Genomic DNA, 60948 nt, shown 5'->3' with positions numbered 1-60948 from the left:
TCCCTTTTTGTCTGTAATCTATTTTCAACAATTTGTTGTTTGTTTTTCTAGAGGAAGCATTCTGGTTGGTCCAGTCTGGATCAGGAAGTTCTTGGGAGCAGCTGTGGCATGGATGGGCCGTGCCCTTGGAGCAGGCTGAGGACATCGTTTGGGACCAGCTTTTTTTCCAGCCATGGATGGCATGAGGTGGGTCCCCATCTGCTTGGCAGGGTGGGATCAGAGCTTTTGGGAGATGGCAGCGAGCACAGGAGCATCCTGCTCTGGGCAGCTGCTGAGCAGGTGGATGTGCCATGGCTGGCTGCAGGCTGGGCACATGTCCTGCCCTCCTGCCCTGCTCCCAAAGGCAGCACTGATGGGAAGCTCTGGGCACAGCTCTGGGCACGGCCAGCAAGGCCTGGGCACCACGGGCAGCTGGGACAAGGGGACAGGAGCCCTCAGCTGACGGGCATTTTCTGCTTTCTCTCCTTGCAGCCGGACTCTGTGGATGCTGAGGCTGCTCTGGGCTCTGCCAGGGCTCTGCTGGAGCTCAGCACCGGGCCGGAATCAGCCAAAGAAGAAATGGTGTCACCTGCAGCACAGACTTGCTTGAGCATTTTGGCAACACAGCTCAAGTTTGCAGAGTGACACCTCCCAAAAATTAAACTTGTTCAATATCTTCTGAAATCAAATCAATCTGGGATGACTCCAAATGACATTTTTCAGCTTGCTGAAGATGTAGCTCAGCCCTTCTCTGAACAGTTCTCTCCCCCACCTGCCTTTTACTTCTCAACTGCTCCCTTTTTTCCCCCAGTGAATTCCCAGCCCATTGCTGTCTCCATCACTTGCTGGCCTTCCTTGTTGCCCCTGACCACAAGGAGGGCTGAGCCCCAGGTTTAGGGACTCATGCTGTCACTGGCTGAGGAGCAGCAATGTTTCAGAGGTCCAGTGGCATTTTAGTGTCTTTCAGAACCACTCTCCAGCCCTCAGCTCTCCTCACTGCTGAGTTCCCACTCCCTTCATCCTTGCAGCAGGATGAGCTCTGTGAATCCCCTTGAGCCTCCCCACTCTTCCCAGCCCACGCACACACCTCAGTGAGGCTGAAGCTGAAGCTTCTCTGTCTCCTCTGGCACTCCAGTCCACTGTGTGGGGAGCCCCAGCCCCAGAGCACAGCACACAGCAGTGCAGTCCGGGCTGGAGCAGCTGCCCTGCAGCCCTGGCTTGGCTGTTTGTGGCAGCTGAATGCTCCCTGTTTCCAGCTGTCCCTGCAGGATGGCCCCAGGGCAGAGCCCAGCCGGGCTCCCACTGCAGCCCCTGGTGCTTGGGGCAGACAGTGCTCCCAGAGCTGAGGTTCATGGGGAGCACCCGGAGCTGTGCCTTGCACTCTGTTGCCGTGTGTCACAGCGCAGGCTGGCTTGTACTGTGTGACGGTACCAGCCCCTGGTGTGACTGACAGGGCCTCGCCCAGTCACATCTCTCCCAAGGCTGCAGCATTTCACTGCCCAGAATCTGAAGGGGCGTAGAGATCAGACCAATGACATTTTCCAGACTGGGTTTTTCAAAGGCTCTTTATAATGAAGGGCTTGAGAATAAGCGCTCTCTGTTTGCAGAGATGAAAATCAGGGTGAGTGGTCTCTTTGTCTCCAACCCACTGCCACCCCCGGGCCAATGTTAGAGCCACCCAGTCCCTCACCCACCCGCCTTGTGCCTTCCCACTGCCTTGTCCTGTCAGGGCTTCTGCTGCCCCTCATCCCTTCATGGCCTCGTCCCCTCAGGGTCTCCCCCAGCCCAGCCAAGCTGCCCGGCAGCAGCGCCGCAGCCCTCCAGGAGCTCCAGAGGAGCCCCATCAAGAGGCACCTGGGAGCCCTCAGCAATGCAGCCAGCAGCACACAGGCAGGAGGACACAGATGGCGGTTCCTGCCTGGGACAGGGCTTGTGGCCATCTCCAGGTACCGGTCTCACAGGGATCCCTGCAGCTCCGGCCTCTGCCCACCTGCTCTGTTGGCAGCACTAAGGCTTCAGCAGACCCACCAAAGGCCAAGGGGCTTCTGGCCATTTTATCTGCAACACTGCACGCCTGGGCAGCTTGTTGAGCCCAGACACCCTTTTCCCCCTCTTCCCCTATGCCCTGCAGACCCTGGGCAGCAAAAGAAAGCTCCTGGGAGTCTGTTTATTACAACACATCCTACATTCATATACTAAAGGAAAAAAACAAGAAGAAGAAAAGAATAATCTCAAAGAAATGGAAAATTCCTGCTGGCTCAGGTGAGCCCAGCAGACAGAGCCTCTGGGATCAGCTCTCTGCAGAGCTCCAGCAGCACAGCCAGCCGAGCCCTGACAGACGAGGCCGTGTCCTCCATGCCCTGCGGAATTGATTTTGCAGCCTCTGGAAGATGGAATATCGCCCACTCTGTAGTGCCCGGAGGACATACAATGTTTGAAGTGCTGCGTCTGACACGGCACTGCTGATGTCTTCTGTCAGGTGTTCAAGGGCTGAAAGAGAGAGGAACAGAGCAATGGTCAGATGCTGGATCTGCAGGGACCTGAGGAGAGCCCCCTGCTAGGGCCATCCCAGCCCACTCTAGCCATGGCCAGGAGGGAGCAGGGAGCAACGGGATCAGCCCGAAACTGCTGGCCACGAATGCCCCAATGGCCCTGAAATGTCTGTGTGCTCTGCCCACGCTGCCCCTTGTCCGCACAGGGAGCAGAGCCCTTGGCAGCCGGGGCAGGGCTCGCAGCTGGCCCCGCCAGCCCCCACTGCCAGCCTGCTGCCCTCACTCACCACTGCAGATGAGCTGGAGCTCTTCCCTCTTCCCCCTCAGGTGCCGCCCGGCCATGCCTGGGAACACAGAGCCTGTCACGGCCCCAGCGGCACAGCTCCCTGCCAGCGGCGCTGCCGGCGCTGTGGCCACACGCCCTGCTGGCCCGGCAGGGCTCAGCCCGGGCCATGCCGCACGCTGGCGCCCGAGGGCACGGCTGCCAGAGGGCAGCAGCAGGGCTGAGCCCAGGCAGGGCTCCATGGCACCAGGCCCGGACGGCGCTGCCGGGGCAGCGGGCGGGGCTGGGGCCGAGCTGCGGCGGGCCGGGGAGGGAGCCCGGGCTCGTGGCTCACCCATGAACCTGATGGCCGCCTCTCGCAGAGACTCCTGTGGGTTCCGCAGGTACGGCAGTGCCCGGCGCAGGTGCTCGGCATCTCGGCTCGTGTCCTCTGCCAGCTGCAGAGATCGGCAGCAGGGAAGGCTTGGCGCGGGCTCAGCCCCTCGGCCAGGCGCTCCCTGCGCCCGGCCCCGGCCTCCCCTGCCCGCACAGCCCTGAGGCGCGGCCAGCAGCCGCTGGTGCCAGGCTCTGGAGGGGGCAGAGGGCTGGCTGCTGCCCAGGGAGCCGCACTGCCATCCCATCCCGCAGCCCCGCCAGGCCAAGGCTCCATCGGCCCCCGGCTCGGGCCCACAGGAGCCTGGAGAAGAGCCCGCGCAGTCTCTGGGTGCAGCAGCGGGCAGGGGCACAGCTGCCAGCGCCGCACACTGAGCACTGCGCTCAGGGGCCTTCTCCAGGCTGAGGCTGGGGCTTCCAGCCCGTCCTTACCAGGCACTCAGTGAACTTCCACAGCTTCTTGTCCTTCACCAGTTTTTCAAGATCGCTTCTCTTCAGGAACTCCACCACACAAAGCAGCGTTTCCAGAGAGGCCTGGAGAGCAGCAGAGACGCGGAGATGACCCCACAGCCCAGGGTGCAGGACCCGCGTCCCTGTGCCAAGGCGTGGAGGAGGCTGCAGCCTGGCAGGCACCAGGGGAGGAGGCAGCCGAGCCCCCTGCCAGGGGGACAGCAGCAGCCCACGAGTCCTCACCTCTGCCACACGCTGATTCTCATTGTGGCAGTGGAAGAAGAGTGGCAGCAGGCTCTGGCGCAGGTGTGTCTTCAGGGCCTTTTTTTCCTTTTCCTGTGGACAAGTCACCAATGTTCGGAAGAGCAGTATGGAGAGCAGCTGCACCTGGCTATTCTCCTGTATGAAAGGAAGAAAAAAAGACCTCAGCATCAGCTGCACAGGGCTCAGCTTGGCGCAGCCTGCAAATCCACAGGGCAAAAAGTGTCTGGGCAGCACCCAGTGGCCGTGGCTGGGGGCAGCAAGCCTTACATGGTCAAAGAGTGGCAGGAGCGCCTCAACCAGCTGCAGTGCCATGGGGCTGGGTATCAGCATGTCATTGTCCAAGATGATAAAGCTGAGTAGCATGACTGTCATGCTGACTATCTCTCCATCTGCGTCCCACAGGAGCTCCACAAGACTTTCAGTCAGGCTCCACATTTTTTTGCTCTATGCGGAACACAAGTTTGTGAAACACCATCCATCCTGCTGCCACAGGGCTCAGAGGCTAAAGGTCTGTCCCGAAGCACTCAGGCAGCTGAACCGGGAGGCAAGAGAGCTGGGAGCATCTGCCCCAGTTCCCACAGCCCAGCCAAGCCCAAGTGACTGTATTTTCTAGCTCAGCCTCAGGCGCTGCCCCTTTCTCACCATTGAGGGATCGTCAATGATCTCAAAAAGGACCCTGAGTGACAGGCGACGCCTCTCCCTGCACTTGCTCTGCAGCTGCCTTGACAAGATTTGCTGGAGTCTGTTAGCACCATGTTCACTCAAGTCCAGCAACTCGAGGACCTGAAAGGCACAGGGCAGTGTCAGGGGACCCGGCCGGCAGGAGCCCAGAACTGCACAGGGCTGGGCCCAGGCAGCAGCACAGGGCGCAGGCAGCTGTGGCTACGAGAGGGCAGAGAGCTGGGAGGCAACTCAGCGAGGCAGCGCTGGCCATCAGGCTCACCTCCGCAAGGAATGCCAGGGCAGGCAGCTCCCAGCGTGGCTCCTGTGTGCTGAGCAGCCAGAGCAGGTAGCGAATGATCTGGGAACACAAGGGGATGGAGACACAGGACATCTCCCTGGCAGGAGAAAAAGTAACCAAGACTGTGGGCTGGGGGATAGACCTCTGCCAGGACTGACTCACAGAGGTCTGGTCTTTCCCCAGCATCCTGCACGGGGCCCTGGGCTATTTGGGAGGCGGCTCCTTATGGGCACCCTCCTCTCCCAGCCTTTTCCACTCTGCTTGGCTGTCCCTCAGACAAGGCCCTGTGGTTCATGACCACAGGGACTGTGTGGGGCTCCCTGGGCACAGTGCACGAATGTCAGAGGCAGCGGGGAGAAGGGGGTCTCACCTGGCCAGCAGACCCACGGCATAGTGGTGGGTGTCAGCACACAGCAGCGTGTCCCAGCCACACTTGCGTTCCATTGCCACCACCACATCCTCGTGCTGCATTCGGCAGAGCAGGGACATCAGGGTCCGCACTGCAAACCTGCGTGCAGAGCAAAGCCCAGGTCACGCTGGAGCACTGGCTCCTGCCCAGGGATGTGGCAGGGACAGGAGGAGTGGGATGGAGAACCTGTTGGGGCTGATGGCAAGGCCGTATTGCTGCTGGCATCCCTTCCAGAAGGTATCGACCTTCTCTGGCATATCCAGAGTGCTGAAGAGCACTTGGAAGAGCAGATGCACAAAGAGGCGGGGGAAATACACCATCACAATACGTGGGATACAGGGCACCTGGAGGATCTTCCACATCACCACAGTTGCCTGCAAAGCCCCCCGAGAAGCGCTCAGTGCTGAGGTGTCCGTGTGGCAGGGCCTGAGCAGGGGAGGGAGAGGCCCGGAGAGAGGCAGGGGGAGCACTGGGCCTGGCACCCCTGAAGCTGCCCCGAGGCCAGGTTTCAGCCCAGCGCCTGAGGCAGGGAGATGCAGTGGGGGAAGGAGGATGGAGAGCTGCTGGAGAGGCAGCTTTGGGGCCAGCAAAGGCCAGTTGCAGAAACTCACAGCCAGGACAAAGACACCCGTTTTGTCCCCATCCGAGGTGCACGTGCTGTGCTCGGGCCATCTCCTCAGCACATCCAGGAGTATCAGCAGCGCAGGCTCCGCAGTCCTGGACGAGCACATGATGCTGTTCCACATGGTCAAAGCAGCTCTGTGGGGTTAGAGCTCTGTCTCAGGGGGGGCTCAGACACAGCACCATGGCTTGGGCAGCAGTGGGGACCTGAGCTGGCTGCCAGCTCTGCCTCTGCCCACTGTCCCTGGCCAGCAGCAGCCAGGCAGCCCAGCCCTGTGGGGACAGGCCCCTGAGGGGCAGCGAGGGGGCATGGCAGCAGGCTCGGGGACTGACATGCCAGGGCTGGCAAAGGGAGCAGCCAGAGAGCCCTGGAAGTCTCTGTTGGTCAGACACCTTGGAGAGGCTGTACAGGCTGATGGGCTGGGGAGCCCTGAGCCCTCTGGGCAGGTGGGCCCATACCTGTCACAGGATGGGGCCACACGCAGGAGCGTCATGACTACATCAGCTGGCTGTGCTTTGGTGAGATACAGCAGGGTCCTGTTCAGCCTGTGCTCTACGAACTGATTGGCCATGAGCCACTGGTGGATGTACCTCACCATGGCGGGCACCTGGAGAAGGCACAGGGAGACTTGGAAAGCTGCCAGAGGGAGGAATGTTGCCAGCTTCCCCAGGGAAGTGCTTCCCTTCCCAGCACACTGCCATGGCCTCAAAGGCGTCCAGCGCCCAGCGGGTGTGGCTTGGGAGGCCAAGCACTTCCTGGGAGGATCAAAACCTGGCCACAGGCTGCTTACTTGCTTTGGATTGCAAAACCCCTCCTGTACGAGCATGCTCAGCAGGGCAGCACTGGTCTTGGTTTTGAAGATGTGCGAATATGCTCGGAGCCCAGTACCCATGGTGCTGGTCTCTTCCTGCCGAATTCGCTTGATGAATTTGCAAACCAGCTGTAAGAGAAGGGCAGAAGCTAGGGATGTTCCACAGAATGCTCCAAGCGTGGTGACAGCAGGCCCAGCCCAGGTGGGGATGGCTGCAGGTACCTGTGCTGTTCTGCGGAAGCGGCCACGGGCAGGGTCCTGCTCTTGTGTCTGCCCCACGGCTGCATCTGGCAAAGAGTGAGTGCAGCCAGAGCTGAGGGGCTGCGGGAGAGGCCAGAGAACACAGCCCAGCCCTGTGCTCCCCAGGCAGGGACAGCCCCGGGATGCCCCAGGGGATGGAGCATGGCTGCTGTGGGGTGTCTGCCCGGCCCCTCTTCCGTCCTGTCCATGGGCATGTCCCCAGGGGATGGCATGGGATGGGATGGGATGGGATGGGATGGGATGGGATGGGATGGGATGGGATGGGATGGGATGGGATGCCAAGCTGGCTGCAGGCACCAGTCCTCTGGCCCAGCTCTGCCACTCACCCTCCTGTGGCAGCTCGAGTGGCACCACCTCTTCAGTCTCCTGTGCTGGGGCAGCTCCAGGGCCTTCTTCCTCCTCCTCCACCCACGCCAGCTTGGGCACTTTCGGGGGTCTCTGCTCCATGTCAGTGACTGGATTTGTGGCTGCTTGCAGGAGAGATGCCTCAGAAAACCTCAGAGTCAACAAGTCCTGCAGTCGTGCCTGGAAGGCACCTTCAAGAGAGAAGCCTCAGGAAGGCTGCAGGACAGCAAGTCCTGCACTCTGGTCTCTAGGGCTCCTGCCACAAGGACAGGAGAGTCCTGTCAAGGATTGTGGTCTGGCCTCGAGGGCACCAGCGGCAGGGATGGGAGATGCCTCCAGGACACCAAGTCCCACGGTCTGCCCTCGAGGGCACCTGCAGAAGAGAAGCCTCGGGAAGGCCAGGGCTCAGCAAGTCCTGTGGTTTGGCCTCGAGGTCAGCTGCAGAAATAACGTCTCGGAAAGGCTCCAGGTCAGACACGAACGAGTGTGCTGTGCAGGGGCTCCTCACAGCACCGCTCTGTCCCGTCCTGTCCCGTTGTGTGCTCCGAGCACTGTGGCGTGGTCTTGTCACCTCCAGCTCCTATGTCACCACGTGTCACAAAGAGCTCTTGGACACCCGTTCCATGCCATGGTGACCATGCTGCACCGTGTCACAAAGGGCCCCTGCGCACACCGCCCCCTGCCCTGGGGCCACCCCCAGCCCACCCAAAGTGGCCCAGGTTGGAAGGAATCCCTGGTCCCAAGTGTCTAATGCAGCCCAACAGAGTCTTTAGGAATGGCTCAAACCATCAGCAAACACTGCCCTGCTCTGCGGGCTCAGGGCAGCAGAAGGAGCCCCCAGGGCTGCCAACAGAGCTGTTCTGGGAAGGGCACGGGGCCTTCCACAGAAGCTGGCACGGCCTCCCTGGGACACGTCCCGGCTGGTGGCCATCCTAAACCCACGGGTGTGACCCAGACAAGGAATGTGTGGGCCAGGGCACAAATGCTGCTCTGAGCCCTGGAGCCAGGGGAGCACTGACATCAGCAGGTGTGGCAGAGTCCCTGCCCAAGCATACCTGCTACCCCCTGAGCCCTGGCAGTGCTGCTGCCCATCTCCTGCCCCAGCCACCTGTGCCCCCGGGGGGCTTCTGTGCCTGGGGCAGCCAAAGCCCATGTGCACTGGGGGCTGTGCTCCTTCCTGCAGGGACTGTTGGCAGGAGCACCTGGAACAACTGCTGGCAACACTTGGTCTCAATCAGAAGCCCTACATCCTGAAATTATTTTCTCATTGAAGTAATTTCCTTCAGCACAAAAACACCTTAGTGGGGTAGGCACAGAAGAATCTGGCATTTAACAAGCCTCACTTCAGGAAAGCTTTACTTCCTGTTGCTCAACTCAAGTAGTTCCAAAAAGTTGCAAACTTCCCAAATTGATTGGGATGACCTGAGAAGGTGAAGAATTGGAATTTTGCTTCCCATCTCAAAGCAGCAACTCATTTGCATTAACCTCATCCACTGAGAGTCACTTTATAGAACATAACACTACACAGAGGCAAAAAAAGGGGCCATTCATTGGTTTGCAAACATCCTTTTCTGTGAAAGGATGATATTATCCAAATTCTCTTAAGGAATAAAAGCTCTCAAGAAATGAAAGTCCACTGAGTGTTACAAAAGTAGCCCAAACAAATGAGTAGATGGCAAAAGGGCTAATCCTCCCCCTGGTACAGTTATCTCAGTGGCCAGTAAAGTACAGCTCTCCCCTGTTGTTCCCTGCAGGAGAATCAGGACCATGAAGAGGAAAAGTCACAGATAGTCTTTCTGCCCTCCGTAACCAAAGCTGTGCCAAGCCACAGATGCTGCCTTCAAACTGACTCAAATTCCAGCCAAGACCTCTCACCTTCCAGACAACGCCTTCTCCAACACCCCACCAACACCAACTCCCCAAACTCCCCCAAAGAAGCTGTTAACACCCCGCCAGGACCCCCAGCTGTCCCCGTCCCTCCGCAGAGCTTTCCCACCCTCCAGCAGACGCCCTGGTTCCCTGCACGTGCTGTGGGATGGCCCTCAGGAGGATCTGCTCCAAGGCCTTCCCCGGTGGCAGCTCAGCTGCCAGGCCTGTGGTTCCTGGATCACCCTTCCCACCGAGCCTTCCTGTGCACGGCTGTCCCATTGGCACCTTTGCTCAGCTTGGACTTCTCCACTTAACCAGGACTGCTGGTCAGGGATCCAGAGCAGCCTGGCAAGCTCTTTCTCCAGCTCCCTCTTTACTCTCAGGGCAGGTAGAACATTCCACAGGAAAGCTACAGGTGCCACAAGGAGCAGGCAGCCTCAGGCACCTTTGGCAATGAAACAAGGCCTTTGTTTGACATAAGTAAGCACAAGGCATTCACATTAGTAAACAAGTAATTAGCACAGACAGACATAAGTACTTAGCACCAATTAGCATAAGAAAAACCTGGCTGGCCTAACTTGACATGAAAGTGACTTAACAAAAAGCTTTAGACATAGTCTACCAGAAGAACTAAGGGGAAATACAGAATCAGCCCAGTGCAGAGAAGGCATGAGGAAGACTTTGTGCTTTTTAGGGCATCGAGACTGCTTCTGGCCAGTATCTGGACATCAGCTTCAAGTATAGGAATCTGACACAGTGTATTTTGAACCCCCTGCCAATCAAATCATCTCAGCAGCATAAAGATGGATGGTATGTTTGATGCAATTCCTACATCAACCCACTGAAATTTATACGTGGCAGAGAAATATTTTAGTGGGGGGCAGACTTCTGCCCTCCTGCCAGGTCAGTAAAAGGGCCAATTTCTTTGAATGAGGGAGACCACTCAGGACTGCTGTATCCTGAGGGAACACCGTTGGCCTTGACATGTAGGTACCTGCACAAGCTTAAAATCAGCTGCCTCAGCTTCCAAGACCTCTCTTGGCCAGCATCCTGATGTGGATGCAGGACTGCTGCGAGGCACTGCTGGGACCCAGCGGGACAGGACCGGCTGTCTCGTGTCCAAGTAGCCCCCTCTGACACAGCCAGGGTCATCCCAAAACCAGACAAATGCTCATGAGTCAGCAGAGGGGAGCAAGGAGCACTGGGCTCCTCTCAGGGTATCTCAGCTGGGCTCGCTCCACAACACGGCCCCAGTTTAAAGCCTGCTGATGCCCAGCTGCCAGAAATGCCTACCTTGTTCTCTCCAACATGCACAGGGAGAGCCAATGAGCAGGACACGTGGGGAGGCAAACCTTCCAAGCCTTTTCTGAGGCCGGGGACACACCAAGACTTGCCATGCTGCCTGACCCACCCAGCCCAGCTCTGTGCTGGCCCTGGGCCACAGCAGCTTCCACCAAGCTACAGGCAAATGCATCTTGCCAAGAGTTGAAACACAGCAGACAGGGAAGATGTGAAAAGTGTGGGCGTAAAGGCCTTTTAATTCACAGCTCTCAAAGAGAGCTTTGGGGCTCGTGGCTGGACAGAGATGCTCCTGCTCACACCTCTGTCCAAAGTGGGGGAACACACCCTGCTGCAGGTGCTTGGCTTGGTCTCCACAGGTCCAGGCAGATGCCAAACCTGCTCTTCACAGCCTTCTCCCTTGCCCCGCCCCTCTGCCAAGTGCAACAGGCCTCAAGGACTGAAAGGAGCACAGAGAGCCAAAGGGGACACTTTTACCTACCTCACTGAGAGCTCCCTGAGAAGCACTTTCCTTGAGAAGCAAGCCCCTTTCCTCCAAAGGCATTTCCCCAAATGTGTAGCTTTCCTGGGGAACAGCAACACACTCTTAAGAAAAGCTGGCCAGGCTGAATGACTTCAGGTCCTTTCAGGACAGGCACTCCAGCTCTAGCTCGTATTCCCCAAGTGAGTTTCCAGGTGAAGGTTCAGGTGTGCAGCCCCAGGCCCTCTACAAACACAGGCTGCTCGCTGCCTCTTCAGCTGCCTCAACTCCTGCCTGTGGTCACAGCAGCAAAACCAGGCTTTTCCAGTCAGACACCAGAGCCCTGTCCCCGCAGGATGCTCTTGCCAGCACCTTCCAGGACTCTCTGCTGTGCACACAGTGCTTTTCATGCCTGCACCCAACAGGCTTTGGAACACAGAGCACAACCTGGCTGGCTCTGCCAGCAGCACACCCCAAACACAGGCAGAGGAAGAAGCAGCAGGGGTTGTTTGGCGGCCATGCCCCAGAGAAACTGGAAGGGTGCCCTCCCTCTGGTCTCACTTGCTTGGATTTCTGACTGGGTCTGAGGCTGGGGCTGGCATTCCTCAGCTGTGGGGACCAGAACCACACCCAAGATCCCAGCACTGTCTGACAGGGCTCCGGGCACTGGCACGGTCGCACTTCTGAGTCTCGGGCACAGTGCTGCTGCTTCATTTGCTCTTAGGCACACCCAAAGCTCTCTGTTAAGCCCAGATGGTCTCTGGTTCTGCCCTCTTCCTGATCCTGTGCAGGGATGGAGCACTGCTGTGCTTTCAGGAAGCTGCTCTTGAAACTGTCCAGCATTTCCAAGCTCCTTTGCTCTCTGTGGATGCTTGCCATGGAATCCCTCACAGCTGGGTTCAGAGCATCCTCAGGTTGGCTCTTCCAAAGTCCAGGGGCTCCAGGGTGCTCAGCAAGATCTGTAACTGCAGTGTTGTGGAACTGGACCTTCACCACAGGGACCTTTCCAGCCTGATTTGCCCTCATTCCTCTGTGTCTGTGCACAAAACACGGCGTGGAAGAGAACGGCAGGAGGGGCCTGTGTGTCCCAGGGCTCTGGATTTGTATTGCATCAGTTCCACAGAGATGCAGGCAAAGCGAGGAAGCCAAACTGTTTATTAATGGAAGGTGAAGCAAAGGGGTGAGCTGGGAGGGAAGAAAGGGGATGGGCAGGGTCTGAGGGCTGGAGGGAGGCAGCTGTCAGCAGGGAGGGAGAAGGCAGGAGCTATGGGAGCTTCCCACAGGCTCAGCTGTGCCAGTCATCAGCTGTGCCTGGAGCTCCAGCTGGTCTCCTCTGGTCTCCAGGTGGTCTCACCTTCCAAGGGATCTGGAGGTCTTAAAGAGACACAGGCTCTTCTGAGCCAGCAGATGAAAGTAGTTCTGCAGCTCTTCCTTCGAACATCACCTGAACAAATATGCTTATGTGGAGGGGCTGTTGTTTTCACTCAGGGCTTGAGGGGCTGGAAGAGAAAGGAACAGAGCCACTGTCAGAACCTGGATCTGCAGGAATCCAAGGAGACTTTCCTGCCAGGGCCGTCCCACCCAGCTCTTGCCATGCCCACAAGACAAGAGCAGCCAAGGGGATCAGCTGCAAGGTGCTGGCCATGAATCCCCTCACCCATGTCCCTAAAATCTCTGTGTGCTCTGCCCACACCACCCCTTGTCCACAAAAGGAGCAAAGCCCACCGCAGCCGGGGCAGGGATTGCAGCTCCCTGCCCAGGCATTGCAGCTCACCCGGCCAGCCCCCACTGACAGCCCGCTGCCGTCGCTCACCCTCACAGAGGGCCTGGAGCTCTTCCTTCTGCCCCATCAGGAACACCCCGACATACCTGGGAACACAGGCTAACCATAGCTAAGGCTGCTGTGGCTGTTATCCAGTTTGCTTTATGGTTAATAAGGTGAGGATTTAATGGATCTTTAACTTCCACTGCAAGGCAGACACATGGATTCAGAGCTATCACATGCTAACTATGTTCTTTTGGGGTTACTTTACAAATGGTATGTACTGTGACAAAATGATACCAAGGCAAATTTTCTCCCAACCTGTCATAGGTTAAGAAGATAGTGAGTTTTTTGGGAGGTTGTGGTCAAACCAATCAGTGCTTGGATTGGAATATTGGCACCTGGTTTGGCCACTGAAGGTGCAGACCGCCTCTGAGAATACAGGGAGTTAAAAGCAAGAACTCCCAGGAGAGCTCTTTCTTGGTCCTGGTCAGTGGAGGAGCTCAGAGCTCCCCTGCCCAGCTGGGGCTGGCTGGGGGAGGGAAGCCATGCGGCCGGGTGAGGTAGGCTGGAGCCTCGGGCAGAGGAGGGGGGTGAAGGCCTTGCAAGATGGAAGGGTGGAGGAGCCTGAGAAGCATCGGGCCCCCCTCCTACCCCCCTGGAGAGAGATAGAGAGAGAGAGAGAGCCAGTGCCTGTGCTGCCTTGAAATTCGGTATCATGGACTGGCATCATGGCCAGCAGCTGTGGGAGTCCTGGGCAGACAGAGGCGAAGATTTTAACCCCTTGGAAGAATAATGGAAACCTTACAAATACTGATCGTCCTGAATCAGAATGAGGAGAGAGAGAGAGAGATGAAGCATGATGAAATGGGCAAGTGCAAGGAAAGTTGGAAGAGGTGAGAAGAGTCCTGGGTGGGAAGAGATGATGGAGTGGCCTTGAGCTGGACTCTTTCTTGTATGGCCATGGATGGACCCATGTTTTTCCTGTGACCCGGAGACTGTATTTAGGGAGAGGCAGCACCTTGGAGTCAAGAGTGAAGCAGTGGAGTGAACAGAGATGGGTGAGGAGGGTGTGAGATGCCCTCTGTCCTCGGGGAGGGTTTGAGATCTCTGTTCACGAGGCCCCTCAGCCCCAGGGGGTGAAATCTGGGGGGACTGATGTCCCAAAGGTGAGAGACTGCTGCTTTTGGAACTGGGTGGAGCATCCTTAAACAGGGAACCCTAAAAGCAGTCCTGGCCCGTGTCCAGTGGTGAGAGCACTGGACATGAGGGGAGAAGTCGCGAGGGCCGATGTTCTCTGGGTGGTGCCATGAGTGGCACGGAAACACAGGAGGTTTCAATTGTGTTTCCGGGGGAAGCCTGTGGTGCAAGGGGGGACTCCTCTCTTCCTGATGGATTTGAGGGTTGATTATTTGAGGGGTGATGATGGACTGAAAGTTGATTATGTGAGAGATTGGTGACAGGGTGAAAATCTATGATGTTATTTCATTCTGTGGAGAAAATGGAGGGGAGGAGGAGGAATGTATTTGGAGGGATTTCATTCTTAGCTTTGTGTGTGTGTTCCTTTTTAGATATTGTAATTAATAAAGTGTTGTGTTTTTCCCTCCATCCCCAAGTAAGAGCCTGCTCTGTCCTGTTTCCGGGTCACATCTCCCAGTAACCATTTTAGAAATACACCTTTCATAGAGGCCCTGGCCCTGTGCCAGAGTCAAACCATAACAGCCACTAAGAGCACTGACCCTCATTGACACAGTGTGTGGCCACAGGGAAGGTGGAGAGAAACAAAATGGAAAATGGCACAAACAATAGGTTTACATTGTGGACAATATTAAAAACCTAAAATGCAGGGGGAAAAAAGAACAAATGCTTAACCAAACACAAAAGAATTATCAAAGATTATTTATATTACAAATTATTTATATTATACAGCTCATCTCTGCTGCAGCCCCGGCACTGCCACCCCCAGGACTGTGCCCGGCCCCGAGAGCACTCAGGCCCTGTAGCAACACCAGGGCCACCAGGGCAGCGGGGCAGGGCCACGGCAGCAGCACTGCCAACACCAAGTGCTGCTGCTGCTGAGCACAGCTGCTGTGCCAGCACTGATCTGCCCCCAGCTCTGCACACAGACATTGTTGCTGCAGCTCCAGAGGAAGCAACACAATGGCATCTCTGCAGAAAACTTTGCCAGGAGATCCTTTAGTTCCGTTAAAGCCACTGAGACTGCAGCCCCTCATTGATACGGTGTGTGGCCACAGGGAAGGTGGAGAAAAATAAAATGAGAGATGGCACAAATAATGACATTACTTTGTGGGCAATATTAAAAAAGTAAAACGAAGTAAAATAACGTCTAAAATAAAACCAAAAAGAAGTATTAAAAATTACTTTTATTACAATTGATTTGATGAAATTGGCCAGCAGTTTAATGTCCCTGAAAGCATCCAGTCGTCAGTCTCCACACTGCAGCCTTGAGCTCCTGGTTCCTCAGGCTGTAGATGAGGGGATTCAGAGCTGGAGGCACCACCGAGTATAGAACTGAAAGGGCCAGATCCAGGGATGGGGAGGAGATGGAAGGGGGCTTCAGGTAGGAAAATAGAGCAGTGCTGATAAACAGAGAGACCACGGCCAGGTGAGGGAGGCAGGTGGAAAAGGCTTTGTGCCGTCCCTGCTTAGAGGGGATCCTCAGCACAGCTCTGAAGATCTGCACATAGGAGAAAACAATGAACACAAAACAACCAAGTGCTAAACATATGGAAAACACAAGAAGTCCAAGTCCCCTGAGGTAAGATATGGAGCAGGAGAGCTTGAGGATCTGTGGGATTTCACAGAAGAACTGGCCCAGGACATTGCCATGGCACAGGGGCAGGGAAAATGTATTGGCTGTGTGCATGAGAGCAGTGAGAAAGGCACTGGCCCAGGCAGCTGCTGCCATGTGGGCACAAGCTCTGCTTCCCAGGAGGGTCCCGTAGTGCAGGGGTTTGCAGATGGACACGTAGTGGTCGTAGCACATGATGGTCAGGAGGGAAAACTCTGCTGAAGTGAAATATCCAAAGAAAAAGAGCTGAGCAGGACATCCTGTGTAGGAGATGGTGGTGGTGTCCCAGAGGGAATTGTGCATGGCTTTGGGGACAGTGGTGCAGATGGAGCCCAGGTCGCTGAGGGCCAGGTTGAGCAGGAAGAAGAACATGGGCGTGTGCAGGTGGTGGCCGCAGGCTACGGCGCTGATGATGAGGCCGTTGGCCAGGAGGGCAGCCAGGGAGATGCCCAGCAAGAGGCAGAAGTGCAGGAGCTGCAGCTGCCGCGTGTCTGCCAATGCCAGCAGGAGGAAGTGGCTGATGGAGCTGCTGTTGGTCATTTATGCTGTCTTGGCATGAGGATCTGTAAAAAATAGTAATCATGGAATAGCTGAATTTAGAGAGGACTTCAAATATCCCAGCCCAGCCTGGGGGCACTTTCCCCCCACTGCCTGCCCAGGGCTCTGCTGCCTGGAGCTGTCCCTGCCAGCAGCTGCTTCCCTGTGCCCAGGGCTGGGCCCTGCCAGTGCTGCCAGAGCCCAGCCCAGCCCTGGGGGCTCAGCTCTGCCCTGCAGACCCCTCCCAGCTCTGGCACTGCCCAGGGGCAGCTCTGGCTCTGCAGGCTCTGATGGCAACATCAGAGCAACCCTGAGGAGGCTGGAAACGCAGCACTGATATTGCCTCTAAGGGGCCCAGTGCTGATTTTTTTCTCTGCCTGGTTAATTACGATGTGAGCAAAAATGTTTTTATTTTTCTCACTTGAACTGAGATATTAATATCTATGTGCAATTTCCCATCCAGGCAACCCAGAGAAGTAGATTAAAAACGAAGTGTTTTCACTTTTATGCAGCCCCTCCCTTGCTCTGCTTCCTATATAACCTCATTTGAAATGTTCTGGAGTTAAATGCCATGCTGAGAACAATCCTGAACAATGCAGCATACTCACCACACAAGGAGAACACTTCCAAGCCTTACCAGCTGTCTTCTTCACCCCAGATCTTGTCCCCCAGAGCTGGGAGCAGTTCCCCGGGCTGGCTGAGAGCTGTCCCTGGCAGGCAGCAGAGTCCCTGCCCCAGCACAGCACCCTGGGCTGCAGGAGCCTGCTCTGCAGGACAGCCCTGGGCACCCCTGGCTGCTCTGCACAGGAGAGAATCAGAGAATGTACTCACAGAGTCTGCAGGCATTGGGATGTTCCAGCTTTAGGAGATGGCTCCAGGAGCTGCAGCTGCATTGTCCTGCAGCCAGAGGTTCCTGTGCCAAGGGCTGGCAGTGATTCTGCCCCAGGCACTTCTCAGCACCTTCCCAGCCCTGACTGATTGAAGCTCTCTGTGCCTCTGGGCTGTGCCCAGGCTGGCTGCAGGCAGTGCCCCAGCCCTGCTGGGCTGGCAGAAGAGCTGCTCATCAAGAGAAATGTGCTTTTGAAGCTCTTCTTGCTTACCAGGAGCTGCCTCTGTGCCAGGAGCCCAGCCCAGCTCAGCAGCACAGACACTGCACCAGGACTTTAATGACCCTCTGGGGCTTTGTGCTCAGGCCCTGAACATCAGTCCCTCAGAGGCAGCTGAAGAAACCTCTCCAGAACTCCAAGTCAGAATCCAACTCCAAACTTTCTTGGACTTTTAATGGGTCCCACTGAGGGACATGACTGAGAAAGTGTCCCCAGGCCCCAGGCAGAGCAGAGAACTGGAGGCAGTGACGAGAGGTGGGGACGAAGAGAAGCCAAGTCTTGGTGGCCTGGGGCACAGCAGCAGGGTCTGTGCCACCAAGGGCTGGGAGGAGACACCTTGTCCTGAGGCCCTGGGGCCTCCTGGCACAGCCCCAGCCAGGCTGGGTACTGTCAGCCCCTTGTCCTGCCCTCAGCATCCCCCCCTAGCCCACATCCCAGTGGCCTCAAGGATCTGCTGGAAGGAGTCCCTGGGGAGCCTTGCTCAGGAATGGCCCTGGGGGCTCCTGAATGCTCCCAGGGAATGCAGGTTTTTCAAAGGACTTTGGGTTTTGGTTTATCTTGACTTTCTGAGAAGTTTGTGCAATCATGGCCTCCAATTATCTGCTGTAATTAGTCCCTGGAGCGGCTTTGTCAGTAACAACACTCAGTGGGTCTCATTAATACTTCAAGGTACTTCAGTTATTTTAAGGCACTCGATGTTTCCCTTTTGATGCAGATTCTGTGAGAGGTTTGTGCAATCATGGCCCCAATTATCTGCTTTAACGAGTCCCTTGAGATCTTTGTACTGACACTCAGTGGGGCTCATTAATACTTTGAAGTACTCAAGGTTTTTAAAGTACTTTGGATTTTCCTTTTCACACCGAGTCTTTGAGAAGTTTTGGTGCCATCCTGGCTCCCAATTCTCTCCTCCAAGGAGTCCATGAGGAGCCTGTGTTGGGATGGAACTCAGTGGGACCCATTCATGCCTTGACACACTTTGGGGTTTTCTTCTGACTTTGACTCCTGGACAGGTTTGTACAATCTCCTCTCAGGTCCTGAGGTTCCAGGGCTCAGCTCCAAATGCACCATGGGGCTTGTTAGCATCAAGCAAGTCCTGCCAAACCATGGCTCTGCCTTGATTTACCTCCACTCTAGTGCAGTTCATTAGGAGGGTTTCCTTTTTCAGTTATGGAGAAATATTTCAAAGAGCTTCTAGCAAGTATGTATTCCTATTTTAAAGGGTATCTTTTATGGCTGTTCTTACTACACAAGAGGTGATTGCAGCATTCAGTGACTGATACTGATCCAGCAGGGACTCTCCTAAGGAGCTCTGGCCTGCTCAGAGAAGCTGTGCCTTGAGGTCTGACGCAGCATGGACAACCTTGCTCCACATTCCCCAAGCCCATTTTGTCTCTCCTCACTCACCTGGGACCTGCTTTGCTCAAAGAACTGGCTGTACACAGCCAGAGAGGGGTCATCTTCTATTGTGTTTTGAACCAATCTAAAACTCCTGAGTTTCCCCAATGAAAACAGACATCCTCCTCAAGTGTGTGCCAAGCCCAAGCTGCCACCAAGGAGGTTCCCCTTCCCTAAGGCAGAACCCTGCAAGGAATATTTTAGACACACAGTAAGTTCTGCAATAAACACAAATCCAGAGTTTGCTCAGGGCAGAATTAGACCAATTCCTGAAGGACAGACCAGCTTTGAACTCCTTGCAGCTGAAAGCTCCGAGTTGGGAGGTGTGGGAGAGACGCAGAAGTGAGGGAAGGGAAATGCAGAGCACCCAGCAAGTGCTTCTGTGCAGACAGGCTGTGGGGAAGGGCACTGCAGAGCTGCCCTGGGCCAGCTGGGAGGGTGGATCATCATCCCAGTCTGCACTGGGCCATTGCAAGACACTGTTGGATGGACACTGCACCGACCCCAGCGTGCCAGCCCCTTGCTCAGGGCTGCTGTCACTGCCCAGAGCCAGAGGGGATCCCTGGCTGGGGGCTTGTGCCATGGCCACCTGCCCTGTGCCGCACTGGCCGCTCAGGCACCAGGAACCAGCAGCAAAGGGCACTGCCAGGGCCAAAGGCCAGCTCAGCCAGACAGAAAGGGGCAGTGCTGGCACTGTTTCCATGGCAGCCCTCACTGGGGGTGACACCTGGGTCACCTGTCCTGGCCCCTGCCATGGAAAGCCCTGGCAGGGACTGAGGGCACAGACACTGGCACTGAGACACTGCTGGGCCGGGTGCCGAGCACAGGGCTGAGCACGCAGAGATGGTTTTGTTCTTGCTGAGCTGCAACAGAGCCAAGGCCTGTCCTGCCCCTCCTCCAGCCATGCTGGGCAGGGGCTGGGGCTGTGGGGGAGCTTGGCAGGGGACACAGCCAGGACAGGTGACCCCAACTGACCCCGGGGATACCCCAGACCACAGGACATCATGCTCAGTGTATGAAGTGCAGGGAACAAGGAGAAAGGGGGGAATGTTGGAGTGAGGGTTTTTGCCTTCCCAGGTAACTCTTAGGCAACAGGGAGCCCTGTTTCACCAGTGGGCAGGGTCAGTACCAAAGACACAGACACCAACTTCAGGAATACTGTAATTTCTATAATTCACAGCTGCAAAGAATTACAAAAGGATAATCTCAGCAAAGCACATAATCATTAGCAAAGTACAAAAGAAGCTCAGCAATCCATCCAGTCATTACTAACAAAGATTGCCTGCAATGATTAAAGAAAGATCCATCACCAGTTACCCTCAGACTTTACCATCACCCAGATCCACACATCAGCTGGGGCAGACAAGGACTGCAGAGCCACTCCCAGACACTGGGAATTCCCGCAGGTGCCTCCACCTTTGCAGGCAAGGAGCCTCCAAGCCCACTGTGAGAGGACACAGCTTTTACACTGTCAAACAAACAAACTGACATCACTGCTAGTGTGGGAACATCTGGTTTCATTCTCCTCTTTGGTTTCTCCCAAAGCCTGGCCAAGGCTCAAGGAGGAATCAAGGGAGTTGACTTTGATCCTTCACTCCCAAACAAGGCCAGATGGGGCCTTGTCTGGTTTCTAAATACAGAAAGAGAAATCCATGTTTTATCAAGGAGCACATCCACTGATCATGTTGTTAATAATGCTTTGTTAGTGAGTGGATACAAATATAACATTTATTTGGAAGGTTCATCTAGAGATGAACTTTGCCTCCGGGCCTGTTCAGGCCTTGATCCCAGCCTGTTCAGGCCTTGCTACTTTGATGGGTCCAGAAAGCTACAATGAAGTAAAACCTTCATAACCATTCTTTCAATAGCACAGTTTAGATTTACATATTAGGCATAAAGGCATCTCCCCTTGTGCTTCAATTAAGTGCTGTTAAATTTCATTACTCAGAGCTATTCATGTTCCTTTTCAAACATGCCTAAAGAGTTGCTGTTATTCTGTTATTTATCAAATGCTCTCTTTTCTTGAGACTGTCTCTTTTAAGACAAGTCTCAATACTCCACCTCCCAGCACAAAGCGTCACAACAACTCTAACATGGAATGTTAGAGTGCACACCAAGTGCACACACTGCAATGATGACAGACACTGCCACAAATGCATTTCACTGCAGCCTCCAATTTGGCAGCCCTGAAGTCAATCCCACCAAGAAGAATTTTCTTCTTTCTGCCACTCTTCTCCTGCTCTTTCTGTCAAGGTGATTGCTGACTGTTGGCCTTCAAACCCATCACTGACAGCAGTGCAACATTCCTGTCCCATGACAGCCCAGGCTCCTCCTTGGCCAGCAAGCAGATAATCCAAGGCCATGTGGTTCTGTGGAGTCCCCATTTGTGTTTGTTGGAGCCCATAGGATGTGCTTATTGGACATTTTAACAGCATTATGTGCTACTTCTTCTAATAATCCATCCAGTCAACTCCACAGGACGGGGCAGCACACATGGAGCACAGGATGAACCAGAATCTTTTGCTTTTTGAAACACAAGGCACTCCATGGGGGAAAAATGTTCTCTGGGCCCCAACTCTTCCTTGTGCTTGTTGCTGAAGGACCCAAAATGGTGGCCCTGCAGCCAGGAGTGGGGTAACACTGACACTGACCAGCTCCAGCAGCCCAAGCTCTACTGACATTGGGAGTGATGGTAAAGCACAGAAATCCTCTCACACTGTGGCCTCTGTAACTAGAACAGGCTTCGGTTTCTCCTGAAGGGAAATCTTAGTGAATCCTGTTAAACGGATCATTGTATTCCTGTGTTTTCTTGAACTGTCCCTTCACTGACAGTTACGAGTCAGAGCCCATGGACAGAGTTCTGGCCACCCCACACAGTGGGCCCTCCAAGGGAACCCCATTCCTCCCAACTTCAGCAGAGAACATACCCAGCAATTAGTGACATGGAGTACTTTGGCTACCCTGATCTTGAAATTTTCAGAACTAATCATTAAATTTTGATGACTAATCCCATGGTGAAACACTAGAGGTGTTTGTGGCAAACAAAGTTTCTGGCTGACTATCAAGGTACAACTTACAGACATCAATAGTACTTTAGTGACACCTTTCTTCACTCTTTTTTCTCAATGTCATTCGAGTTAGGAACAATAATTCTGTTGTCCATGGAGCTGGAGCCTTTTTAATTCCAGAATAATGCCTCCAAGGTCCTTTGCTGTTCAGCTTTAGCACGGTGTCTGTGGGTAACAAGGCTTGGTGGGGCCCTTTCCCCTTTGGCTGGAAGGGGGCCGGGTCCCAGTCCCTGAGGGCACCCAGGCTCCTGCAAGTCCCTCAGTGTCACAGCAGCCTCCACATGGAGCCTTGTGGATCAGAGCATTTTCCAAAGGGGCCATTGGGGCAAACAGGGAGATTTGGTCTGGCAGGATGTGTAAAACAATCTCCTGTAATATCTATTTGTTCTCACACAGAACACTTGGCTGCAGGGACATATTCCCATTGTTCCTGCCCAGGTTTCAGGATTCAGTGTTGTCTTTCCTAGGAGCTGTTCCTTCAGCTGCCTCAGGAGGGCCTTTTGGCTTCCGGGCCCACACTCTGGCTCCATTGTTAGGACTGCTGGATCCAAACCCTTTATCTCCACAAATGGTAATGACTGGAGGTGGATCTCCATTTTTCACAATCGTGCTTAAAATTGCAATATCAATAATTGTGCTACCCTGTCATGGGCTTGACTAATCCAATCTTATTGACAATTGTTTAACAGAATTACTGTAATTTCTCCTTTATATTCTACATCAATTCCTCCTTTCCTCCTGCCATGACATGAACACTTTTCAAGGCCAAGCTCCAAGCGAGCAGTTACCAAACCAAAGTGTCCTGGAGGAATCTGAATTCCTGTCTCAGTATTGATAGCTCTCATTTGCTTGTGATGTATCCTAATTAATTCCAATGCATGAAGGTCCAGCCCTGCAGCCTTTGGGCTGGCCCTGCCAGGGGACATCAAACCCGACAATTTCCAGGCAGTCCAAGCCTCACTGCCCATGGTTGTAGTTGCAAATTGGGTGCAGCCATGCACAGCCAGGGGTTTCTATTCCTTCAGTGGGCCATTGTAAAGGGTATGGAGCACATCTGGGAGATGGGTTCTCCATGGGGACAGGTTCCCATCTCCTCATGTTTTCAAATGCTCTTTTAACAACCCCTTCACCCGTTCCACCAATCCTGCAGCTTGAGGATAGTCTGGTACATGAAAAACCCTGCAGTCTTACTCACAGTGTTTTTCACAGTAACAGACAAAGCACTCTGCATCACAGTATCAGCAAACCCTGTAAAAACAGACAATTTTATCCCCTCCTCCTTTGTTCATTGCATACAATCTCACAAAGTTTACCTCTGACATTAGGGTCCTGGCCAATTCTTTCCTGTAGAGTGATTAATGTTACATCCCTGGGCAGCCAAAGCTACCAAATTAGTATTGTCAGCACTATTTCACATTATTACTATTTTATACGTAGATATAGATATTGATATAGAAATATAGATATAGCTAGATAGGTATAGACATACATATAAAATATATATATATAAATATATATATTAAGGTCTTATTATACTATAAATATGTACATAGTTATTTATCATATTAATATTTCACTTGCACAAATGCATCGGAGCTCAAAATTAAAACCTTCTTCTGTTGCTCCATGTGGGAGCATTCCAACAATAATTGTTCCTTCTGAAGGTGCTGTTTCCAATGTACTGTTAACAAATTCATCTTTGTCTGCCCAAACCCACAAGTTCTTTCCCTTTTCTGTATGCAATTTTTGGATGCATTTTAAGACATCCAGGGGTTCAGCTTCTTTTAACCAACTGCCCCACTGCTCACACAGTGCTGCGACCTCAGCCCACTCCAGAGCCAGCCAACTCCAGGGAAGGGCTTCTCACCTGGGAATTTCTGATGGCACTGACTCCTCACATTTGCATTTAACAAGTGACATTTTGTTGTGATCTGGCCAGACTCTGCCAGTTTTGTTTTACCAGTGGGCAGGGTCAGCACCAAGACACAGACTCCAACTGAAGGAATCAGTGTCATTTACTGCAGCTCAAAGCAGCAAAGGATCACAAAAGGAGCAGCTCAGCAGTGCACCCAACCATCACCACCAAAGATTGCCTACAGTGATTAAGAAAGATCCAGCATCTGTTCCCCTCAGACTTCACCATCCCCCAGATCCACACAGCAGCTGGGGAAGCTGTCCCAGCCAAGGGCTGCAGAGCCACTCCTGGACACTGGGAATTCCTGCAGGTGCCTCCAGCCACAGGTGAGGCTCCAACCTCGCTGTGAGAGGGCCCAGCTCTGACAGTGCTGAATGAACAAACTGACAGCAGTTCTAGTGTGGGAACATCTGGTTTCATCCTCCTCTTGGGTCCCTCCCAAAGCCTGGCCAGGGCCCAAGGAGGAACCAAGGGAGGTGACTTTGATCCTTCAGCCCCAAACAAGGCCAGATGTCAGATTTCATGGCCCTGTCTGGCTTGCAAATACAAAAAGATCAATACCTGTGTCACTAATGAGTGGCTACATCTATCACAGTGCTAATGACCATTCATATTTCATCAGTGAGCAGATACAAAGATAACCTTTGGTTGGAAGGTTCATCCAGAGGCCACCTTTGGCTCAGGGCCTGCTGTTCAGGCCTCACTCAGGGCTGTTGTCCAGGCCTTGGCACTTCAGGGACATGGTTTAGTGCAGGGCTTGGCACTGCTGGGTGACCAGCTGGGCTGGATGAGCTCAGAGGTCTTTTCCAACAGAAAGGATTCTGTGATTCTGTGATTCTATCTGCTGAATTCAGCTAGGTCCATGTTAGCAGCACTCATTTGCTCAGAAAGTCTCCTCTTGCTCAGCTCTTGTGGCCTGAGGCTGCAGCTCCTTCAGCTGCTGGTGCTAAGCTGCTCATGCTGAACAAGACGACTTGGAGAGAAGAACACAGTCCATGCAATTCCTTCTGGGACATGGGGAGGGGAGGGTGTGGAAACAGGAGCAGTGTTTGCTGTGGCCTCCTCTCTGCCCTTCAAGCCTTTCAGCACTTTGAACCAGCCAGGAGCTTTCTCCAAGAGTGCAATGGAGCAGCTGTTCCTGCTCTCATGTCTTGACTCTCTCCAGTCTCTGACCTTGCCTGGCTTTGTCCCTCTTGCTGTGCCCTCTGTTCCCCCAGGGCTCAGTGGCTGCTGCCCAGGACTGTGGGACTGGCACAGATCCAGTGGTCGAGACCCTCCTTGCTGTGGCCTTGGAGCTGCCTGGGCACAGCAGCCTTTTCCATCTGGAAGCTCCCCATGGACTGGGTGTCCCCAGCTCCGTTCCTTGCACAACCTCCAGGAGCCCAGGGCTGCCATCTCAAGTCCCTGCTGGCACTGGGGGCTCCCAGGTGCCTCAGGCTGCTGTGACACCGCTGCACACAGGAGGGAAGAGTGGCAGGGGCTGTGCTGAAATGTCACTATAGGACACAAGACGACATGACGCAGAGACGCTGTTGCTCTCAAGGCAGGAAAAAGGGCAAGTTCATTTTTTCCCTCCAACATTTATAGATTTCCAAAGGTGACAGTGGATTGGAGGGTGAAAGTGCCACCTCTCCAAGGACAAACAAACAGTCCATCAAGTTTCTCCTCCTCCATAAAAGAATGCAAAACAGTAAGTTGTTTGCAGAAAGTGTGTGAGAAAGTTTGGTACAAGAATGCAAACATCAGAACACTTAGAAAATTTTAAAAAGTCAAGGCGACATTGAAAGTCAGCTCCATGCACTGCTGCTGCTGCTGTGGGGCGATTTGTCCAGCCCTGGCCCAGAGTCAGGGATCAGATCCAGGCCCTGCTGCTGCTCCCTCGGGATCAGCCCCAGTTTGGGTGTTGCTGTCAGGGCCAGCAGGAGCGGTGGCTGGAGCAGCGGGTGCTGACAGTGCCCCAAGCCCCGGGGCTGGAGGGGTCCCTGGGCTGGGCTGGGAGGGAGCTGCCCCTTGTTCTCCCTCTGCCCCAAGCAAAGCCAGGCCAGGCACAAATGGGGCAGCACAGCCACCAGGGAGCCTGCGAGTCTCTTCCAGCCCTGGCTGCTCAGAGTTTGGGCCTTGGAGCTTCAGGTGGCCAAAGGCAGCTGCTCCTGGTCCCTCTGGGTGTGCCCCCATGTTCAGCAGTGCTGCTCCATCAGTCTGTGCCCAGCAATGGGGAAAAGCCTCAGCCCTGCAGGGCCAGGAGCTGCCGGGCTCTGCCTGAGCAGCTCAGCCAGCAGGAATGGAGCTGCTCCACATGGGAACCAGGAGCAAAGGGCTGCAGCACCTCGTGCTGGGGCAGAGCCCAAATTCTGAGAGGGAATAACGGAGTTATTCATGTGCATTGCTGCATTGGCACTGCAGGTGCTGTGCCTACAAACACAGAGTTCAAAATGTGCAAAAGAATTCTGCAGCTCTTGACTGGATCAGGATGTCAGCAGTGCTGAACTCCAGCTTAGTCCAAAGGAAACACTTCACACCTCTGCTCATATCTGCTAGATTTTTTTCTTCAGGGTATCCAGAGAAAAGTAAACAGAGGAGGAGCCTACATTTTCATTGTTTATCAGAAATGTTTCTCTTTTTGCTGTACATTCCTTTTTAGGATGATTTTTCTGTTAAAAAAAGGAAAAAAGAAAAAAATACGAAATATAAAAACAAAAAACAAATGTGTAGTGAAAATCTTCTCTAACTTTGGATTAAGAGGGAACTGGTATTTTTAAAAAGAGAACTCAGTTACTTTGGCATGGATCTATCTTACTGACATCAACATCACTTTTTTAAAAGATTCTGGGTTTTGTTTGCAATATTAAGTTATTTTAAATTGTGGTTGAATCAATAAGAAATTGAAAGATGGATTGTGTATGACTGTGTCTTGAGTGTAAAAATATTGCAGTTTGGAATTTGGATTTAAAGTGTTGCAAATGAAAGTTATAAATCCCAATGGATTGTGTGACAGCAGCTTTTCCTAGAGGATGTGCAGCACTCCAAGGACTTCATCAGTGGGGTTGGGGGTACTTGGACCTTTGTCCTGTGCCACTCTGAGATGTCATGGAATGGAACTTCGCCTGCCACCAGCCCAGGTCACCCTCTGCCACCAAAGCTCCTTGGACCTTGTGCCCCCAGGCAGGCACAAAGTGTTTGTGCTGCTCCCCCTTTTGCACAAGCCCACAGAGAGCTGGGATTTTTCCAAGTCTTATGTCTGCGTTGGGCCATATTCTTAAAGAAGCAGCAGCCCAACCTGATGAATATGGTGAGTTATATGGATGGTTGTGAGCTCCACTTCCTGCCTAGAAATCCTGAAACTGCTTCTGAATGCTGCTCCTTCAGCTCTGGGACACCTTCTCACACAGAGCTGGGAAAAAAATCTCCTGGCCACCAGTTAAATGGCGAGTTATGCCAAAGTTAGAGCTCTGTGGGAAATCTCTATCCATCCCTATCCTATTAATATACCAATATGTGGGGCTGTGCATGGATTTGTCTTGTGTACAAAGGAAGGAGTGTGCAAGCAACGTGATTGACACTTTCACTGTCCGTGTTCATCCCATACCCATGGATACAGAGACACCCAAGAGCCCCTGGCACACACAGACCCTTCTGTCCCTGGATACAGAGACATCCAAGAGCCCTGGCACACACAGACCCTTCTGTCCATGGATACAGAGACATCCAAGAGCCCCTGGCACACACAGACCCTTCTGTCCCTGGAGGATGGAGCGTGGTGGGTGGGGGTGGTTGGTGGGCAGCGAGTCCCGGACAGCAGGCCAGACCCGGCTCCAGCCCTGCCAGGCCCTGCCAAGGCTCAGTGCAGGATCCTCTGGAATGGGAAAGCCATTCAGCCTTGTCCCTGCCCAGAGGGGCAGTGCTGGCCTGGCAGCACAGGTTGTTTTCCCCTCAGGCTGCAGGAGATGAGAACACAACACTTGCCAGCACTGAGTGCGAGGCACAGCTCCGGGTGCTCCCCATGAACCTCAGCTCTGGGAGCACTGCCTGCCCCAAGCTCCAGGGGCTGCAGTGGGAGCCCGGCTGGGCTCTGCCCTGGGACCATCCTGCAGGGACAGCTGGAAACAGGGAGCATTCAGCTGCCACAAACAGCCAAGCCAGTGCTGCAGGGCAGCTGCTCCAGCCTGGACTGCACTGCTGTGTGCTGTGCTCTGGGGCTGGGGCTCCCCACACAGGGGACTGGACTGGAGTGCCAGAGGAGACAGAGAAGCTTCAGCTTCAGCCTCACTGAGGTGGGTGCATTGGCTGGGAAGAGTGGGGAGGCTCAAGGGGATTCACAGAGCTCATCCAGCTGCAAGGAAAAGGAAAAGGGAGTGGGAACTCAGCAGTGAGGAGAGCTGAGGGCTGGAGAGTGGCTCTGAATGATACTAAAATGCCACTGGACCTCTGAGACATTGCTGCTCCTCAGCCAGTGACAGCATGAGTCCCTAAACCTGGGGCTTGGCCTTCCTTGTGGTCAGAGGCATCAAGATAGGCAACAGAGTGATGGAGACAGCAATGGGCTGGGAATTCACTGGGGGGAAAAAAAGGGAGCATTTGAGAAGTAAAAGGCAGGTGGGGGAGAGAACTGTTCAGAGAAGGGCTGAGCTACAGCTTGAGCAAGCTGAAACATGTCATTTGGAGTCCTCCCAGATTGATTTCATTTCAGAAGGTATTGAACAAGTTTAATTTTTGGGAGGTGTCATGTTTTCCCTTGGAGGTGTACACTCTGCAAACTTGAGCTGCGTTGCCAAAATGCTCAAGCAAGTCTGTGCTGCAGGTGACACCATTTCTTCTTTGGCTGATTCCGGCCCGGTGCTGAGCTCCAGCAGAGCCCTGGCAGAGCCCAGAGCAGCCTCAGCATCCGCAGAGCCCGGCTGCAAGGAGAGAAAGCAGAAACTGCCCATCAGCTGAAAGCTCCTGTCCCCTTGTCCCAGCTGCCCGTGGTGCCCAGGCCATGCTGGCTGTGCCCAGAGCTGTGCCCAGAGCTGCCCATCAGTGCTGCCTTGGGGAGCAGGGCAGGAGGGCAGGACATGTGCCCAGCCTGCAGCCAGCCATGGCACATCCACCTGCTCAGCAGCTGCCCAGAGCAGGATGCTCCTGTGCTCGCTGCCATCTCCCAAAAGCTCTGATCCCACCCTGCCAAGCAGACGGGGACCCACCTCATGCCATCCACGGCTGGAAAAAAAGCTGGTCCCAAACGATGTCCTCAGCCTGCTCCAAGGGCACGGCCCATCCACGCCGCAGCTGCTCCCAAGAACTTCCCGATCCAGACTGGACCAACCAGAATGCTTCCTCTAGAAAAACAAACAACAAATTGTTGAAAATAGATTACAGACAAAAAGGGAAAAAAAGAACAAAGGGAAAAATCATATCTCTGTGAGGGGATTGAGGAAGGCCCAAGGCATGCCAGGGAAAAACCCAGCCATGTGTGAGCAAAGCCCAGGCTTCCTCCCTTCCCCCTGCACTGTTCCCCACAATAACCATGATCCCCAAGCAAACAAGGGCAGTGGAGCAGCCCAAGCCCTTCCTTGCCTGCACAGCAAAGCAGCCCCTGCACAGGTTCTGGAGTCCCACCTCTGCTCCCACCAGAGGGGTTTGTTTGTGTTGGGCTGGCTGCCCCAGCCCCATCCCCAGCCTGGGGCACGGTGGGTGCTGGGGGCTTTTGGCAGGGCCAGGAGCCCACTCCCATTTCGTACCCACCCCAGCCCATGCCCCCAGCCCTGCCAAAAGCAGCTGGGCAGCTGACTGAAGGATCAGTTGCATCCATCCCAGCAATGAGTGGGGTGGGAACTTTTGGGTTGAGGCCAGGCTGTGCAATGCCCAAATCTGGGAGCATCCCCCTGCATGTGGACTCCTCTGTAAATTTGCTGTGCAGCCAGGCTTTGAAGAAGGTGCCAGAATTGAAGTCCATCATCTTAAGCTTACCAGTGGCCAGGTCCAGGAAGAGGCTGTCATCCTTGATGTGATCCTCGCTGTCTCCTGCAGCAGCAGCCCCACCTGGTACAGCTTCTCTGGGGGCTCCTTCTACTTCCCTGGGCTCCGACCAGGCTGTCAGGGTTCTGTCCAGGGCCCCAGCTGTCAGGGAACCAGGACAAGCAAAACCAGCTTGGATGGTGGCCACCAGTGCTGGGCAGAGCAGCTCAGCTCCAGCACAAGGGCTGTGTGCTCCCATCTGATGAGCCCTGGGCAGTGACACAGGCAGGACAAAAAAGTCTGGGGTTCCTTTGCTTCTGATGGCCAAGGCATGAGTGCAGCTGTAACTTACCGGGGCTCTGCAGCACAGTGTGCCTGTGGCTCTCTCCCTTCTTCTATGGCAGATGAATATCCTGCATCCAAGGATGACAGAACACCTCTTCTAATGAGGGTCTGTCCCAGTCCAGCATGGATAAACACCGCCTGATCAGATCTTGGCATTCTGGGCAGAGAAACCAGAAACCGCTGGTCAGTTGGAGAAGGCTCCTGTTGGCTTTGCCCAACCATTCCCTGCCCACTCCATGCTGGATGTGCTCAGAGCTGGGCCTAAACTTTCCCATCAGTTCCCTGTTTGGAGGCGAGCAGGAGAGCAGGACATGTGCCACCTCCTCAGCAGCTGCCAGAGCGGGATGCTCCCGAGCCCGCTGCTGTCTCCCAGCACTGGTATTGCACCCATGCCCAGAGATGAGGATCCACCTGGAGAAAGCCGTTGTGGCAGCGAGAGCTGATGGTCCCAGCTGATGTTCTGGTCCCTCCTGAAAGGGTGCTCCCCGCAGACCATCTGGTGCAGCACAATACCCAGGGACCAGATGGTAGCTGGCTTGCCATAGTACCAGCCAAAATGGGTCCATTCCGGGGGGCTGTATGATGGTGTTCCTATGGAATACGGATGGAGCTCATCAGGGGGATGCTGCTGCTCCCAGAGGCTGGCCCCAGCATCCCTGGGCGTGCAGGGGCTGCCCCAGTGGTACGCAGGTTGACCCACTGCCCATCTTTCCAACACATGGGGTTGGAAAAGAAGCCATCGGTGTTGGAAGAGGGCAGCAGAAGCCCTGGCAAGGCCCAACCATGACAGAAACACACTTAGTGCTGAGGGAAAACCATGCCTTCATCCTCCCTGCCTACATTGCCCCAAAAAACAAACCCAGAACAAACCAGGTGAGTGGAGGAGCCCAAGCCCTTCTCACCTGCACACCAAACTGGCTAGGGCACAGGTTCCAGGCCCCCCCACCTCTGCTACCCTCACCTACGGGTGTTTTTGTTGGGCTGGCTGCCCCAGCCCCAATCCTGGGCAGAGTGGTGGGCAAAGGCTGCCAGCAGGACTGGAAGCTGGCTCCCCACCCAGCCCTGCTCAAACCCAACTCAGCTGAAATCTCAGGGCCATGAAGGGCAGCAAAAGGGAGAATCCCCGCTGCCACACCCAGCTTGGGCCCATGAGATACCAGAACCAGGAGCACACCCCTGTGTAGGCTCACCTGCAAAGCGAATGTAGGCTGTCTCTTGCAGGTAGGTGCCACAGCCGAAATCAATCAGTTTGGCTTGCCCGGTGGCCAGGTCAACGAGGATGTTCGCTGGCTTGATATCCCTGTGCAGGACCCCGCAGCTGGTGCAGTGCCGCACGGCCTCCAGCACCTGGTGGAACAGCTGCCGCGCCACCCCCTCGGACAGGAAGCCCCGTGCCCGAATGAAATGGTGCAGGTCCTGACAGTGCTCCGGCCGCTCCAGCACCATCAAGATGTCGTTGGGGAGCTCAACCCACTCCATCAGTTGGACCACACCAGAGAAGCCACTGGACACCTTGTCCAGCAGGACAATCTCCAGGGGTGCGCTGGTGCCATCGGGCTGCGGGAGGAGCACGATGCTGTCAGTGGGGCTGATGCCGTGCCGGGGGTCAGGAAGCCCTCAGCCAGCCCAGGATGCTCTGCACCCTGCTCTGGCCCCACACCCGCTCTCCCTCGAGGGAGGGCCTCAGCTCATCCCTGCCCAGCACAGCACCTCACTCACTCACCAGCTCACCCCAGCGCTGGACACAGTACCGTGGCACCCTCTTGATGGCCACCTGCAAGCCAAGTGCAGAAGTGGGCTCAGCTCGCTGTCCATCCTGCCCAGCACCATCCTCCTCCCGCCTCCTCCGCCCTGCTCCTCCTCCTCCACCCCCTCCTCCTGCGCCCGCCGCCGGCCCCGCCGCTCACCGGGGCGCCGTCCGAGAGCCGCGTTGCTGCGAAGACGCTGCCGAATCCGCCCCGGCCCAGCAGCGAGCCCAGCCGGTACCGCTCCTTCAGGCGCTTCTGCGCCTTCCCTGCGGGCGGGACGCGGCTGTCAGCGCTCGGCCCGGGGCCAGCAACGGCCCCCGAGCGCCCCTCACCCGCCCCGGCCCGGCCATCCCCCGGCGTTCGCTCCCTGCAACGCGACCCGGGAGCCGCGGGGCCGGGGGCCGCGCTGCCGAGCGGCGGAGCTCGGGCCGGGCAAGCTGCAGCGGAGGCGGCCGGAGCGGCTGAGCCGCCTGTGTCCTCCGCGGGCCCCGGGAGGAGCCGGGGCCGGGGCCGGGGCCGGGGCCGGGCTCGGGCTCGGGGCCGGGACTGGACCCTGCGTCGGGGCCGGGGCCGGGCTCGGGCCAGGCGGAGCCAAAAGCCGGCGATGCCGCCCCAGCCCCCGGCACTGATCCCCGCCCAGCAGCGCCACCGCCAGCACGGCCAGAGCCGGGCTGGGACCAGGAGGCGGCGGGACGGCCGGGGGCGGGCACGGGGCAGCCCCGCCCGGGGCCGGGGGCGGGCCGGGGGCATGGCCCGGCCCGGCACGGGGAGAGGGAGGCGGGGAGAGGAGGGGAGACCGGGAAAGGGAGAGCGGGAGAGGTACGGGACAGCGGGAGAGGGAGAGGAGAAGGGAATCTGAAGTTTCTTGTCTCGCTGTCGCTGCTGCTGCTGCTGCCGCTGCTGCAACTGAAGCTCCGGGGCCGTTTGTCCCCGTGTCCGTTTGTCCGTTGCCCGCTCGCCCCCGCCCCGATCCCCACGTTCCCCGAGGGCAGCCCCTGAGCCTGTCCAAACACGGGAACTTTGCCGAGTTCAGCCAAGAGCCAGAGTCTGGACTCCTGCACAGTGCCTCAGGAATCCCCTCGGTCCCTGCTGTGCATTGTCCCTGCTGAGGGTCAAACACTCTCAGAGCGCATTCCCTGAATGCAGAATTTGTACCTGACCCAAGCACTGCACTTACCTCTCCAACATTGCTTTCCAAGAAAAACAGGGGAAGCCAAACTGTGTGTAGGTCATGGTATCTTAAAATGTCTAAAACTTGCCAACTCATGGATCTTAGAGGTGAGATCTGGTTGGAATTAATGGGATGGACAACTAGTGCAAGATGGAAAAGGGGAGCATAAAAATAAATTGAGAAAAACGTCTTGAATTGTTTCAATTTTCATTTAATTTCTTAAAAGCACTTTCAGTTTTTCCAGAAACTTCTCCTCAGTCCTGTATGCTTTTTCCAAGAACCTTTCCTGAAGAATGAGGTGCAGCTTCTATCACAAGATGTGCCACCAACTGCAGCTTCTCTTGGCTTTCCACACTGTGTGTGCAGCACACTTGCAGCAAAGCAGGACAAATATTTGAAGAATTTGGCAGCTTGTTCTTTTTATTTCCATGTGGGCTGGGCAGTTGTGCCATTGGTAAGGTTTTCATTGTTACTGTTCTACCCTAAGAAAACATGACAGGCTACCAAGAACTCCTGGGGAATGCAAGCCTGACTGAATGCAGAGAAACAATCTGCAGAGCCTGCAGCCAGAAGTGGAGAGCTGTGTGATCATCATTCCAACACCCCCAAGGACATCTTGAAAGTGATCTAGAAGATGAAAATGGGCTGACAGAGGGAGTTTGTTTCTGTGCTCTGTTCAGATTCTTCTACATCTGAAATCAATTCTAAAATCTCCATCTAAATCAAGAGTACAATCAATTCATGAAAAGCACCAGAAAAAACTGTACCTCTCAGGAGATGACTGAAAGAATCTGTAAAGGAAAAATGCAGGAGAAATGCATTTCTCAGTACTGCGGTATTTGCCTGCCTGAAACCCTCCTCCATTTCCTCCCCATCCCTGGATCTGTTGGTGTCAGTTCTGTATTCGGTGGTGCCTCCAGCCCTGAATCCCCTCATCTACAGCCTGAGGAACCAGGAGCTCAAGGCTGCAGTGTGGAGACTGATGACTGGACATCTTAGGAAGCATTAAACTGATTGCCAATTTCTGCAAATCACTTGTAATAAAATTAATTTTTGATAGTTCTGTTGGTTTGGTTCTTTGATTTCCCTGTCTTTTTTTTTTTTTTTAATATTCTCCCTAAAGCTAGATGATTGTTTCTGCCATTTCTGACTTTGTTTCTCTCCACATTCACCGTGGCCGCAGACTGTGACAATGAGGAGCTGTGCACTCAGTGGCTTTAGATGAATTAAGAATTTCCCAGCAGTGTTTTCTTCAGGGATGCCCTTTTGTTGCCTTCTCTGGAGCTGCAGCAGCAATGTCTGTGTGCAGAGCTGGGGCAGATCAGTGCTGGCCCAGCAGCTGTGCCCAGCAGCAGCAGCAGCACTTGGTGTTGCCAGTGCTGCTGCCGTGGCCCTGCCCCGCTGCCCTGGTGGCCCTGGTGTTGCTGCAGGGCCTGAGTGCTCTCGGGGCCGGGCACAGTCCTGGGGGTGGCAGTGCCGGGGCTGCAGCAGGGACAGGCCATGGGCACTGCTGGGGCAGCGCTGACGCCTCAGGCCAGGCCCTGGGGGCTGCAGGCTCCTTACCCAGGCTCTCTCAAGAACACGGCCAGGTCAATGCCCAGCACAGAAAAGCCCCAGGGTGAGCAGCCCCAGGCTGGCCGTGGGCAGGCTGGGGGCAAACAGCATGGCTGGGGCTCTGCAAGGGCCCTGGGGGAGACGGGAAGGAGCAGCAGAGCAGGGGCTGATCCCTCAAGTCCTTTTCTGCCTGGCTGCTCTCCAGCCACTCTGTCACCAGCCTGTAGTGCTGCAGGGGATGTTGTGGCCAAAGTGCAGGGCCCGGCACTTGGTCTTGTTTAACCTCACCTTGTTGGATTTGGGCCCTGGATCCAGCCTGCCCAGGGCCCTGTGCAGAGCCCTCCTCTCCTCCAGCACATCCACACTCACACCCAGCTTGGTGTTATCTGCAAATTTGCTGATGCTGGACTCAATCCCCTCAGCCAGACCAACAATGCAGATACTGAAATCCACGCTGGCTGGCTCTGATCCCTCGGCCATCCTGTGGGTGCCCTGTGATGGCTCTCAAGGTGATCTGTTCCATAACCTTGCCAGGCACCCAAATCAGGCTGACAGGCCTGGAGCTCCCCAGATCCTCCTTCCAGCCCTTCTTGGGGATGGGCTCACATTGGCACCTCCACTCCTCTGGGACCTCCCTGCTGATCCAGGACTGATGGTAAATGATGGAGAGCAACTTGGGGAGATCATCCACCAGCTCTCTCATCCCCCTACGATGGAACCCATCTGCTCCCAGAGACACCTGTGAGCACCTGCGTGGCTCAGCAGCTCCCCAGCTGCTTCCTCCTGGATTCCAGGGGCTCTTCTGCTCCCTGTGCCCATCTACCAGCTCAGGAGAACACTTGTCCTGAGGATGGCCTGTCTTATTGTTGAAAACTGAGGCAAAGAAGGGGTGAAGTACCTCACCCTTTTCCTCATCTTTTGTAACCATATCCCCCACAATAAGAAATACAGATTGTCCTTAGCCCTCTTTTTTCCATTAATGTACTTATAAAAACATTTTTATTATCCTTCACAGAAGTATCCAAGTTAAGTCGTAACTGAGCTTTCACCTCTCTAATTTTCTATCTGCAGAACCTAACAACATCCTTAAAAATTTCTTGATTTACCAGCCTCTATGTCCAAAGGTGATGCACCCTCTGTTTAACCCCTAAATTCATGCAAAAGCTCCATGCCCCACCAAGCCAGTCATTTCTTCCTCTGGGTCATCTTTCTGCAAAAAGGAACAGCCTACTCTTGCTCCATCAAGGTTTCTTTACTGAAGTGTGTCCATCCTTCCTGGAACCCTTTGTTTTTAAGGGCTGTTTCCCTTAAAAGAATCAGTACATGATTTAGTACTCCCCAAATCTGCATCCTCAATAGGCCAAAGTCTGCCCTTAAAAGTCCAGTGTAGAAGATTTATTGATGCCCCTCCTCCTTTCATGGAATATTTTAAAACTCAATATTTTCACGGTTCACTGTGCCCTAAACAGCCTCTGACCAGCACTTCTCCCACCAGCCCTTCTCTGTTCATGAACAGCAGGAGACAGAGCTTTCCTTGAGAGTGGGAATTGCAGGAAACCTCCCCAAAGCGCAGCTTGGAAGGTTCAGCCTGCAGCTGAGGAGAAAGCAAAGTCCCAGCCAGGGTAGAATTGTGGTGCTCGAGGTGTGGCAGCGTGAGGCTGGGCCATGGCCGGCTCTGTGTGCCAGGAGCCGGCAGCGCTGGGTGCAGGGAGCCCAGGGAGGGCACAGAAACGCTGGCTGAGAAATGCTGGGGCACAGCAAGAGGGGCGAGTGCAGCCGGCCAGGGCACAGGAGCAGCACGCACAGGGGGCACAGCCTGCAGGACAGATGGCCGAGGGCTGGGCAGGGCTGGCAGGGCCACAGGCACCCAGGCCTTTGTGCCCTGGGCTCGGGCAGCGCCTCTGGAGGCCCCACAGCAGGAACTTTCCTGGCAGGGGCTGCACTTTGGCTCTCCCTCGGCCTCCCTGGCCAGGCTGGCAGGGGCTGCAGGTTGATGGCATTTGTCCTTGCTGCCCCTCACATCCCCCTGCCCCACAGAGAGCCCCGAGCCACCCGTGAGGGACAGGCCCTGCTGGCCCAGGCTGGGCTCAGGGCTTGGCCTTTCTGCTTCCCCCAGCCAGCCCAGGCCTTGCTCAGCATTGCAGTTCCCTGCCCAGAGCCTTGGGCTCCCTGCACTCCTGGCCTCAAGGATCTGCTCTCACCAGTCCCTGGGGAGCCTTTGGCACTCCCTGCCCTCCCTGGGGCCCAGCCATGCTCCAAGGCACTTGGAGTTTTGCTGCTGACTCCTTGAGCAGCTTCTTCATCCTTCTCTCAGTGCCTGAGGCTCCTGGACCCAGCCCCAAATCCACCGTGGGGCTGATTAAAACACAGAAAGCCCTCAGGAGCTCTTTGTCTCCCTTCAATTGTCTTCAAGTCTCCAGGGCTTGTGCAGCTGCTTGGAGTCAGTCTGGAGTTCTGTTAAGGAGGGAGATTTCAAAGTGCACCGACCGCATGATGGTTGGTTTTAATCATATGGGTGGTTTTTTATTTTTCAGTTCAGAAAAGAGGTGAAAGAACAATTCCCCAGGTGATCTTGATGCCGAATGTCTCCCTAGGAGATCTGGGCATGGAGAGGAACAAGCCCCTTGCAGGCTGACCCATTTTGGACAACCTGCTCCTCACCCCCCGCCTCACCATGTCTGACATCGCCCATCTGGACTGACATCCCAAAACATAAAAAAGTGTGCATTTTTAAAATAAATTAGATTGATTAATTTATAAAATTATAATTACAGATTTTTAATTTATATTAGTATTACTGTATATTTCTATTACCTTTGATATTTATGTGAAAAATTGAATACATTTTTTAGCAATCAAAAAATTATTTGCCATTGGTTGTAAATAAAACAATTCCTTTCATTAAATCATTGACCACTACTGGCCATTTATTTCTCCTTCTTAATGCTAATTAGTGCTATTTTTAGATCTTTTGACATATTTTTTTATTATTTTCACGGACAGGGTAAAAGGGGCCACTTTGGGGTCCCTGGAGACATTTCTGGGGCACATTTGGGGCAGTTTAGGGTCTGGGCAGTGTGATAAACAAGTCCACTGAATTTAAGGATCAAATAATTATCTTTATTATTTTTGAAAGCAAGAATAAGCAAGGACAGCGCTGGGCGGCCCGGAGTCTCCGCTCCACTTTGGCTCACAAAATTCCTATCCCCTGAGTCCACCTTTTATTGCCTTCTTCTCCGGGTTTAGGGATGACGTGATCTGTCTTCTGCGCTTGCTCATTCAGTTGCTAGGGGTCTTTTTCTGCCTTCTGGTGGTCGTGGGATGACGGCTTAGTCCCCCTTAGTCTTCCTCTTTGTGAACACTGAGTGAACTTATGCCTTATAAGACATATCTATACACTTTTCTGCAAGCTAAGCAATTCTAGCAAGTTTAAGGATTGTTGTTACAGCTGCTTCTCATTACTTTCCTTTCACAGGGCATACCTTTACAATGGAATTCCCAAGGCACTATAGTAAACCAGCAACCATATGTATCTGCACAAGAAGTTTTCTTAGCTATTTAACTATTGTTTTTAATTGTATAGTTATTTAGCTATTGATTTAATTAATGAACAAACGTATTACTACTTTTTACACATGCCACCAAACTGAAGACTGGCATTATCCCATCCTCTATTTCCCTCTGGCATTCTCTTTCAGAGCACAGATGGGACAAAAACAGACAGTAGAATTGAGGCAATCTTTACCTTCAAAAGAAATTCAAGAGTCCCTCGCAAAGACCAATGCTTTGTCAGTTCGGGAGTCCCTGGCAGAAACCAATGTTCTGCGAGTTCAGGAGTCCCTTGCAAAGACCAATGCTTTGCGAGTTCAGGAGTCGCTCACAGAGACCAATTCTCCACCAATTGACATCACTGGCTGACAGAAACCAATGCTGTGCCAACAACTGCCGTGGCAATGGCCGAGTGCAGCCGCCTGAAGGCGCCGAGGCTGCGAACGAGCAGCCAGGGCCGAGCTCTGGCGCTGAGGCCGCGGCGCCGGCACAGACGCTGAGGGCCCGGGCGCGGTTACCAGGCAACCGCGGCACCGAGCACGGGGCCGGGCCGGGCCGGGCCGGGCCGCACGCATTGCCAAAGGACATTGGCACTGTCCCTGCTGACTTGACTCCTGTGCTTGCTGCAGAGCCTTTCTGTAGCCAGGAAAGTTTAAAATGTGCTGAGAAAGGCACCTGTGGCAGGTCTGTACACTGCTCTTTGGACAGCACGAGGATTCCATCCTGGCTGCAGCCCCAGGAGGGGCTGAGGCAGCTGCAGAGGGGCTCAGCCTGGAGAAAAGGAGGCTCAGGGGGCCCTTCTGCCTCTGCACAACTCCCTGACAGAAGGGGACAGCCGGGGTTCGGGCTGTGCTCCCAGGAACAGGCACAGCAGCAGAGGGAACGGCCTCAGGCTGGGCCAGGGCAGGCTCAGCGTGGACACCAGGAGGAATTTCCCCAGGGAAAGGCTGCTCAGGCCTTGGCAGGGGCTGCCCAGGGATCTTGGCAGTGCTCATCCCTGCAGCTGTCCCAGGAAGGCCTGCAGGTGGCACTCAGGGCTCTGGGCTGGGGACAAGGTGAGCATCGGGCACAGCTGGGACTCCATGGTCTCACAGAGCTTTCCCAGCCTTCATGATTCCATGAGTCTATGATTCCATGAAGGCATGATTCAAAACAGAGTTGAACTCAAATCTATCATACACAAATATTACAAAGGTCAAAATTAATGTGAAATAAATTTATGATTATTCTTTAAGATTGAAATAATCGTATGTCAATGTTGCATATAGGTAAAGCCCTATAAAAGAAGAGCCTTGTTACCCTTGTAAAGTGATGGCTCGGGCCTGCTACTTTGGCTAAGTACAGCTAACAGCTAGCCTGACAAGTTCCTGTGAGAAAGCAATTTGCACCTGGGAGAAGAAAGACTTCTACCCACATCTTCTATGCAGGAGACAAGAATGGAAACATTCTTGAAACAAGAGAGGAGAGATTTTGACTGACATGTACATGAGCAACTACTAAACAATGAACTGAGTTGCACTAAGTTACTAACCAATTAAAATGAAACAGAATGTCTTTAGGAAACCATAGAAATATGAGCTGTGAAGAATAAAGATGGGCTGTTGTGCATGAAGAAATAGGTGTCTTGTCTGTCTCTATAGTGACATGCAAAGACAGCATTACATAAACTGACCAGCCACTGAAAATTTTGGAATAGGTGTTCTGACCATTTAATCTGAACAAATCCTTAACCACAAGAATGGAGGCTATAGCAAAAGCTGTAATCAAGGCACGGAAGCGGACACTGGAAATTGCAGGAATGGAACCCCAAAATATTCTTCTCCTATTAACAAAAGACTATTTACAATGGTCATTGCAGAATTCAGACACCTTGTTCCATTCAACAATGCCACTGTTGAATTTTTCGTGTCTCATTAGCAGTCATTTTCCAACTCATAAACTTTTCTCTTTACATCAACAAGAGGAGGAATTATCTTGGTTGTCAAAGCAACCTGTGGGAGGCCTCACAGTTTTTACTGATGCCAGTGGAAAAACTTCCAGAGCAGGCCTTACCTGGCAGAACAAAGGCAAATGGCTCAGTGAAATCCTTGAGGCACCAGGAGATTCCTTACAGATTCTTGAGCTACGTGCTGTCGTCAGAGTGTTTGAAAAGTGGCCAAATGATCCCGTTAACATGGTTTCTGATTCTCTTAATGTAGTGGTGCTGTCCAGCGCATGGAGCAAGCACTGCTGAAGGAAATGCAGAGAAATCCAGCACCAGGGGTTGTGGCAACTCTTTTTGCAACTGTGGCAGTGTCTCAATTCTCACAAAAAGGATTATTTCATTACCTGTATTTGGAATTACTCTGGATTGGAGGGAGGCCTGGCCTTAGGTAAGGAGAAGGCTGGCCAATTGGTGGCACCACTCTGGGCCTCTGCTTCTCCCAAAATGGATAAGTTTGGCCAAGCCAGAAAGGCTGATGAGTTTTTTCAGCAAAATGTGAAAGTTTTACCCCAGCAATTTGGAATATGGCTGCAGGATGCTGAGGGAATTGTCACAAGCTGTCCACAGGGCCAGGCTATGATTGCTGGATTGGGTCCTGGAGCCAACCCCAGTGGTTCAGGGCCCCTGCAGCTGTGGCAAACTGATGTGACCATCTGCGCCTCTTTGGGTGGCTTTAAACGCATTCATGTGACCACAGACACCTTTTCTGCCATGGCTTGGGCCACTCCTGTGACAAGTGAAGGCTCTGGCTTTGGCATTCCACACTGGCCAGGCTGCTTTGCTGTTATGGGCTTGCCTCAGGAAATCAGAACACACAACGGGGCAGGATACACAGCCTGGCAAACCCAGGATTTCTCAGCTCCTTGGGGAGTGAAGCATAGCACAGGCATTCCAGGGAACTCCACACGTCAGCTGTCATCAAAAGGACACATCAGGTCCTGAAAGGACTGCTTGATAAACAAAAAATGGGGCAGGATGGGCTGAGCCCACAGGACAGAGTGCTGAAAGCTGTCCATGCTATGAATCCTCTATGGTTAGTAGGCAATCACAGTGAACCACCAGCATTAACACATTACTCAGGTTTGCAGCAAGATTCTGAATTGGTACAGCATCGGCCAGAAATTTATTTTAAAAGTCCTAGGACAGGGTTATTGGAAGGACCTGCAGATTTACTGATGTGGGGAAGGGGTTATGTTTGTGGCATTACAGACAAAGAACCCTGATGGATACCAGCAAAGTGGGTTCATCTCTGGCTAGAAAAGGACACTCTGATCCCTAATACCACTAATGAACTTACAACCAGCAACACCTGAAAACATCCATTGCCCTCAGAGCTGGAAACGCTTTTGTTATCCTTGGGTGAGATTAGAATGAGTGGGTGTGGAGCACACAGGTGGTGTGAGTTTGAGGGAGGAAGCTTTGCAAGGTGTGGGGTGTGCAGCTGTTGGCACAGCCAAGAATTCAATACCTGGGTGGTGTTATCCCAAGTGACAGGAAGAACAGGAAATTCCCCTGAAGCTGCTCAAGAAGCACTGAGCTTGTTTGAAAATCAAGAGCAATTGGGGCAGGCTATTCAGTGGTATCGTAGTGAACTCCAGAAACTTGAGCAGAAAGAGAGAGAATAAAATCAAGGATATTGAGTGTGGTAAGGAAATATTTATCCCTAGGACCTGGGGAGTTAGACCTGATCAGAGGGAACAAACAAAGAGAAGCTGGAAAGAAAGGAACCAGGAAAGAAGGAACAGAGGAAGGGCTCAAAGAGCAAGAGGCACAGTTAGTTCAGATTTTGTCCCTGATCTCAGAGGGGAAGGGTTCTTTACCAATGAGCAAGATGAAGAACAGCTTTAAATTAGAGAGGTGGGGTTTTGGGAGATTTTTTTCTATTGGCTGTAGTATGTGGTAACATCTGTAGTGCAGAGGAAATTAACCCACCAGGATGGCACTGACAGAATATGTGGCTTACTTGGGCCAAGGCTGCTGGGGTGGATTCCTCTTGTTTATCCTTGGCCATGCCTGGAGATCCCTTCCACACAGGTCTAATTGGTATCCCAGTGAGTGATTTTACTGGTTTTGCAAGGTGGGTAGGAGCTAGAGGAAAGCCATACGTGGAAGCAAATAGATCAAGCATGGAGAATCATTGGTGTAACATCAGCAGAGGTGGTACAAAATTGGACAGATGCAAAAGGCTGGGAATTAAGCCAAAGGGCGAAGGCTTCCAAGCAGGTATGATAACACACACAATCCCTGAATGAAACCGGACTAGAACCCCAAGAACCAGACCTGTTAGGATCAGCTCCTAGAAATTACTGCTTGTTTTTTAACTACTTTCTGGAAGCAAAAATAACCAATTTGAGCAATGTTCTAGTCCCACATTCCAAGAATAATAGTGTCATCCTTAATCCCAATTCTCCATTATATCAGAACAAGGCCAAATATTGCCACAATTGGACTTATCCTGGCAGTGCTGGTGCAAATGAGACTGTAAGAAAGCTTCCACTTGGTGTCTTTTTAATCTGTGGGGACAGAGCCTGGCCTGCAATTCCAAGTAATCTCTTTGGTGGAACTTGTTACCTAGGAAAACGAAGCATGTTTGCCCCTAGCATGTGACAAATGCTGAATCAGACTATCTGGAGAGCAGGACACAGCAGAAGAACTAAAAGAGCAATCACAGGCTTAGGATCTAATTGTCATGATCATGTAGAGCTTTGGGGTGCTCCAGCACGAATCTCAGCATCATTCCTTGCTCCAGGTGTTGTGGCTGCTCAGGCTTTGACTACACTGAATAAGTTGGGATGCTGGGCAGCTAAACAACTGAACACAGCTTCAGCTGTTCTAAATCAAATGCTCACTGGTGGAGATAGTATTAGCCATGGCACACTGCAAAATAGAGCTGCTGTAGATTTGTTGTTGTTAGCACATGGGCACGGGTATGAGGAGTTGGAAGGAATGTGTTGTATGAACCTCTCTGAGCATTCTGCATCCATTCACAGGAAACTCAAACAACTACAGGACAACATGAAGAGATTGACTGTGAATGACTGAGGGTTGGATGAATGTTTTAAGGGGTGGGCAATAACTGGATGGTTGAAAGATATTGTAAAGGGAATTATGTTAGTATTAGTAGTCATTACTTTATTGCTTTGTGTTATTCCATGCATAATTAAGTTGGTGACCCCCTTAGTAGGGAACACAGTAAAGAGGGTCTGGCTGGTGCAAGAAGGGGGAATTGTAGCAATGTATTTGAACAACTCAGGCCTCAGTGTGCACCAGCCATACCCTCTGCAACTGTTCTTATCAGAATTGTCTCAGGGCTCTGTGGAATTCATCAAGGTGACTGAGATATAAACTGTGCTAAAATAAGCACAAAGAAGCTGAGAAACGGCACACCAGGATGGCAGGAACTGGATAACAGGGGACTGTGAAACACCTGCATGGTGACCAATCAGAGAGACTGAGAAATGGAGGCAGAGAATGAGGGAACGAGACAAAGGCACCAAGCAAGAAGTGTGATCTTAGCAGTTTGTAGAATCCAGAAAAGTGTGTGTAATGTAAACAATAAACAGCTTCTGCTTGGTCACACCGGTCAGTTGTTCAGGAGTCCTGGTTTACCTGCAAGAGGGGGTGACTGGAAACATACTGGGAGAGGCTGGAACCATCCTAGGGGTGAATGGTAACACCTGGGACCATGCTGGGATCATAGTGGGATCATACTGGGAGTGACTGGGAGCCACAGGGCCCATGCTGGGAGTGACCTGGGCACCCCTGGGGGAACTGGGGCAATTGGCCCAGCTGGGGCTCAGGGTTGTTCTCCCCCAGGGCTGCCCCAGGTCCTGCTGCCACTTCGGACCTCACAGAGCCAGGGGAGAGGGGACAGGGACAGAGGAGAGCTGAGGGACAAGGACAGGAGGCAGGGACAGGGACAGGAGAGGGAGAGGGACAGGGCAGAGCCAGGGAACACGGCCTGGCCGAGGGACACTGAGCTCCAGCACTTGGGGCTGTTGCCCTTGGGCTCCCAGCACAGGCCCAGGGGCAGAATCCCCTCCAGAAACTGTTGTTTGCTTTCAGCTTTGCTCTGCAACATTCCCCAGGAGCCCCTGCAGCGGCTGCAGCCCGGCCGGGTGCCCGGGGCCACCAAAGCCGCTCCGGCAGTGCTCTCCTGCCCCGGGCAGGGCACACAACAGCCAAGGAAAGGCTCGTGCTGGGCTCAGGGCAGGCACAGGGCACTCCCCTGGCGCTGCCACGGGCACAGCAGAGCCGGCCTGGGCACAGCATTGGCATCCATGTCCCATGCAATCCCAGCAGGGATGAGGGCTCATTGTGTTACAAATGAGAAGCTTGACTAGGCCAATATTCAAGCAGCAATCAATTTATTAATTCATATGGTAAAGTATGAGCAATACAGGCTGGGTACAGGGGGGGAAGTTTTCCCTCCAGCTGCACACCGATAGTTGAGGCTTACAGGCATTGATAGGGGTACTCATAAGCTTTCTCAGCAGTTTCCGTTCCCAATTTTTACGTCACAATTCTATACACTATTATGATTTAGTTTTTCTCAGGATGTATCCCAGAAAGGAGTATCCCCAGATGGTGGGGTCCGGCTTCCGAAAGAAGAAAGAAGTCTCCCAGCTGCTGAGGTCCAGATTCCAGATGGGTCCACCTTTTAATTCCAAATCTCATAACAGTGATGTCCAGCTTCTCTTGGTCGAAACCATCAATCCTTGAGTAGATGTTCATCTTCCTTTCTTAAGCTGCTTTTCACTGTTTTTTTAATGTATCGAGATAAGCACGTTTCCTTTTTATATATTCTAAAGCTATGGTTTCAAAGATCCTTACTACGAGCAATATTCTAAAATTATACTTCAAAAGGTTATTATTGCAAAACTCTTTAAGGCTTAGCTACAAGCAGAAAGTTCCTGTCAAAGAGAAACATCCTTAAAGCTTTAATTCAAATGATCCTAAATCAACTGAAGACTTACAAAGGGTAATTGCGAACAAAGGATAGGTTCAAAGGCCTTCTTCCATGCTTTACCTCCTCAGTTATTTATTAGAATTTGTCTTCATAACTGTCCCATGGTCAGTTTCCACACAATCACAAATACACACGTTGCCTCTAGGAACCTGACACGAAACACAGCTTTGTATTTCCCAATTGCACTGCTGGCATTGCATTGGTCATCCATTCAAATCATTTCCCCATGGAATTCCCAGGGCAATGGGTTAGGGGGAGATCCATCCATGGAATTCTCACCTGGCTGGGATGAGAGAGATCCGGCCATGGAAATTCCATGGCAATTTCTGCATTCCCAAGGCCCTCATTCCTGAATCCCACATTCCCACAGGAACTCCCCTCCTCTTCCCACACCCACCTTTGTGCTCCAGAGCCTCCCGACCATGTCTGATGGATTTTGGGAGCTCTTCCACACAGCTGTGTCCCAGATAATGCTTCATCTGCTCCACCATGATCCCTTTGCATTCCCAGCACCTCCAGGTGATTCAGGTGGCACTATCGGACACTGCAAAGCTCCCGGGTCCCAGCTGGAAGGAGATGAAATCCCACCCCTCGTAGCCATAGAGATCCCATCCCAGCCCCTCAGAGTCCTCCATTCCCACAGATCCCAGCCCAGACCCCGGCTCTGCCCAGTCCCCCCTGCTCTGGTTGTACCCGCCCCATCTCCAGGGCACTGTCGGCCACGGGCCCGTTCCTGTCCTTGAGCCGGGGCTGGCTATCCCAATATCCCAACCCTGGCTATCCCAATATCCCAGCCCTGGCTATCCCAATATCCCAGCCCTGCCTATCCCAATATCCCAGCCCTGGCTATCTCAATATCCCAGTTCTGGCTATCCCAATATCCCAGCCCTGGCTATCCCAATATCCCAGTTCTGGCTATCCCAATGTCCCAGCCCTGGCTATCTCAATATCCAGTTCTGGCTATCCCAATATCCCAGCTCTGGCTATCCCAATATCCCAGTTCTGGCTATCCCAATATCCCAGCACTGGCTATCCCAATGTCCCAGCCCTGCCTATCCCAATATCCCAGCTCTGGCTATCCCAATATCCCAGTTCTGGCTATCCCAATATCCGAGCACTGGCTATCCCAATGTCCCAGCCCTGGCTATCCCAATATCCCAGTTCTGGCTATCCCAATATCCCAGCCCTGCCTATCCCAATATCCCAGCCCTGGCTATCCCAATATCCCAGCCCTGGCTATCCCAATATCCCAGCCCTGGCTATCCCAATATCCCAGCCCTGCCTATCCCAATATCCCAGCCCTGGCCATCCCAACATCCCAGCTCTGGCTATCCCAATGTCCCAGCCCTGGCTATCTCAATATCCCAGGCATGGCTATCCCAATATCCCAGCACTGGATATCCCCATGTCCCAGCCCTGGCTATCCCAATATCCCAGCCCTGCCTATCCCAATATCCCAACCCTGGCTATCCCAATATCCCAGCTCTGGCTATCCCAATATCCCAGTTCTGGCTATCCCAATATCCGAGCACTGGCTATCCCAATATCCCAGCCCTGCCTATCCCAATATCCCAGCCCTGGCTATCCCAATGTCCCAGCCCTGGCTATCCCAATGTCCCAGCCCTGGCTATCCCAATATCCCAGTTCTGGCTATCCCATTGTCCCAGCTCTGGCTATCCCAATATCCCAGCCCTGCCTATCCCATTATCCCAGCCCTGGCTATCCCAATATCCCAGTTCTGGCTATCCCAATATCCCAGCTCTGGCTATCCCAATATCCCAGTTCTGGCTATCCCAATGTCCCAGTTCTGGCTATCCCAATATCCCAGCTCTGGCTATCCCAATATCCCAGCTCTGGCTATCCCAATATCCCAGGCGTGGCTATCCCAATATCCCAGCCCTGCCAATCCCAATATCCCAGCCCTGCCTATCCCAATATCCCAGCTCTGGCTATCCCAATATCCCAGCCCTGCCTATCCCAATATCCCAACCCTGGCTATCCCAATATCCCAGCCCTGGCTATCCCAATATCCCAACCCTGGCTATCCCAATATCCCAGCACTGGCTATCCCAATATCCCAGCCCTGGCCATCCCAACATCCCAGTTCTGGCTATCCCAATATCCCAGGCGTGGCTATCCCAATATCCCAGGTGTGGCTGTCCCAATATCCCAGCCCTGGCTGTCCCAATATCCCAGCCCTGGCTGTCCCAATATCCCTGCCCTGGCTATCCCAATATCCCAGCTCAGCTCCCCCCACCATCCCCGCTCTCTGCGGCTCCATCCGGCCCTGCTCGCTGCCCCAGCGCTCGCAGGGGTCCCGTCCACGTCCCCCACAATCAAGGTCTGGGGGACCCCGGACCGTGTTGTATTGTGTTTTATTCTCCTTGTTCTCAGTTTGCAACGGTTCCCTGATGTAGCCCCACTTCTTTCCTGAAAATGCTTTGCCACAAGTGCCTTCCCTCCTCCCCCATGTCAATCCTCCCTGTGGCTGCAGAGCCATTCCCCAGTCTCCTCCCTGGGCCTCTGTCAATTCCTCGGCCTCCCTTCCCCTCTTTCCAGAATCTTCCCACAGGGGCATGGAGTGATTGGGCAGAGGTCAGGGCCCTCCCTTAAGGTTCTTCCTCATTTGTGATCCTTCATGTCCATCTGCCCAGTTTGCACACCCCCCGTTTCCCCCATTGGTTGTTGGATGTATCTTTGCCTTGTTTGCGCCCCCCTTTCCAAGCTGGTGCAGGGGCTGAGTGTGTGCTGTGTGCAGCAGGTTGCCCTGAGGGTCAGAGCTGCCCTGAGCCCTGAAATAAACCTTGGCTTTCCCCTGCCCAGAGTGGGCCCTTTCTTCCTGCAGCAGCGTCTGCCAGCTGCTCCTGTGGTTTAGGGCTGGCAGCCCCGGCCGCTCTCCTGTAGCCCGGGCACAGGGGAGTGTCCCCCGCAGTCGACCGTGTCGGGCTGGGCGGGCAGGGCCCGAACGGGCACTGAGAGGACGCGGCGACAGGGCCGGGCTGCGACAGCACCACTGCCAGGTACTGCAGGGAGTGCAGAACTGGGGGGACAGCGAGATCGGGGGAGCTGGGGGGCTGAACGTGAGAGACTGGGGATCCAGGGGGGTCAAGAGGCCAAGGAAAGGGGGACTTGAAGAGCTGGCAGAGCTGGGAAGGAGGTTCAGGGGCTCAGAGTCAAGGAAAGGGGGTGCAGGGACTGGGAGAGCTGGGATGGGGTGTGCAGGGAATCCTGTGCCCAGGAAAGGGGGTGCCGGGATGTCCTGGGAGTGAAAAAAGGAGGGTCTGGGGGCTGGAAAATGCAGGAATGGGGGCCCAGGGATCCCAGGTCAGGCAAAAGGGTGGGGCTGGGTGCTGGGAGAGGCGGGGGCCGGGGAAAGTTGAGTTGGTGCCAGATAAGGGGGTGCAGGGGGGTCTCAGTTCTGGGCAATGAGGTAAAAGGGGGTCTCGGGTCTCAGGAATGGGGGTGCAGGAGGGGCTCAGGGTCACAGAAATGGGGGGCAGGGACATGGAGAGGTAGAAGGGAGTTCCAGGGGGCCTGGAGCCCAGGAAAGGGGAGTGCAGGGTTTACCAAAAAAGGTGGGACATGGCATAGGGACACCCAGGATGTTCAGGAAGGGGGAGTTCAGGGCGTGTCTGGTTTTGCAGAAGGGTGGGGCTGGGGGCAGGGAAAGGCTGGAATGGGGGTCCAAGGTGTTCCAGCTCGTCCCAGGGTCAGGCACATGGGAAGTCTGGAGGTGCCCGGGGAGGTGGAGCTCAGCCCAAATATTCTGGGGAGTGCCTGGGTTGGGATTTTTTGGGGGGATGTTTGGAGAATGAAGAACTCCAAGGCAGGGCAGAAAAAGCCCCTTGGGGGGACATCGGGGGGTGGCGGTGGCGGCTGGCGGCAGAGGCAGCCTGGAGGAGCAGAGCCCTGTGTCCCCCAGGAGCCCAAAGTGGGGAGCCCAGAGAGGGGGGAGCGCCGCCATGGGCGGGAGCCTACAGAGGCTGGAGAGGGGCAGGGGGGACTCCTTGGAGCCCCTGCAGCCCAGAGCAGAGAATGAGGGGAGAAGGGAGCCCAAAAGGGAGCCCAAAAAGCCCCGGCACCCCTGAATGGGCAGAGCGAAGAGGGGGCAGCTTTTGGGATTGCTGGGACTGCCAGCAGGCTGGGGAGGGTGGGCACCGAGGAGAAGGGGGACCCGCAATGCAAGCGTAACCCCAGCAGCTGGGACAGGGGGAACTCCCAAAGAGCAGAGAGGAGGGAGCAGGGCCGGTGAATTCCTGGGAGGCTTTTTCAAGGCTGAATCTTGGTGTTTGGGAGGTTTTTCTGGAGCCCAGATGCCCGGTAACTTGTAGAGAGGGACTTGGGTGGAAAGACTTTCAAAGTTAATGTGCTCATCCCTTGTTTTCCCCAAACCAGGATTTCCCATTGCCACTTCTTGTGAGGCAGTGAGAGAGAGGAATATGTCCCTGGACACTGAGGCAGGGGACGAGGAAGTCAGTGCCCCTTTCCCCCTCTGTCCTGCTCCATCTCCCAGCCCAGCACCGCCCCGGCTGCAGGACAGCCTGGGGGAATCTCCTTGCCCTTGCCTGTGGCGCAGAGGCAAATGCCATCCTGTCCTTGTCCTTCCTCCCCCAGAGCAGGAGCTGAGGATGGAGAGCAGGGAGGACAAATCCCCGCGGCAGAACCTCGTGGCAGAGGCCGTTTTGAGCGGCTCCACAGCGCAGGAACCCAACGGGGAGGAAAAGCCCCGGAGATGCTGCACGAGGAGGGGCTGCAAACACAGATGGCGGGGATCTGAGGGGGAAAGAGCCAGCCTGGGCCGGGAAGGCGGCCGGAGATGGAGCCAGAGCTCAGAGCTGGTGGTCCATGAGGAGGTTCCTGATGGGGAGAAGCCCCACAAGTGCGAGGAGTGTGGGAGGAGCTTCAGGTGGAGCTCCCACCTGATCGTGCACCGGAGGAGCCACACTGAGGAGAGGCCCTACGAGTGTGATCAGTGCAGGAAGAGGTTTCAGAGCAGCTCTGATCTCCTCGTGCACCAGCGCACGCACACAGAGGAGAGGCCCTTCCGCTGCCCTGACTGCGGGCAGGGCTTCAGGCGCAACTCCACCCTCATCAGGCACCGGCTCATCCACACTGGGGAGAGGCCCCACGAGTGTGAGGAATGTGGGAAAAGCTTCAGGCAGAGCTCCCACCTGATCAGCCACCGGAGGACCCACACTGGGGAACGGCCCTATGAGTGTGGGGAGTGTGGGAAAAGCTTCAGCCAGCATTCCAGCCTGATTGTCCACCAAAAGATCCACTCTGGGGAGAGGCCCTATGAGTGTTCCAAGTGTGGGAAGGGATTTCGGATCCGCTTCCATCTTTTCCGGCACTATCAGAGTCACACAGAGGAGAGGCCCTTCTGCTGCCCCGACTGCGGGAAGGGATTCAGGCACAACTCCCACCTTGTCAGGCACCGGCGCATCCACACTGGGGAGAGGCCCTACGAGCATCCCTAGTGTGGGAAGAGCTTCTCCAGCAGCTCTCGCTTGACCCAGCACCAACGGAGGCACCGGTGAGGGAAGCCCTGCGAGTGCCCCGAGTGCGGGAAGAGCTTCGTGTGCTGCTCCAGCTCCATCCCCCACTGCAGGACCCACGCTGGGCACAGCCCTGGTGACCCACATTCCCTGTGATCCGTGTTGGGAACACACCTGCCTGATTGTCCTTTTGGTTTGGATTTAATTTTTTTCTCTTCTTCCTCTCTTTGCCCTCCAAAAGCCAAGAGGGATCTGTCATCTCAAAACCACTCAAATCCCACTGAAAACAACTGAATTTTAACCCCTATAGGCTCAATCCCTCCTCAGATTGCTTGTTCCCTCCTCAAAAAAACTCAATCCCAGGCTAAACTCACTCAATTCCACAACCACCAGGGGGAGATGGGGTTGGAAAGGGATTGGGAGCAGTGGGATCCCAATTGGGAGTGATGGGATGGGGATTGTGTGGGGCTGGCTGGGTGGGATGTATTTGACAGCAAATAAAATTTCAGAGTTACTGATTTCTGTCCCATTCATTTTCAGTCAGTTCTGTTTGCAGAGTGCCGCCTTCTCAGCTGATTAATTTGCTTTAAAAATCCCATTGTTTTGCGTGGATCATTGGAATAACGTAAGAAAAAATATTTCATTTTTATTATAATTGATTTCATTGTAATGTTAGTTTATTGATTTATAATGTTGTTTTCAGTTGTTGATAGGAAGGAAGTTCAAGGGCAGGAACATCTTTTTCCCCAGCTCGTGCAGCCCAAGTCTGGGTGCCATTCAGCCCAGAGCTATGGGATAATATTGTAGTGCCTCCCACACACATTCTGCCTCCAAGAAAAGCTTGGCTTGGCTTATTAGAGTGAAATAAATAGAAGTGTAATAAAATGGACAGTTAAACTCATCCCTCTTGAATGACTCTCTTGCTTTCCATTGTCAATCCTGCACCTCATGCTCCCAAGGCTTGGTATGAACAAGTGTCTGAGATTGCTTAAAAATTCCCAGGCAAGGTTCAGTAAAAGCCAGATAGAATATTAAGCAACAGCTCAAGAAAATTCATTGGCAACATTCACATTATTACTTACTGCTTGGTTAAGGAACAACATGGGGAAAAAAAGCAAGAAACAAAATTCAGTCAATCAAATGAGAAACATTCTGAGAATTATGTGTGTGTGTGTGTGTGTGTGTGTGTGTTTAGGTGTGTTTGAGAAAGGGACAGAAAGGACAAGGATCAGAAGGAATACGGCCTAAAAGCTTAACAGCACTGGAGCTGAGCAGTGGTTAAACTGGAGCCTCCAGGAGTGGGCTCTTGGCCCAGGATCCATGGCTGCTCAGTCATGCTGCCAGTGCAGCAAGCTTGAGAGCGCGCTGGCTCTGCGAGGCCCCACTCAGAAGGAGGTTGCTGCTGGCACCTCTGGGCTCCAGGAGAGCCCCAAGGGCCTCCTTTGGGAGCGCTGTTCATGGGCCACAGGCGAGGGGCCTCAGCCATCAACGCTTCATCGTGGCCGCCCCGTGGGTCAGCAGCCTGGCTCTGAGAGTGGGAGAAGGAGGATGTCATGCCATTGAGGCAGGAAAAGCGGTTTCCAAGGCAGTTCACAGGACACCCCAGGAGCTCGTCAGACAGCACAAGTGCCTGGCAGCGCTCGGTGTCTCTGGGAAGCTCAAGAGGAGCTGGGCCCAGGGGCTGTTCAGCAAGGCCCAGGCCTGACAAGCGTTTCTCAGGTCACCGTGTGGCCGGACAAGGCCGGGGGCATTCACCACCACAATCTGAAGCACGAGGTTTTGATGTAGGGTAAAAAGGCATGGCCCAGTGGAAGTGGGCTGTGTCCTCAGGCCTGTGGGAGAACCACAATGCAGATCCTTGTGCTACTGATTCCATCTCTCCCATTTTTCTGAGTTCTTGGTGGCAAGGTCATTTAGGTCACACAGCTCTCTGAAGCTTTCTGCACAATGAATTAAAGTGAGATTACACATCCCAGATTGTGTTCTGTTACAGTTTAACTGATTGATTTAAGAAATTTCTGGAGCAGAAAACTTGCTTCCTCAGATATTTACTGTGTGTGGCACCAAGCACAGAGGAGAGATTTAATGTCAAAGGCATGGCCCAGGCAATGCTCTTTTGACAAGTTCTGCCCTGAGCTTTCCTGAGGAAGATCTGAAAGGTTCGATGTCACTAGCACAAGCTCCTGCAGTGGCTGCTGGCCAGCAGAGCAGGGCTGGCAGCTGTGCAACAAGTGTTGCCACAAGCAGCAACTCAGCCAGGGCAGCAAATCAAGAGCTGGGATGGAGCTGATCTGAAGGCCAAATTTAGCTCCTAAAAGAGCTGGAACAGTTCCTCATTCCAATGAGGTGCAGTGTTGGACACGGCTCTGTGTGAGCACTGGACACAAGTTGCTCCCACTGAGTGCTGTGATGGTTTCTGCAGGAGCTCTGGGCTCCTGTGTGTGCTGGACACAATGAGGAGAGAAGGAGCCAAGTGCACTGACACACCTTTGCCTTGAGCATGACCCAGCCTGGACCAAACACACTGCGAGCTTTCCCCTTTGGCCCATGTCTCAAAATGTTAGGTCAGCTGTTGGACGACTCAGGTTGGTTTGGTGTCAAAGAATTTCCCTCAGAAATGCTGGGTTTGTCTTCCTCTGTGCCTTCCCCTCAGCAGCCTTGGGGCTGCTCCTGTGTGAAGCCATGTGTCTCACACAGTTTGGGAGAACTTAATACAGGACACTCTGCAATGAGTCGTCTCCTCTAAAGTGTTCCAACAGTCCCCTTCCAGTAACAGGAAATGAATACTAATAGATGAAAGTGGAAAAAAATTGCAACAGTTTATTAACAAGTGGAATAGCTGAAAAGCAAGCAAAAAGGCCAGTGAGTTCTAGATATCAAACTGCCAGACCTCACCGTCCCCCTGCTGGGACAAAGACCCAGAATGCCGGAGGAGAATCCCCCCAGGACACGTGTTACAAGGTGGTGCTGGGTTCTCCCTCGGGAAGAACAGGAGCTGTCATGGAGCAGCTCCAGCAGCAGATGAAAGCTCCATGCTTGTCCAGTGCCGACTTTCTCCCAGAGGCAGAGCTCTGTGGAGCGGTCACGGCAGGTGAAGCAGCTGGGCTGGAGCCCCTCGGTGTCTTTTCTCCCCGGAGTGGCTCAGCTCACGCTCTCGGGCTGGGAGCGGGGCTGCTCCACTCCTGCTGGCACCATGTCCCTGGGCTTGGACAGTTTTCTGCCAGGAGAGCCCAGCATGCTGTTACACAGATCTCTCATAAAGGCCCAAACCAACTCCAAACACTCTGCCTACAGCAGCGTTTCACAAAGGGCTGCAGAAATCCAGGATAGCTGCAAGTGAGTGTCAGACGGCTTTTGTCTTGTTCTTGCCAGCAGAATTCTTGATGATCTGATCCAATTTTATTCAGATGTAACACAGGAGCTGTGATTTTTTATTGAAATATTTCATGAGGAGTAACAAGCCTTGGGAGCATGAGGTAAAGGTCTGACGTGTGAAAGCATGAGCATATCCTCCAAAGTCACCAGTTTAATTGTCCATTTTATTACCCTTGTATTTATTCCACACTAATAAGCAAACTCAAGCTTTGCTTGGATATAAAACAGGCACGGCATACCCTACGGTCTCTTGCAGGGTCCCCAGGGCTGGCAGTGACAAAGCAGGCAGTCTGCTTCATTGTGAATCACTACAGATCTGCATCACAATGTGTTTTTAAGTAGCATGGTATTATTAAGATCACCTTTTCTGCACGAGATACAAAAAGGAGGTTCTGAAATTACTTCCATGCAAGCAGGCAGTAAAGAACTGACCCAGCTATCCTAACGAAGCTTTGGCTTTGGCAATTGCACTCTTCCCATTCATCTTTTGACGCAGACACTCCAGGTTTTCCCCACACCCCTGCAAGGCTGGCAATCATTGTTTCCCATTTACTGTTCTTCCCTGGAGCAAGTACAGTGGCTGCTTTGAAACTAAAAGCCCTGAGATCTGGGCATCTTGAAGGAGCATGAAATGCTAATTAAGTGTTCCCATTGGTAATACCCAGGTCTGCACTTCCCAGAGCTCTGAAGCAGCAGCAGGAGGGCCATGCATCATTCCTGTTGGTGGATGTTCATGTTTCTGGTGTGCAAGAGCAATGTCTTTGAGGAGGGACAAAAATGCCCCTATCCAAACAGTGGCTGTGCAAGGAGATGTGAAGTTTCACTGCCTTTTTTAGGATATTTTAGAAAGATCTAAGAGAGTACTGTGGCATGGAGCAGGTCCCTAATTTTGTCTCCAGAGAAATCCCCAAAGGACACATCTGCTCTGCTGGTGATGGCAACCCCATAAGCTCGTGGACTTGTTTTCCCTGCAACATGCCACCCTGCCTGGGCTTTACTAGGCCAGGACTAGACCCATAGCTATGCCAACACATGCAGCCACGTGACACAGAGTCAGACAGAGTTCTCCTTCAGAAAACTCAATTAACACATTCACATGCAGTTTCTTCTAGAACATCAGAAGCTGGCAACCATGAGGACTTTGCTGTCACAAGGTTACAGTTTGCACTGGGCCCAGAAGTATTTTTCCCTAAGGCAAAACAAATTGAAATGTGAAGTTTAAATCTTCAAATGACTATGAAAGGAAACTGTAGAATAATTTCTGGAAAGGCAGCATTGTCAATGATCATGCAGCCCACCAAGACCTGGAGCGGAATCCAGAATTGCTTTTTCTAGCTATGCAGGAATTCATTACCCTGGCAAGCACCAGTCCATGGGAACAAATGATCCCATAGCCCTGGGCAGAAGGGCACCCAGGCTGGAGTGGCAATAGATTTGAGGAACCCTTGTCAATTGTTATTGGTCTCACAGCCCACTCATCTCTTGGCAAGCAAGTTGCAAAAAACACTCTTGGACTGCTGTCCTGGGTAAATCTACATACAGATGACTATTCCAAAGCAGGGCATCTTTTCCCAGTGAAATACACATCCTCTTCTTACGTATGAAATTGTGCCTGAAGTCACCTGTGAGCCAGATCTGTGTGAGATTGCAAAGGAGCAAAGCTTTGGCATTTGGGCACACTTCTCTTGGTTTCTTTGCTCAGGGCTTTGTTGAGCACAGAACACATCCAGGTAGAAAACTTTTGACCATACAGGATCTTTTGGTTCCATTGTCCCCCAAACATGTGAAGAGGTGGTCCTGTTGTAATGCCAATTTAAAAAGAGTAGCACAAATGACACAAAAAAGACAAAAGAGGAAGAGGAGCAGCCCAGTGAGGAAAGGATGTGGTGAGACACTGGCACATGGAGTGAGCTGCACTCCCATAACCTCTGGGCTAGCAGGTCCTGGTCACACATTCTCCTCCTGGTTTATTTAATTTTTTTTATTTATTTATTTACCTTTTCAAAAAACATCAAAATAAAATATATACAATTAAAAATATGTCATCAAAATTTAAAGATACAATCAAAACACATTTATTCAAAACTATATTTAAAGATCAGAACATATGTACATCTCTAACTATGTAGACTAATGCATAAATCCTATTCTTGAAATACTCTTCATGCAGGCGGCAGCTTCTTCCTGAGCTTGGAGGAAAGAGAGCTCTTCTGAATGTGAGGGTAGGAGATAATGGGAAGTCAGCCCAGAAAACCTGTTGGTAAGAGTGTAGGCAGTCAGATCTGCAAAGTGGAGACACAAAGTACAGCAGAGGCCACAGTGCAAACCTAACACTGCCAAAGCACCATATTTCATGGGACATATTTCCTGCCAAGATCTTTTATGGGACATTATTTCCAATAGCTGCACAGGGAAACATGCTCCTGCTGGCAGACACTTGAGGCAGGCCAGGGTGCAAAACCCTGCCCCACTTCCACAGAGCTGCCCAGGAACAGCCTGGCCTCTGGGCTGCCCTGGGACAGCAGGGAGCCCCGAGCCCTGTGCTCTCCAGCAATGGCTCAGCTGCACATGCACCCTCCTGCTCCTCTGCCTGCCCCACAGCTGAGCAGCCCTCCAGCTGCACGGGGCACTGGCAGCAGCACAGCTCATTGCAGGGCCACATGCAGGGCACAGCTGTTCCCTGGCAATGTGCACAGCCTGGCTGGGCTGCCACAAGACCCTTCCTCCCAGCAGAGAGCGGCCCAGCTCCCCCCTCACCTCTGTGTGAGGCTGAGCCAAGCTGGGCCTTCATCTTGTCCTCAGTCTGGAGTTGCTTCAGGCCCCACACGCCATGACTAGGAAGGGCGATGGAGAGAGCAGGGGCAGATGCACACCCTTCCTTAGTCTTTTGTCATTTTTGGCACAGCTAAGAAGTCACATCCGGAGGTGTCCAAATCAGCTCTTGGTCAGCTTTCTGGAGAACATGGTGGCTTCACCAGCCCAAAAGGCTGTTGAGGTTTTCCCGCACGTGGGGAGGCTTGCTGGCAGCACACTTCCTCAGCTGGGTGCCCATCACCTGGCAGAGGGCACAGGCCAGCTTGGTGAGCACAGTGAGGACGCTGGCGCTTCGCACCGGCAGCGCCTTGTTCTCCAGGCAGGACCAGAGCACGGGCAGGGCGCAGCGCTGGACCACTGCAGGGCTCCTGGCATGAACCCACTCCACGAGCACTGCCGGGAGAGAGACACAGCTCCTTACCCACCAGCCTCAATGCAAACAGGGATCTGCCTCTGCTTGTGCTTCTTGGGAGCCTCTCTGGCTAAGGTCAGTGAAACAGCACACAGAGCCCCATGACCCAGAAACGGGCAATGCAGCTGATCATCCTGGAAACAGAACCACCAACCCCTCAGGACTAATTTCTCCAACCAGAGCCTTGTCCCTGTGGCAGACTTTGTACCTTTCATAAAGCATTTCACAATCTGTTTCTGCAAGAACAATGACTGAAATGTCAAATTGCTTTTTATTTCCATTAAGAAGTTGTCTAAACCCACACTGAAGATTTGGAAATGCACCCTAGAGAGGCAATTGAGAGATTTCTAATAAGAGGGATGATTCAATTTCTGTAACTTTGATGTCAAGGGCCAGAAGTCTAACCTGGCTCTCCCCTTTGCTCAGTGGTGCACAGCAAAGGGCAGCATTAGAACCCACTTCAAAACTCCAGCCCACAGAGATGGGTGCTGCCTGACAGCTGGATGAGAAACACCAGTGACTAGCTGGTGTCTTTGGCAGAATGCTTTTGAGGCTTCCAACAAAATGCTGTTTCAAACCTCAGGGTGTCTTAGAGAATTACCAGACCCCATTGCCGTGGCATTTGGACATCTCCACATTTTAATGGCATTTCCCCTCCCAGTGTTAATGCCATTTTTTCTTATAATGTCCACTGAAATAGGGACATAGCGAGAGAAAAATGCTGCACAGCGGATGGAAATTTAACCAAAACACAAGTGTTCTCTCACATTGTCTCTGAAATTTGCACTCTGCTCATTTTCTGAACTGAACTATATCAAACACAGACAAAAATTTACTACCAACAGGCTTCTTGCATGGCAGATTGGGCTGGGAGATCAAAACCTGAAATGCTCTGGAGACCATTCTTATTTTCTGATCAGGCAAAATGCTATGTAGTAGCCATTTGTTATCCTGTGCTGGAAGAGACTTCATTTTCTCTATGCTGTTAATCCACTAGCACCTTGATGCAGCAAGTCAACATTGAAACAGCTTCTGAAAGACCCCCAAACCAATTCTGCTAATCAGGGAAAGGGTTATGGTACCCCTTTCTAAATGGGAGTTCATTTGAGTTTAAATGTAATTAAAGGCATTGGTGACTACTGAAGGTGAGGAACAGCTGTCTGTTCCTACTAAATCTCAGAGAGAACATCTGCTCTTTCTAAAGTAGTCCTAAATTATGCTTAATTCCTTTATTTGAAAAAGAGTTCAAAAGAAGTGCAAAACTAAATTCCCTGTTGCTGGAGATCTATTTTATTCAAATGCTCTATAACGGGCCTTTGACATTCCTAATCACTGAACATGCCCTTTTGAGATTCCTAATGAAGACACAAAGTTATCACACCTAGCATTTAAAGATGCTGGCATAATTAGCAGTGGATTTAGCCGCAGCTTAAGCAAGGCTAACAATTGTCTTCTCTGCTATATATTGAGATTATAATTTTTCCATTCTTTGGCTACTGCTGACATAGCAAGCTCCTCTGAGGAATCCATTAACAGCTGCATTTGTAGCATTTGGGACAGCGCAGACACAGGCAGACACTGTTTGCACACCCTGAAATGCTCAGTCCAATGCCACTTGGATTTCAGCACAGGCAGGGAGCCCAGCACTCTGCTTCTGCCCCTGTGCCCCCAAAGGCTGCCTTGCACTAAATCCGTGCCTCTAAGACGTGTGTTGAGTTTTGACCTAAGCTGGGACCCCCAGGCTCTGCACGGTTCAGCCTCAAAACTTCCCAAGAGAAAAACAAGAATTCTGTGAGAACAAAACAAACTGATTCCCTGAAACAGCGTTTGCCACCATTTTCCCTAAAGGATCACAGATGTCCCTGAGCTCCCAAGAGAGGAGCCAGCTGGGGTATTTGAGCCCTCCCTTTCCTGCAGCTGGGTTCTGAGATGCCCCAGTGAGGGCTCAGCCCTGAGGCCGAGCGCTGCCCCATCTCAGGTGCTGCACAGCTCTGCAGCAGCCGGGGAAACCTGCCAAATACACCTGCCTTGGCTGCTGGGCAGGAGGGACAAGCTCAGCACCTCCTGGTGTGGAGGAGCTACTCTGCTGTCTGCTCACAGGCATTCCCTGTAAATACTCCCTCGGAGACCTCTTGGCTTAGAAGGGGAGGCCATACCTGCGATACTCCCGGTGACATCCAGCAGAGCTTGGCCACTCAGATGACTCCATTGGTGGCTGAACTCTTTCAGCAGTGATACTTTATCTACAAGTGAAACACATGTTTCTGCTCACTTGTCTAACGTCATAGGAGAAAGGAGAGTGGGGAGGGAAAGGGCAGGGGCAACCCCATTTTATCAAAGAAAGTAAATTTCTGCTGATTTCTGAATCGTTATTGACTTTCCTTCCTGCCTACTGGGCAGGGTTTAAAATTCCAAAAGAAAAGCTCTCCTTTCACATTTGCAAATCCCAACTCATCTTCTGTACCAGGAGCTATGTTAAAGCATTTCACATCAGGGACCTCAAGAGGAGTTCAGTCACATGTAAGAAGCAGTGGAAAGGTTTGCATCCCAGAGCAAAAAGGAAGAAGCCCATCCTTGGCACACAGAAAGGCACTAAGTCAGGCAGTTCATGACTTCACAGAGCAGCTGAGGTGGAGAAAGTGGAAACTCCCCTTGAAGATCTGCCTCCTCAACACTCCATTTTCCAGGCATTTTCAGAGCTGACATAAGTCTATGTGGCAAAGGAATTTAGGGCAGCCCTTGCCTATGTAGTTCTTTGCTATTGTCATCTTGCCCCACACAAAACAACACGTAGAACAAGGCATCGTTGCAGCTGGATTTAGACTTGCTTGTTACAAAGAAATTAACTTGGTGAATCATAAGTTCCCCTTTGAAAAAAGAAGAGAAAGAAGAAAGGTAGAACATAGGCAGCTAATGCCTATAATGTAGAGCCTGCCAGGTGGCTGCTCTGCAGAAGCTCTGATGGGCCAGTGTCCCTGCATGCCAACAGCAAAGCTGTTCATTTGGGAATTCAAATGGGGACCAAGAAAACTGCAAAACCCCTTTCCCTCTGATTTGTAGCAAAGTTGTAGTCCAGGACTTGCTCTTCAGACCTGCAGCACAGAGCCAAGGGCTGCTGGGACTGTTGGGCAATGCTGCTGCACATTCCAGCCTGCTGGGGACTGGTGCATAAGGACTGCACCTGCACAGCTTCTGGTGGCTGCCAGCTGGAGCCTTCCACAGACAACAGCAGCTACCAAGGCACTCAGTGTTCTCTTGTGTGGGAGAGACAGAGGCACAGGAGAGGAGAGTCCGTGCCAGGGCTCAGCCTTACCCAGATGAGCAATGGATTCTTCCAGTGCGTTCACAGCTGCCGCATGAACACCGGGATCCTTTGAGTTCAGGTTCTTTGTTATTCCCTGCACCAAAGGGATCATCACCGGGTTCAGGGCATCTTCCAGGAGGCCGATGATTTCAGCCAGCACGTCCAGCGCCTTCTGCCTCACTTTCTTGTGGCTGTCAGATATTCTCAGGACAAAATAATCAAAAATCTGTGAAGAGAAGAAGCAACATGAAAGCTGGATTAGAATGTCTGTTTGAAGAGTGGATATAGCACTCAGCAATGTAAGAGATGAAAGTGATCCTCTCTCTCAGGTCAGCACTTGCTTGCACAATTGCACTGTTTTCCTGTGGGCCACTCACTGGAATGGTAGCGCAACCTCATGCTGCTTGAAAGATTTTCTTCTGTTTTTAAGAGGTTTGGTTGGGGACAGATTAGTTCTATTGTATTTCTCTCCATCTAGAAATCATTAAATCAATTCCATTTGTTAATGCAAAAGGCTACTTTTGCTTTACAAGTACGTAAGCAGATATTTACAATGCCCATTTTTCTATACAGTTCCCTCAAGTACTGAGGGCAGCTATGATTTTGGCAAAACTATGGCTGGAGAAGATCTAAGTTTGATTTTGTCTGTCTCACAGCCTGTGTCTGGAGAAGGGCAGGGCTCTGATCAACTCTTCCAGGATCCAGATAATTTCTCTAACTAAGAGGGAGACTTCTGAAATGAAATGTGCTGTACAGCTCTCCTTAGAGCAGGTTCAGTCCCTTGACAGCCACAGCATCAGGCACCATATTCTGGAAAAAGCA

At 53.0% G+C, this 60948-nt stretch overlaps 2 protein-coding genes across 2 annotated transcripts; one reads left to right on the top strand and one right to left on the bottom strand.

The window, feature by feature from the left end:
* Positions 1 to 15005: 15005 nt before the first annotated feature.
* On the bottom strand, positions 15006 to 15991 carry LOC135305633 (olfactory receptor 14J1-like). Its single transcript, XM_064429371.1, has one exon. It carries the CDS (start codon positions 15989 to 15991, stop codon positions 15059 to 15061), a length of 933 nt encoding a protein of 310 aa, XP_064285441.1. The 3' UTR covers positions 15006 to 15058.
* Positions 15992 to 32103: 16112 nt separating this feature from the next.
* LOC135306119 (zinc finger protein 436-like) lies at positions 32104 to 50203 on the top strand. The gene is made up of 2 exons (XM_064429653.1): positions 32104 to 32169; positions 49580 to 50203. The coding sequence occupies exons 1-2, from the start codon at positions 32104 to 32106 to the stop codon at positions 50201 to 50203; spliced, it is 690 nt and encodes a 229-aa protein (XP_064285723.1).
* The last annotated feature ends 10745 nt before the right edge of the window (positions 50204 to 60948 follow it).

Source organism: Passer domesticus, chromosome 8, assembly GCF_036417665.1.
Source record: "Passer domesticus isolate bPasDom1 chromosome 8, bPasDom1.hap1, whole genome shotgun sequence".
In the NCBI taxonomy this organism is placed as follows: Eukaryota; Metazoa; Chordata; class Aves; order Passeriformes; family Passeridae; genus Passer; species Passer domesticus.
This window is presented reverse-complemented; position numbering and strand designations above follow the sequence as displayed.

Coding starts and splice junctions, on each gene's coding strand:
- LOC135306119 (XM_064429653.1), top strand. CDS start 32,104: ATGCCGCCCCAGCCCCCGGCACTGATCCCCGCCCAGCAGCGCCACCGC. Junction 32,170..49,579: donor GCCAGCACGGCCAGAGCCGG/GCTGGGACCAGG, acceptor GTCCATGAGGAG/GTTCCTGATGGGGAGAAGCC.
- LOC135305633 (XM_064429371.1), bottom strand. CDS start 15,991: ATGACCAACAGCAGCTCCATCAGCCACTTCCTCCTGCTGGCATTGGCA.